The 71,927-nt window shown below is 45.2% G+C and overlaps 3 protein-coding genes and 1 long non-coding RNA gene across 5 annotated transcripts; 1 reads left to right on the top strand and 3 right to left on the bottom strand.

Annotated features, from left to right (window-relative positions):
- Positions 1-5,481: 5,481 nt before the first annotated feature.
- Positions 5,482-13,557, bottom strand: LOC306938590 (ras-related protein Rab-7L1-like). Of its 2 annotated transcripts, none has more exons than XM_079522839.1 (6): positions 13,270-13,557; positions 12,740-12,873; positions 11,455-11,545; positions 9,595-9,776; positions 7,098-7,219; positions 5,482-5,851 (listed from the first exon to the last, which is right to left on the bottom strand). In XM_079522839.1, exons 2-6 carry the CDS (start codon positions 12,782-12,784, stop codon positions 5,716-5,718), a joined length of 576 nt encoding a protein of 191 aa, XP_079378965.1. In that variant the 5' UTR covers positions 12,785-12,873; positions 13,270-13,557; the 3' UTR covers positions 5,482-5,715. The 2 variants fall into 2 exon arrangements, with proteins under 2 accessions (XP_079378965.1, XP_079378964.1); XM_079522838.1 differs by having other exon boundaries at positions 11,455-11,526.
- Positions 13,558-18,737: 5,180 nt separating this feature from the next.
- On the bottom strand, positions 18,738-53,899 carry LOC306943652 (NFX1-type zinc finger-containing protein 1-like). The gene is made up of 17 exons (XM_079530145.1): positions 53,530-53,899; positions 52,795-53,002; positions 51,850-52,196; positions 51,516-51,695; positions 51,031-51,134; positions 50,323-50,561; positions 40,701-40,823; positions 40,071-40,201; positions 38,543-38,698; positions 37,154-37,274; positions 35,510-35,730; positions 34,124-34,263; positions 30,437-30,569; positions 30,172-30,339; positions 28,953-29,063; positions 28,471-28,566; positions 18,738-21,573 (listed from the first exon to the last, which is right to left on the bottom strand). Exons 1-17 carry the CDS (start codon positions 53,746-53,748, stop codon positions 19,390-19,392), a joined length of 4,881 nt encoding a protein of 1,626 aa, XP_079386271.1. The 5' UTR covers positions 53,749-53,899; the 3' UTR covers positions 18,738-19,389.
- Positions 53,900-54,583: 684 nt separating this feature from the next.
- On the bottom strand, positions 54,584-58,577 carry LOC306943659. Its single transcript, XR_013792438.1, has 3 exons — positions 58,550-58,577; positions 56,085-56,180; positions 54,584-55,013 (listed from the first exon to the last, which is right to left on the bottom strand). It is a non-coding gene; the product is annotated as an uncharacterized lncRNA (long non-coding RNA).
- A 3,027-nt stretch (positions 58,578-61,604) lies between these two features.
- Positions 61,605-62,615, top strand: LOC306914757 (eukaryotic translation initiation factor 3 subunit I-like; the record flags this gene model as incomplete). Its single annotated transcript, XM_079491946.1, has 1 exon — positions 61,605-62,615. The coding sequence occupies one exon, from the start codon at positions 61,605-61,607 to the stop codon at positions 62,613-62,615; it is 1,011 nt and encodes a 336-aa protein (XP_079348072.1).
- Between the last annotated feature and the right edge of the window lie 9,312 nt (positions 62,616-71,927).

Raw genomic sequence — 71,927 nt, 5'->3', positions numbered from 1 at the left:
GGATAGGTCAGATTGATCATGACTGACCATGCTATTTATAGATGGCAAAATATCTACAGTGGTACATGTGAGAAACTTTTTATTTTATTTTAATTGAACTAGACAACTCACCCTTTAAAATGAGATATTGCATGGCTATGTACGCCCAGCAGAAAAAAAGTTATTTAGAAAATAAAACTTCAACCGGTCATAACTTTTTTTGTTGTCCTAGAAACACTACCCAGTGTAAATGCAGGCTCTTTTAAATGGCTTCCAACACCACAACTAAACATTTTATCAACTCAGTTCATTTTTTTCCTGGAAGCAGACAAGCCAAGCTTTCTCTGAAGGTCTTTCGTTGTCACACATTCACAACAGAGAATTTTCAATAAATCATTCAAAAACGCCATTCTGCCATAGAGAAGTCTAAAAACTATATAGAAATCCATGAAACTCTCAAAGAGTTAACAGTTTTTGTATTGAGTTGTACTTGAAATCTACTGTAATCAATCAATAAAAAAAATAGTTAAAAGTTCAGTTTTTTGGGTGCAATTGAGCACAGAAAACCTAATAAAATGTTAAATCACCGCCAGGTGATTCCCTGTGTGCGGTCGGTCATTCCATCTAAGGTGATTCCCTGTGTGCGGTCGGTCATTCCATCTAAGGTGATTCCCTGTGTGCGGTCGGTCATTCACAGCCAGGTGATTCCCTGTGTGCGGTCGGTCATTCCATCTAAGGTGATTCCCTGTGTGCGGTCGGTCATTCCATCTAAGGTGATTCCCTGTGTGCGGTCGGTCATTCCATCTAAGGTGATTCCCTGTGTGCGGTCGGTCATTCCATCTAAGGTGATTCCCTGTGTGCGGTCGGTCATTCCATCTAAGGTGATTCCCTGTGTGCGGTTGGTCATTCCCTGTGTGCGGTCGGTCATTCACAGCCAGGTGATTCCCTGTGTGCGGTCGGTCATTCACAGCCAGGTGATTCCCTGTGTGCGGTCGGTCATTCACAGCCAGGTGATTCCCTGTGTGCGGTCGGTCATTCACAGCCAGGTGATTCCCTGTGTGCGGTCGGTCATTCACAGCCAGGTGATTCCCTGTGTGCGGTCGGTCATTCCATCTAAGCATGACACACATGCCAGAAAATAAAAATAAAACCTGACATCAGTTATTGTGAATATGCAATGCGAGTTATGTGAGGTAGTTGAACTCCTCTTCAGTGGATGGAATTGTGCACAGCCATGAAGTGCATCTCTGCTGCCTGGAAGAGCCTAGCTTTCTGATATGGAACATAATCCATACATATTAATACGAGCCCGAGATGTGGTTACTGGTGGTTTGCACTGACTGTACTGCAGAGAGAGCTCCACAGCTTTCCTCCAAGCCTGCTCCTTCCAAACTCTGTGGTTACTGGTGGTTTGCACTGACTGTACTGCAGAGAGAGCTCCACAGCTTTCCTCCAAGCCTGCTCCTTCCAACCTCTGTGGTTACTGGTGGTTTGCACTGACTGTACTGCAGAGAGAGCTCCACAGCTTTCCTCCAAGCCTGCTCCTTCCAAACTCTGTGGTTACTGGTGGTTTGCACTGACTGTACTGCAGAGAGAGCTCCACAGCTTTCCTCCAAGCCTGCTCCTTCCAAACTCTGTGGTTACTGGTGGTTTGCACTGACTGTACTGCAGAGAGAGCTCCACAGCTTTCCTCCAAGCCTGTTCCTTCCAAACTCTGTGGTTACTGGTGGTTTGCACTGACTCACTACACTGCAGAGAGCTCCACAGCTTTCCTCCAAGCCTGCTCCTTCCAAACTCCGATGAGATCACGCAGCCTCAAGAAGCCTCAGGCCCATGCCAGAAGACAGAGGGCCCAAAAGCAGGGAATTGAGGCAGATCTGAGCTCAGCTGGTGCAGTCCAGTACATTTATTGTATTAATAAATCAAGGAACAATGGCTTACGGGACGGTGATGCTGATATACAAGCACAGACAGCCAGATAAACAGTCCAAAAGGAGCAAGCGATAATCCACCCAATGTTCAGGCAAAAAGGGTCAAACAGGCAGATCAGTGACAGTAAAAATAAAATAAAAAGTCTTCTTTCAGAAGACTTTTTATTTATTTCGACGTCGGGCCTAAATGGGTTAAAACTCTTATAGAGTATCTCTCTCATTCAGAGAGAGTACTACATATCCCATCATGCATAGCGGGGGTTGCATACTGTAGGTGTCTTTCACAGGGCTTAAAGTTCTCAGTCCTGGGGACGGATTTCAGTCGGCCATGGGGAGGAAACCGCTGTATTACCAGCTCAGTGGCCTTGTGGTTAGAGTGTCTGCCCTGAAACTGGGAGGTCGGGGTTCGATCCCCGGCCGGGTCATACCAAAGACTGTAAAAATGGGACCCAATGCCTCCCTGCTTGACAATCAGCATCAATGGGTTGGATTGGGGGGTCAAATCAACTAATCAAATGATTCCCGAGCGCGGCACGGCTGCGGCTCACCGCTCCAAGAGATGGGTCAAATGCGGAGAACAAATTTCACTGCGGTAACGTGTGTGACAAATCGTATGACTTTGACTTAAATCTAATCTATTGGTCAGTGGTGGAAGTGGTGGTACATTTTGATGCCAGTACCTTTGTACTTTTACCCGTGTAAATCTGTAATACCAAACGTGTACGGTACTTACAGTATAACCCATTCTGGGCGGGAACCCTTTTTGGTGTTAGCATTATGTTATGCTTTAGCTATTGAAAAATAGCAGATCTACAAGCTCATAGCGCGCCACCGAGTGGCGCGCTACGAGCTTGTAGGTCTGCTATTTTTGAAAAATCGAAGAACGACTGATGGGATAACAGATTATTTCTTCTTTTTTTTTTTGTGGCTTTCGCCTTTATTTTATATTTTGTTATAGAGGGACAGTCAGTAGGCTGACAGGAAATGGGGAGAGAGATGGGGGGGGGGGGGGGTGCCATGCAGTAAAGGCTGTCGGGATCGGGAGTCGAACCCGCGGCACACTGCCAGACTTGGACTACCGGCCAAGGTGCCTGGACCGCTGACTATTTCTACAATAGGGTATTGATTTTGGGCGGGAACCCCTTTTGGTGTTAGCATTATGTTATGCTTTAGCTATTGGAAAATAGCAGATCTACAAGCTCATAGCGCGCCACCGAGTGGCGCGCTACGAGCTTGTAGGTCTGCTATTTTTGAAAAATCGAAGAACGACTGACATAGAAACATAGCTTTTTCAGAAAACTGTCAGGATGTAGAAGACATTTTTAGAATCTGAGGTCAGGTCAAAATGGGTTAAGTAAAAAACTAAATATGAGTATTCTATCACTCATGAGCCTAGGATGAACCCTGAGTGCCATCAGGTTTACAACCAGCAGGTGGTGCTGAAAACACACCAGTTAAAACAGACAGAAAAGAGTGAACACAAAACATGACATCTCAACTTCCAGGTTATGGAAAAGGTATCTCTGCCAGTTAGTGAATTCTTAACAGAAGGTAAGTTTATTGTTGGATTTATATAAACTCTATTGCCCAAAGGATTGACTGAGGATATTCCATGGCACGTTTGTGTTAACCCATTTTGGGCGGGAACTCCTTTTGGTGTTTCAAGCATTCTGTTATACTTTAGCTATTGAAAAATAGCAGATCTACAAGCTCATAGCGTGCCACCAAGTGGCGCACTATGAACTTGTAGGTCTGCTATTTTTGAAAAATCGTAAAAATGCGGCACAAATCTTTGAATAGGTATATATATTCTTTCAGAGCGAACGTTTTTTTTATTTCGACGTCAGGCCTAAATGGGTTAAAGGGACATTTCACTGCTGGAAGAAACTGCAGTCACTCAATGTTAACAATATTTGTAGTAGCTAACAGTAGAGCACAATTTGAAATTTGCACCCAATGGCCAGAAAAATAATGAAGTCTATGGCCTCACTCACACCTTCGCAACAGACTGATGTATGCTTGTTGTATACAAAGGGTGTGATACATCTTGCCCCAATGCATTTCCAATGGGAGTCACATGGTTTGACACAACATTTGTGTTATATGAGGGGGAGGGGGGCAGTCGAAACACAGCCGAAAGCCGTACAACAGCTTGTAGTCCAAAATGTGGACTACAAACCATGTGACTTCCATTGGAAATGCATTGGGGCGGCCATGACACTCACAACATTCATACAACAAGCATGCATCAATGTTGTATGCTAGATCGAAACGTGTGAGTGAGGCCTATGTGTTTGACTAGACTAGAGGGTTTGACCATATTTTCATGACAGGTTTTTGGTCATGAACATGGTGTCATGACTAAAATATATATATTAAAAAAAAAAACATATTACACACATGAACACCCCAGGAATGTTGTGTGCTAAACATCATTAAAATAAGCTCTGGTTGCAAAGGGCTGAATTGGCCCTTTAAAGGGGAAAACCACATCATCAAGATGTGTTTCACCATGTTAATGATTTTTTTCAGACCTCTAGTTCTAGGAAACACAGAAAGGGGGGACTTTTTATTATTTCCACACAACAGCTCTAAGGTACATTAATGACATAGTAAAATGTTGAAAATGAGTGGAATGCCCCTTTAAGTATGTGTGGGCTTAAATTAAATTAAGTGTCTAGTCATCTTCTAAGACACACTTTGCAGCTTTCATAAATCATTCCAAAATGTGCATAATGTATGCCTGTATTTACATTTATTTGTTCATTGTTAATTGGTGATGATGTTACACACACACGACATGTTCATGTCTGGAATGTTCTGGTTAGGGTGGTTAGTGAGTCACACATGCACATGATGCAGGCCACAGCCAATCATTGAGAGGCACGCCCAGTGTGATTGGCTCACACCTGTGAACACAGAAGGCGGCTGTGGCTCAGGAGGTAGAGCAGGTCGTCCAATGATCCATGGGTCGGCGGTTCGAATCCCGGCTCCTCCTGTCTACATGTTAAAGTGTCCTTGGGCAAGACAAATTGCTCCCCATGTGCTGGTTGGTACCTTGCATGGTTTCTGCCACAATCGGTGTATGAATGTGTGTGTGAATGGGTGAATGTAATGCACAATCTATGTAAAGCGCCTTGGATAAAGGTGCTATATAAATGCACCATTTACCAGAAGGGGTGGAGTCTATACAACACTCTTTGGTGAAGATTAAATAAAAAGGGCAGTGTGCAGGCCTGGATTCATGAATATTTCACACACTAAAGTCAACAAACACAATCTCCACCACATTGTGAAGTTGTTCAGATTTTTTTAACGTAACCCATTTTGGCCGAGAACCCCTTTTGGTGTTAGCATTATGTTATACTTTAGCTATTGAAAAATAGCAGATCTACAAGCTCGTAGCGCGCCACCGAGTGGCGCGCTACGAGCTTGTCCTGTCAGGATTTAGAAGACATTTTTAGAATCTGATCTCAGGTCAAAATGGGTTAAGCTATATGAAATACTTGCCAATAATATAGTGGTTGCAACTGTATTAGAGTCCCGTGGTGGGAGTTCTGCTCTGGTTTTGGTGAAATATTATGTAGTTCCGCTCATTTTGTGGGGGGCACTGGGACCACGCATTAAAAGTAAATTAATCCACAAAACTAACGTCATTTGTATTGTTGACCAATTTCTAAAATATTAGTGCAACTTTCGTTAATTTTTTACCCCTCTATCACACGGAACTATGTTTTTTGTGTCAATCAATTAATACAGTTGCAACCACTATATTAATGGCAAGTATTTCATACAACTTAAGGTGCTAGCCTGAGCAGCAACGTGTGTCCAGCACTGGGCCAGCATCGAGCTCAACTGAGTCCAAGTGAAAACCTGTGTCTGTATCTGTATCTGATGGTGGCACCGGCGACTGAACAGACAGCATCTCCTCCACCAAGCGCCTGAAACAACAAGGTGGACAGGTTAGTGCAAGTATTATTAACCCATTTTGACCTGAGATCAGATTCTAAAAATGTCTTCTACATCCTGACAGTTTTCTGAAAAAGCTATGTTTCTATGTCAGTGGTTCTACGATTTTTCAAAAATAGCAGACCTACAAGCTCGTAGCGCGCCACTCGGTGGCGCGCTATGAGCTTGTAGATCTGCTATTTTTCAATAGCTAAAGCATAACATAATGCTAACACCAAAAGGGGTTCGATCCCGCCCAAAATGGGTTAAGCAATATTACACAAGAGTGTGCTAATGAACGGTAAAGCACACCCTTCGAATGTAATATTGCAATTATACAACAGTTACCCTTTACAAAAACACATTGACTCAATTTTAAAACTAAGATATTCACAAAAAAAACATAATTATCCTAGTCACCCAGTCGGCTGCACTCTGGGAGAACAGAGAAGCTGATTTTTATGTTTTGATTAGGTGTTCCATTATGCTAGTTTGAACTTTGAAGCACAGCTAGATGGCTGTTTAAACCAATCAGATTGCTTCCTACCTGTTGTATAAATTGTGTTAATATTCAGTTCTGAGTCCATGACTATAGGTTTTTGTCTTCATGGCTTTTTAACATTACAGATTGAAACTGGGGTCTTCTTTCTTTGGCTCCAAAACAATTACTTCAGTTTTGTCTTTAGACTGTAAATACTGAGTGAGTGAGTGAGTGAGTGAGTGAATGAATGCACTTCATCATCATCATGTGGGTAAACAAACCATCTTCTATTCTAGATTCTGTATATTCATGGTAAAAAAATCATCCATGAATTAATTTTGGAGGTGAAGTATTCCTTTTAGTATCAAGGTTTCAAGTTTCAAGGTTTCTTTATTTTGTCTCCCAAGGGAGAAATTTGTCTTGGACCCCAAGGACCCGCCCTGCAGCATACAGATACAATACAATACAATACAATACAGTACAATACAATACAAAACAATATACAATACAAGACAACAAAGGCACACAGTGACCCGTACAACATTAAAAAAACACACACCAACATACCTAGTGCAAAAGAGGAAGAACATCACCTCATAACCTTCGACCCCTACCCTGTCTGCCCTCTGCAAGGACTCTGTTAAGGAGTGTGATTGACAGAGGGACAAGGGAATGCTTGTACCTATTATATTTGCACGCATCACCCACTAAATTAATCAGGAAGTATGCTGCATTGTGGTTCCTCTACGTTACAGTACCTCATGGCCTCGTTGACGTTCCTGTTGTCTTTCACCGAGGTCTCCATCCAGCATGTGAAGCCACAGTCCTGACTGAACCTCCGTAGGCTCTCCACTGACACCACTCGCTCTGTCAGGTCACACTGGAGAGACAGAGAAACAGGAGGAGGGAATGAGAGACAGAGACACAGGAGGAGGGAATGAGAGACAGAGAAACAGGAGGATCGAGGGAATGAGAGACAGAGACACAGGAGGAGGGAATGAGAGACAGAGACACAGGAGGAGGGAATGAGAGACAGAGAAACAGGAGGAGGGAATGAGAGACAGAGACACAGGAGGAGGGAATGAGAGACAGAGACACAGGAGGAGGGAATGAGAGACAGAGACACAGGAGGAGGGAATGAGAGACAGAGACACAGGAGGAGGGAATGAGAGACAGAGAAACAGGAGGAGGGAATGAGAGACAGAGAAACAGGAGGATCGAGGGAATGAGAGACAGAGACACAGGAGGAGGGAATGAGAGACAGAGACACAGGAGGAGGGAATGAGAGACAGAGACACAGGAGGAGGGAATGAGAGACAGAGACACAGGAGGAGGGAATGAGAGACAGAGACACAGGAGGAGGGAATGAGAGACAGAGACACAGGAGGAGGGAATGAGAGACAGAGACACAGGAGGAGGGAATGAGAGACAGGGACACAGGAGGAGGGGATGAGAGACAGAGACACAGGAGGAGGGAATGAGAGACAGAGACACAGGAGGAGGGAATGAGAGACAGAGTGAGGGAGAAAGCGTAAGAGAAGCGCGGCGAGTGAAAGAGACAGAAGGAGAGAAAGATGGATGGTGGGTGGGAGAAAGTGAGAGATAGGGGCCGAGAGAAAATGGAGGAAGGAGAGTCAGGGAGAAAGAGAGGGAGAGGGGGAGGGAGAGAGGGAGAGCAAATTCATGTTTTTCTTTTGAGGGGCGCAGGATCCTATAGGATAGAACATTGTATATTGTTTCTATAGGATATAGCGTGTCTATATTTTGTTTAGGATAGGATGCAACATTGTATTTTGTTTCCAGAGGATACTTTGGACGTCACAGGAACGTTCACACTGCAGGTGAAAGTGAAGTGGATTTGACCCGGACCACATCGCCGATCCGCTCTACCTCCTGCCTGAGAGAGACAGAAGTGACATGCCGTTGATGACCCCTGACCCTGGCCTGTAGGACATATAGATGACCTCTGTAGGACATATTGATGACCCCTGACCCCTGTAGGACATATGGATGACCTCTGTAGGACATATTGATGACCCCTGACCCCTGCATGGCATGACCCCTGCTATCTCTGCACTCAAACTGCTGTCCTTTTTCACCCATTTTGGACGGGAACCCCTTTTGGTGTTAGAATTATGTTATGCTTTAGCTATTGAAAAATAGCAGATCTACAAGCTCATAGCGCGCCACAGGGTGGCGCGCTACGAGCTTGTAGGTCTGCTATTTTTGAAAAGTCGAAGAACCACTGACATAGAAACATAGCTTTATCAGAAAACTGTCAGGATGTAGAAGACATTTTTAGAATCTGATCTCAGGTCAAAATGGGTTAAGCCAGAGGTTCCCAACCACTGGTAAGTTTGTACCACTAGTGGTTTTGAGCCCCCTCTGGTGGTACACAGAGGAGTATCAGAACAGGTCAGCTCCATATATGGAGATCTAAGGGTGGCAGCGGGGGAAGTGTCTTGAGTGTACAGAACTAAGAACTAGAACTAAGATGAGAGAACATATTACTCCAGTCTTGGCTTCATTGCACTGGCTTCCGGTTGTTTTTAGGATTGATTTTAAAATTCTTATACTTGTTTATAAAGCTCTCAATGGTCTCGCACCTTCCTACCTACATGACTGCCTGCCTGAATATGTCCCAAACCGCCCCTAAGGTCTTCCACTGCTGGCCTGCTCGTTTAGCCTAAAAAAATGGCAACTAAAAAATACGGAGAAGCAGCTTTTTGCTTCTACAGGCCGACGGCGTGGAACAAACTCCCACTGTACCTTCGACAGGCAGCCTCTGTAGACATTTTTAAAGCACAGCTCAAGACCCACTTCTACACCCTTGCTTTTAATTGATTTGTTTTTTTTATTTTTTTTGTTATTCATGTCCTCACTGTATTGCATTACTGCTCTTGTTTTTTAATGTTTATGCCTTGCTTTTCTTTTCTTTTTTTTTCTCTCTTCATTGCTCTGTAAAGCACTTTGAGCTGCATTTCATGTCATGAAAGGTGCTATACAAATAAAGTTTTATTATTATTATTATTATTATTACAGAGTTTGATGAGGGCCCAGGTAGGGCCGGGCCTTCATTTTTGGGCGTGTTGATTGGACAGGTATCAAAAGGGAGACATCGAAGAGGAAGGACGGGTGGGGAAGGATCAACATATGGAATGTCAGAACAGATCCATATATGGAGATCTAAGGGTTTGAGGTTTGAGGTCAGAAGTAGAGTTGAATGTGCTGTTGTTCTAGTGCAGCTTTATTCACCTTATTGGCCAGCAGGATGCAGGGGAGGGGCTGTCCGTTGGGCAGCAGGCTCTTGTCGTCCAGGTCCTGTTTCCAGTGGCGACAGCTCTGGAAGCTGGCGGAGTTGCTGACGTCGAACATCACCACGCAACCCGAAGCGCCTTTATAATAGACCCGGTTCATAGAGACGAAACGCTCCTGACCTGAGGAGAGAAAACAGAGTCAATCCATTTTGGGCGGGAACCCTGTTATATGCTTGTATGTATGCACACCTCACTTTACAACATGCTGATCACTATGTGTTCACTAATAGCACTTTGTCCTCCCTGTAGTGCTGATCTATGCTGCTGGGATCTACGCTGCAGTGGACACTCTCCTCACCTGGCTGTCACTCAACTGAGGCTGCCGCCGCCCTGTCCCAGCTGTAGCTCATGCATGATTAGGGCCAGTGTATAAATGTGTTTGTCAGTTTCAGTAGATCCCGAGTGGAAAATTGGCAGAGAAGGTGGGACGAAGACCTGAAAGGACGAGGGTACTACAAGGTACAAAAAACAGTAGCCACTAAGGAGTAAGAAAGAGGAGTAAGAAAAATTCATTACAAGGCTAAGGGTGGGCCACACTGGGTTAAACAGCACCCTCTTTACTATGGGTAAGGCAGAGAGCAATAAATGTGGAAGTTGTGGGGAAATAGAAAATGTTGAGCACGTTTTACTGAACTGTGATAGGTACATAGAGGAAAGAGCACAACTGAAAGACAAAGTTAATAATGCAGGACGGGAATGGGATTTGTCAGGGATTCTTGGAGCAGAGGGAAAGGGTGTAGTTATGGTGAGGAAGGCACTGTTTACATTTTTATACACTACAAACCTGAGTAGTAGGATCTAAGTAGCACTAGAAAATTGACATGATGTTGCACACTCTTGTACAGTAGGTGGCGGTATGCACCTTTTATGTTGGTTGCGATCCGCCAAAAAACGCAGAGGAGAAGAAGAAGAAGAAGAAGAGATCCCCAGCACCCAATCAGAGAACACCATGCTGCCATTATGCCTTAGTTAAGTTTGTCTCTCTTTCTTCTTTTCAGTTAAGCTGGGCTGGTCGTAAGTATGATTTTGGGTATTTTTCTTTTCTGGTTAGTTTAGTTTCATATTAGGTTTTGGTAGTTTATGGGAGTCTGGTGACTCCGACATGCACATAGTGCGTAGCTCACCAGGCTCCCCTCTTTTGTTTGTTTGGCCAGTCCATCCTTTCTTTTGTTTTGTTAGGGCTTTAGTTAGGTCATGTTTTTGTTGATGGTACAGTTTGTTCACTCAGTTATTTATTGCCAAAAGACACTGATGTGCGATTATGATTTATGAATAAAATGTCATTGTACTTTTGACCTGACTTTTGTCCTGTTATCATGTTATGGTCCTTGGTGTTCGAGCCAATTTTAAAGGGCCGTAACAAACCCCTTTTGGTGTTTTAAGCATTAGGCCTATGTTATACTTTAGCTATTGAAAAATAGCAGATCTACAAGCTCTATGAACTTGTAGATCTGCTATTTTTTTTAAATCGTGAAAATGTGCCTCAAATCTTTGAATATTCTTTCAAGAGTTTCAGTTTTTAACTCAAATCTTTGCTCCTGGAGAGGTCCCCTGGAACAACATATTTTCAGATGGGGGTCGGCGGCATATTACATATAATTTTTGGGGTCCTTGACATGAAATATTGAGAACCACAGATATATAGAAACATGAGGTTTTTCAGGAAAAAAAAGACATTTTAAAAATTTCGACGTCAGGCCTAAATGGGTTAAACTGTAGACACACACACCACAGGCACACACAACCATGTAGAATCTAGTAATCAATGAATCAGTCTTATGTGTTGTTCTTAATGTACCTGCAATGTCCCAGAGCTGCAGTCTGACTCTCTCTGTGTCTGTCCAGAGCAGCAACTTCAAAGTAAACTCCGCTAGAGAGAGAGAGAGAGACTACTTCTATGAAACGTTGCATTTCCTGTCAATCCGTCAGTCAGTGAGTGCGTCACCTAGAGCATTAAGCAACTAGTCGACTAGTTTTATTTTTTTCCCGATTTTGTAGGCCTCAAGATCAGGTAGATTATAGTTATAGTCACCAATGTACACAGTTTTTAAATGTACAACTATTTATTTAAAAAAAATTACATTTTTTTTTAAACATACTAGGTGGTTAAACAACTAGTCGACTAGTAAACTAGGCAACTAGTAAAAATGACTAGAAGTGAATGCCCTAACGTCACCCCCACGCCTCCATATGGTCACGCTATAACCGATAACCAGTGTGGTTGCTGTGACGTGACGTGAGTAACACTTGCAAAAGAACCAAGGAGCTAACTATCATCACCTGGATATCATCATCTCCATATATGAAGATCACAACACTGACCTCATCAAACCCTGCATACTAACCATACATGGTTTGACATACTAGATCTGCATATATGCAGGGACGGATTAACCCCCATGAGGGCCCCTGGGCCGGTCATTTTTGCAGGGCCCCCATAGGGCGCGTGCGCGTGACATTTTTGTGTTTTTCCGTGTTTTTATCATCTTTTTGACCTAAATTTAACAATCAATGGCCAATGAAGGGCCCCAGGAGCCCTTTTCAGGGAGTCAAACCCAGTACCGCGCGGGTCCAATTTCCCTGAAGGGCCCCTGAGAGCCAAGGGCCCCTGGGCCACGGCCCCACTGGCCCAATGGCTAATTTGTCCCTGCATATATGTGACCGGGTCTGGCAAATAGGCCCTCATCTCGACCAGAGTAATTTTTCAGTTTTTTACAGATTATTAAAGTACAGAATGTACAGTTGCTATGGAGCCGGCCAGCAACTGTACATCTGACCTCACTGACACCAGATTAATAGTTTAACTCCTGCTTCTCAGCTGTGCCGTATTAAGAAGCTCTGTTGTTTCAGCGCGACCAGGTCGCTTCTCGCCCTTAAGGCGTCTTACTGGTAATAAAAAAGGTATACTCTGCACTGTTGAAAACAAATTGCAGCAGTATGAAGTATGTGTGTAAATAAACATTTACACACATACTTCCTAAACTAGCAGTGGCATCGGAAAACAGCCACGCTCACATCAGAGAAGCTTCATCATAGCAGATAAACTAAAGCCTCTCAAAACATGCAAAGGATTATTACATTACCTCCCATTGTCGTCTTGTAATTCTTGTTGAACTGTCCGTTGACATAGCGGTGCACAAAGGATGATTTCCCAACTTTTCCGTCTCCTACGATCAGTATTTTGAACTGGTGCTCCGTCATAACCTCTCCGCTCTCCTCTCCCACTCCGCTCTCCTCTCCCACTCAGCAACGCTCTCCTCTCCCACTCCGCTCTCCTCTCCCACTCCTCTCCTCTCCCACTCCGCTCTCCTCTCCCACTCCTCTCCTCTCCCACTCCGCTCTCCTCTCCCACTCCTCTCCTCTCCCACTCAGCTCTCCTCTCCCACTCAGCAACGCTCTCCTCTCCCACTCCTCTCCTCTCCCACTCAGCTCTCCTCTCCCACTCCGCTCTCCTCTCCCACTCCTCTCCTCTCCCACTCAGCTCTCCTCTCCCACTCAGCAACGCTCTCCTCTCCCACTCCTCTCCTCTCCCACTCAGCTCTCCTCTCCCACTCAGCTCTCCTCTCCCACTCAGCAACGCTCTCCTCTCCCACTCCTCTCCGCTCTTTTCTCCCACTCAGCAACGCGGTTGAACAGCACAGAGAAAAGGTTCCTCAAAGCAAGACGGCTGACATCAGTGACATTAATGCTCGCAAAGCCAAAGTACAACTCATTTCTTTTTCAGTTACCTTTTCCCTTTCTTTTAAACAAGGAAGCTATCACTGAAAACTCTGCCTGTATAGACCCAGCTTTTTCTGGTCTGACCCCCAGGTGTTGTTATACTACTACCCTGCCCTAGATCAAGCCCAATTGATCTCCGTCTCCATCCTACAAGTCTAAAATAAAGGCTTTACGTTGAGATAATCGCGGCTGCTCTGCTGCTGCTGCCGGTTTTGCTTCCAGAAACCAATGTGGACACATGACATGCCATGCATATCTCTCTCTCATGACATGCCATGCATATCTCTCTCTCATGAGCCACACCTTTGTGAAACACACAGAAGGTTGCATGTCGTAGACATAAATACGTAGAGACACCGCATCGCTCCAATGAACCAAAGCAGTTGCATAATAACCTGAAACTGAATCTGTGCAGGTCTGTGAGTTTTGTATAATGGGAAGCCGTTTAGGCCTTAAATGAATAGAGGGTATTGCGTGTGACATCATCATCATATCAGGAAGTTATGTGGAAATAATGCCTACTGATTGGCAAACTACTACTTTCTGGCCTTGACAGACCGTACAACCAAACAAAAGTCATATCTGATTGCATTAAATTACTTTATTCAACATTAAACTGACTTTGTCACTCACTTTGCCACTCGATCTGTAATTCACTTTATGCATGCGCATACCCTCTATAGTCAACTTGCACATTATATGCACTTCACTTGCACATACATACATACTTCACTTGCACATACATACATACTTCACTGGCACATACATACATACTTCACTTGCACATACATATTGGTACTTCACTTGCACATACATAAATACTTAATTTGCGCACATAAATAAAATAGTAGGGTTCCTTCCTCAGACTGTACAGGTAAGATATGTGTATGGTCCCAGGTTTGTGTGTGTGTGTGCTGCTATGTATTCCCATATCTCATGTTTCACCTATCTCACTACTTTTCAAAATAAATAAAAATCACACCTGTGTGAAGTGAGGGCCGCTCTTATCATCATACGTAAAATACACACTATGCCTATTTGCTCAGACACTATGTAAAATTCTCCATTCATTGTCAATGGGAATTTAATGTTTGTGTAAGACGAAATCTACAGTAGTAGCTGAATATAGGCGGGGGTAGCTCACCTCAAAAATTCAAAAAAAGATTGCGACATATTATATGATGCGAACATACGTAAACACAAACATTAAAGACAAAAGTGAAAACTGATGGGCCGGAATGAGATGATTTACGATGATGTATGATAAGAGCGCCCCTCACTTCACACAGGTGTGATTTCTTTGAAATTGTTGAACAGTGTGTAGGTCATTATCGTAACCTCTTGCTTCTGACTCTACTGTCCATTTCAACTGACCCTGACTTCCACATTTACAGTAATTCTTGCTCATTTAAAGCCCAATTATATTTTTTTCATTATCTTAAGCCACAACATTTCTCCCGCGGACATTTCAATTATGTGTATTTGTATTTATTTTTCCTTTTCACAGCTGGTCTATAACAAGGCTATAATTCTCATTACACCATAAGCCTGAAAATCAGCTATTTTATATCATCGACAATTCTTCTGACTATAGCTTTATTATTACTGCATATGAACAGTGTTTGTCGCTTAATCCAGACAGATTTCAATGACCATATTCCAGTGGTTTTCAACCAGTGTTTTGGGGACCACCAGTGGCCCTTGAGGTTCCAGGTGGTCCCCAGCTAAATGGAGAGATGGTAACCATTCTTAGTCTTAGTCTGAAAACCCACCTTTTCAGACTCCATCATGGCCAATAGCACTTATCCTACCCCCTTAGATAGCACTTTTGTAGACTTAGATAGCATTTGATACAGACTTATAGCATGTCATGTAGACAGCACTATAATTGCATTGTATGTAGTCATAGCACGTCATAGTACATATGTATAGCACAGTATAGTATATATGTATAGATTGTATAGTTTAACTAGAAACAAATTTCAAGAAATTTGACTGGGTGCCTGCAGCTCTCCAAGTCTGTGCAGCATTTGAGCCACGGACCACCATTTTATGACATTTAGCCTCTCAGACCCTGTAAGGGTCCATTTGGTTGACTTTCAATGGGGTATTTTGTCTAAGTTTATTGCACATTACGTTGCCACCAACATTCTAATGCTAACATGCTAACATGCTAATACTAACATGCTAATGCTAACATGCTAATGCTAACATGCTAAAATGCTAATGCTAACATGCTAATGCTAATATGCTAATATGCTAATGCTAACATGCTAATGCTAACATGCTAATGATAACATGCTAACATGCTAATGCTAACATGCTAATGCTAACATGCTAACATGCTAATATGCTAATGCTAACATGCTAATGCTAACATGCTAATATGCTAATGCTAACATGCTAATGCTAACATGCTAATGCTAACATGCTAATATGCTAATGCTAACATGCTAATGCTAACATGCTAGTGCTAACATGCTAATGCTAACATGCTAACATGCTAATGCTAACATGCTAATGCTAACATTCTAAGGGGTCCATTTGGTTTCGCTCAGGGGGGCGGCCCGGTTCTGGCGAGCCGCCCCGTGTCCGAAACGGTTGAGAAATGACAGAGTTACGTGTTTCCCCAAATTTCTCTATTGACTTTCAATGTGTGTGTGTGCGTGCACATGTGTGCATGTGCGTGTGTGCGCGCGTGTGTGAGAGTTGGTCAGGTGACCTTGAATCATTAACAAAGTATCATTTTCACCTGGGTTAGTCTATGCAAACGCAAACAGTATTGAAAGTTAAAAGCCCACTGACTGTCAATGACAAATTGCTCTATCGCAAAAAGTAAAAGTCGAATGCGATTTTTGTTTTCACGGTGAGTGACCCGAGGCATTGAGGTACGCCGTGTGCGATCGTGGTATTGGTACGATAAAAAACGTGGTTATAAGAGCGAGTTAAGAATTGTGCTTGTGATGAAAAAATTGCTGACTCATTCAGGTATTTAACATGGAGTTTATGACACATTATGATGGTACACCTGTCGCTTTCAGGGCTGTAGTTCACGTACTGTATGTATCTGGGCTAGGGATGTTGAAAAAAGTTGAAAATCGACTCGATTTTCGACTCATGCCTTCCGCGACTCAAAAACGTATGAGTCGAAAAATCGTTTTTATTTTATTTTTTATTTTTTTGTAATGCCCTGCATGCCCTGGCTGCAGTTAGAGCGCCATCGTCCAAGGGTGTGGGGTGAAGGGGAAGGGTATCTTAGCAACACTGAATGCTCTGTCCCATTGGTCGTGTGCTCGTATCATGAGCCAATGGCTGCAGCTCTGAGCCCCCAGACCCCAGGTTCGCATCTCATTCCTCACGCTCAAAGACAGGTCCGCTCTGTTCTGAGCTGTGAGCGCTCTTCTCTTCTCGTGAAGAAAGCAGGACAGCGTTGTCAAATAAATCCCGCCGTCATTCATACTGTATTTATTCCCCGACCCGACATTAAAATACGGAACAACGTGCGTCCCGTATCAGTTCATTACGGGACTTGTGACAGGCTGCTGCAGACACTTGAGAGTTGGGAACTTGGGACTAGCTGATAGCATAGCAGCCGATAGCGCCGCTGCTCCTTCAGTGTCGTTGTTTACAAAATAAAGTTTATTTTTTATTATTGGGCTTTAATCATTGATGCAAATTCTAAACATATGGATGCAGCTGCAGAAGTTGTGTTGCTTAAAGGAATGCATAGTTGCGTTCTCCTCAACTGCTGCGCAGCAACAACAAAAATAAAAAAATAAAAAATAATGGAAAATAAATAGGAAAAAAAGTCGATCGACTCGTCGATTTGCGGCCTCGATTTATCGATTGGCCAAATATGAGTCGTTTGGCATCCCTAATCTGGGCTATGGTTGTGACATTGAGTGAAAGAGGACGAGTGTGGCTACAAAATTACCGAAACCCATGCGTGTAAAGTGAATATTTTGGCCGTGAGGACGATTTGTTCGGAGAATTTCGGTATAGTCTTCACATTGGCTTCTCACTCTGATCCGCTCTCTCTCTGGGCGTGCGACACTCTGAGTCGAGAATATTGCTCAGACCACACACACTTTGAACTGCGATAGCGGGCAAACCGTGCAACGTATTCGAATTCCGTCTGAACCACCACAAAGTCGATGGCCTCCTGTGCTGTTTGACGTTTAAATCGTGTTTCTACGTAACAGTATGCCAGAGCAATGTGGCTCCAAAGTAACATGTCGTTTTCTGTTTTTCCGCACGTTTCTCCATCGACTTTGAATGGGGCATTTTTCGCGTCGTTTATTGCGAATTACGTCGGCACGGTAACGCGAATCGGAAAGAAAAGCACAAGCACACCATTCCCGGCCGAGCCGCACGTTTTGATGTATATATTGCGGGGCTTTGGTAAACCGTGCGGCCGGCCATAGACGTCAAAGTTTCGCGTATTGATAATTATTACGATTAAGTATGCGTTTTAGATTTCAACCTGTGTTTCTGCCATTGCATGGCAGGCACCCAGAATTATATAGATATTCCACTGTTATGTTCTTAGTTTACGCATGTTTCATGATGTGATGTATTCCCATGCTTTTTGTTCTTGCTTAATGTAAATCGCTCTGGATTAAGAGCGTCTGCTAAATGCCTAAATTGTAAATTGTAAAATTGTAATTATTAGATTATTAGACTTTAACTCTTGAGAGCGTATGAAACCAAATGGACCCTGATAGGTCCACTGGTCCATTTGATTTCATTTTACACTCGTTAAATGATTGAAGTCTACACAAAAACAACGTTTCTCTGTTATTTCTCCTATGGTACCACATCAATACAGCATGGAATTGTGGACAAAGTCTTATCCAACTACAACAAAATATTCTTTAGTTTTAGGTCTGCGAGTAAAGATCTCTTCAAATGGTGGTCTGTGGCTTAAAGGGGAATTAATCCGTAACTTTTTTTTTTTTTTTTTTTACAAAAGTAAGTTGATAATTATGTATATTGACCAAAAATAATATATATATAAAAAATAAAAGATATAGGGGAGCTGAAGCTGGAGCTGGTCCTTCAGCTGCTCCTGGAGGGGTCTAACGCTAGAACTCCTATTCAATCGCGCAATTGTTTTTTGTTTACATCTGTTCTAGATGATGTGACAGCAACATGCATTGTTGACACTGCACTCTTCCTGGTCTACGTGAGCTGACGTTAGACCCCTCCAGCAGCAGCTCCAGCCCTATATCTTTTTTTTTTTATATTATTTTTTGGTTAATATACATAATTATCAACTTACTTTTGTAAAAAAATGGTTGGGGAGAAATTCCCCTTTAAATGCTGAATAAATAATGGCGCCTTGACATGAAAAGGGTTGAAAACCAAAATAGATTTTTTTATTTCTGTGAACGTCACAGAATGCATATTAAAACAATTTCTCTCAGCATGCAATGACAGAACAGGATATTGATCAATACAAACAAGCCAAACAGCCAAACATATCTAGACAACAATATATTATATGCATACTACAATACTAACTGTATTAACCCATTCTGGGCGGGAACCCCTTTTGGTGTTAGCATTATGCTATGCTTTAGCTATTGAAAAATAGCAGATCTACATAGCTTGTAGGTCTGCTATTTTTGAAAAATCGAAGAACCACTGACATAGAAACATAGCTTTTTCAGAAAACTGTCAGGATGTAGAAGACATTTTTAGAATCTGATCTCAGGTCAAAATGGGTTAAGGCCAGATGGGCTATCGGGTGTCAGGGATCAAAGGTCAGGCATAAGGAATGAAAAAATAGTCCCCAAAAATATAAAACTTCAATGGTGGATTCGAAAGTCTTTGTTGGTTGGCTTCAGACCAAAGCAACATATTGTGGCCCATTCATCTGACATCTTTAGGTTTGCTCAGTGTCACAGTCAGGGCAGCGCTCACTCTCTGCTGCCCCCTGCTGCCCCTTCACAGTCAGGGCAGCGATCACTCTCTGCTGCCCCCTGCTGCCCTGTCACAGTCAGGGCAGCGCTCACTCTCTGCTGCCCCCTGCTGCCCCGTCACAGTCAGGGCAGCGCTTACTCTCTGCTGCCCCTTCACACTTGCTTATAGCATAGACATGGCCTTTATGGCATCTGTACCAATGGTCAGGTTTCATCTGTATGGCTGAGACAATCACCTTACTGTGTTGAAGCAGGTCATCCAGGCTCTTCAATGCCTGTTTTACTTCAGTGTGTTGAATCATGTCATCCTGACCCAATTGAGATGGTTTAATTAGGAGTAATGGACGAGGACTTGGAGCTAACAATTTGAAACGGATGTTGCGGTCAGCCAAGAGGATCAGCTCCTTCAGCTCACGCTGTAGATCCCAGACCTGCTGGTCAGTGAACTTCTGCCTCAGATCGAGTAGCCACATCACAAACTTCTTAAGTCTCCCCTCAAAACGGAGTGCTTGGTCACCAGACATGTGCTCCTTTTGGATCCTTTTGAGCGTTTCAACTTTCTCAAGGAAGGCTATCTTGTTTTCCAGGACAGACATGTCCTTCATCATGAGACGGGAAGCGCTCAGTTCCAATGTGATGTTCATGTAGTCACTGTTTTGACTACTCATCATCCATTGGTTCCTCAGGGTCTTCTTCTTCTCTGCAATCTCTGTTTGGCTGCACCCACTGCGCTTCGCCTTGACTTTCTCCATCTCAGTCAGAATGCTCTTGATTTGGGTTCCATAGCGGAGGTTATTTCGAATTGGAGTTTGACACTTAGGGTCAGGGCAGTCCTTCAGTCGTATGGCCACCTGCTTCCCTTCATCGTCACCCGTCCCCATGTGAGAGTCCATGGCTGTTGATTCAACGAGGTGTCCACAGTCTTCTAATTGAACGTACAGATTGGCCCTGGTGGTGTCCTCAGTGCCAATGATAGTTGCATCACAGATGCGACATCCGTTTGGACATTTCTCTCCACAGATGCCTATGCAGGCATGGCCACAGTCAAGGATCTTGTCACAGGGATGGACACATGGTGGGCGATCGCATGGCTCATGGCAACGCTTGCTGCACCTCTGGTGAGGGCACTGCCAGGCACAGGGCTTAGTGCAAGGTGTGCACGGATGTCCACATGGGTGCTTGCACTTACTGTGGACGCAGCGGTTCTCACAAGGCCTGCGACAGGCAGCGCAATCAGAATCGCATAGACCCTTGCACTTATGGGAGCAGATCAGAAGACGTTGGCACCGTTGGGCACAAGAGGAGTGGTAGCGTCCCTGGTGGCAACTGTGGCAACTACCAGTACAAGCATGCCCACATTTGAGCATCTCCTGGCATGGCTCCTGACATGCAAACGTCTCTGGGTCTTGGTGGCAAGGAACCAACTGATTATGCCCACATTGGAGCAGCTTCTGGCATGGCCCCTGACATGCAAACTTCTTTGGGTCCTGGTGGCAATGAAGCATCTGTTTGTGCTGACACTCTGGCATGGTCTTTTCAACCATTACTGTGCACTTCTTGGGGCATGGTAGGTGGCACATGAGTGGGCACTTGTGATTCAAATCACAGAGAAATCTTGCACATTTCTCAGGACACTGGTACTCCTTATGCTCAGGGTCACGAGGATGGCAGAGCAATGTGCAAGGGTGGCCACATTCCAAACTGAAATCACAGTCTAGTGTGCAGCCTCCCTCGGGAGCTTGTTCAAAATCTTCAGCACAGGAGGCCTCGACCTGACGGTCTGGATGGTTGTGACAGCGGAGGGTGAGGGCGGTCCCGATCTCGCCCTTCTCCCGCAAGGTACCGAAGATGTCTGCCCACAGCTTGACTCTGCCCAGCATGTCGCTGTTGCAGATGCAGTAGAGAGCTTTCTTGGCCCGCGACAAGGCCACACAGACGCGGTTGGGGATTTTCAAGAAGCCGACCTTACCCTCTGCATTGCTGCGGACCAGAGATAACAGGATGATATCGTTCTCTTCCCCTTGGTACTTGTCCACAGTCTTTACAGTAACCCCTTTGAAGGACGGGGGGGGCATGAGTTTTCCCAAACAGAGAAGCTGGGCTGTGTAGGTGGTGAGGATGGTGATCTGCTGCGGTTTGTAGTCCTGTAAGAGCAGGTAGCGGCACAGGGCAACTACAAACATGGCCTCATGCTGGTTCTGGTGACTCTTTCCATCTTTCATGTTTTCTTCTGGGTAGGTGTGCTCCAAAAAGAATAGATTGGTTTTAAGGCCCTGCAAAGCAATCAATTGTAAGATGTATTTGTCATATTCAGTGTATGGAATTATCTTATATTCAGAATATCTAAATGGGGGGACAGGTTAAATAATGCATTTTGAAAACAGTTTTCTAAAAAACCTAATATTTGTCATATATCGAACTGGAAAAACATGATTTTAAAAGGGTTCCTGGCTAATAAGCCTTATAGTGGAGCAGATAAGTGCACGTTATAGCGAGAATCGTTCAAATGGTGATACAAGCATGAAATTTGGTACATATACTCTTCAAATCCCACTCTTTTAAAAAATACCGCTGGCCACGCAAAATTCCAAGATGGCGGGCCCAAAAATCCAAGATGTCCGTCCAGAAATGAGGTTTTTGAGTGGTGTAAACCACTCCTACAACTGGCTTTTTTGTGCAGAAAAAATGAGCATGGTTGCTATGTTCAAAATAATTTCTGACGTAATTAAATCACACCCGGGTGAACTGGATGACCGTAGCAACCATGCTCATTTTTTCTGCACAAAAAAAGCCAGTTGTGAAATCACATCCGGGTGTGATTTCATTACGTCAGATCAGAGCTGATCAGGCTATATAATACCTTACCTTATATAATACCTCACATCGGACAAAAACTCCAGCTGAATCAACTTCATGGTCACAAATCATCACATCAGAAGACGACCCTACCTAGCCAAAGATCTTTAAAGACGGTGGGAAGCCCAATAGACGGTCTGACATTACGTCAGACCACAGCTGATCATGCTATATAAAACCTTACACCACTCAGTTCACACGGGTGTGATTTTTCCTTTATAACTTGAAATGCATTGATTTTAAGCCACATAAATGTATTGAAGGCGAATATAAAGTTGGGCATTGCGGATAGTTTGGTGCCAAGTACATGTCTGCATTACGGGTCTTGAGATACAGCATATAGGTACTTTTACAGACTCGGGAAAGCTAGAAATTTGTAACATTGATTGTTGTTGAATGAATGAAATTAAGTGAATATGGTAATACAAATGTTATTTTCATAACCCCATATTTTCAGTAAGGTTATAACATAACTAAATGCAAGATGGCGTCCAAGATGGCTGCCATTAACTTGACGTAATCATATTTTAGCAACTATGACACATTACTTTTTGGCGTGCACCTGTTTTTGGTCTATGAATCGAATTATAGGTACTTGGGAGAGCAAAAATATGAGTTTGAGACCCACACAAGTATAGTGTTACACCTCACAGAGCTGTACACACGAGACCCAGTTTATAGCACTTGTACCTGCCACGACAGCCAGATTTACTGCCACATTTGGTGAGCTGTTCGCAAGATTTGGCTATTGGAGAGTTGGCTGTCCAGAAGACCTGTCATTCCTCACCAACCTTCTGCCATTCCCAGTCTGCAGGGTCCTCTGCTTCTGGCTGACACTGGCAGCACTCTAGCACGACCATGGTGTGTTGGAGCAGAGCTGCTCTGGTTGGTGGGATTGACTCATAAGGCCTCTGCTTTCTGGTGAACATGTCAAGCCTGGCCTCATCCACAGTAACAGCTGTGCTGGATCTGTCATACATAGTATGACAAACTTCTCCAGAATCTCTAGGTCACTATACTCCACTGTGGGAGGGTAAATACCCAGTTTGGAGAATACAGGCGAGGCCTCTGGACATATGTCCCATGTCTGCCAAGCAGCCCCATATCCATTAGCTAGTAAACCATAGTTGTTAGTTAGTAGTGGTGTCAAAAAATATCGATATGAATCGATAATCGATTTTAACATCAACGATACGACTACATCGATGCACGTGTGTCTGGATTCTAAAGTTGTGAATCGATATAATTCAACTAACTGCGGGAAAAACACAGATGTACAAGCCCAAAGCGCTGTGCATTGCGACGGGTAGATAACTTGTAGATCTGCTACTTCCAGCGCAGGAAGGGCGCATGCTTATGACGCTCTTTAACTTTGCATCAGTAGCCAGCGACAGTCACAACACACGAGCAGCGGACGGGGTGCACAGGCAGATCCGGCACAACTTTATTGCACACATCTGTGCTTTCATCCACGCTTCCATAGCCTTTTAAATCTTATTTCCCATCCACGGGCACAAGCAGTGATATCAACAGCTTCCACCCGATCTGTGGTGGTGTTCTGTTGTCTGACGAGGGAAGCTACTAGCTAGTAGCTAGCATGGGAGCTAACGTTAGTTTAACGTCCATATAGTTAGGAGTCCTCCTTATACACTATGTACTTTCCATCCGTTCCCCAACCCCTCACACTCGCTGCTGCGTTTACACGGGCAGACACAAAGACGAATGGGAACATCGTTGCGTCTGCCCGTGTTTAATGGTCAGGGTTTCACTGTCCACAGCAGGCAGTCAGACCTGTCAAACTATGCACTTCCAAAACTCAGAGACATGCCACCAACTATAAATTCAAACCCACATCTGGAATATTGCTATAGCTTTCATTTATTTTATTCCATAGTCTTAGTTTTTCTCTAATAAAGTTGGTTTTATTTGTTTTCTCATGTTCTCCTTGAAAAGTGTCTAAGCATTATATAAATAATATTATTAATATCACTATTATTATTACTACTTGTAATTCATTGATTCACTCATATCCAAATCCATTTGAAAAAAAAGCTCACTGCTCAGGTCAAATAGGCCTATTGATATGCGATTAAAATGTGATTAATTGAGATTAATTAATCAATCACAAAGCCTCCAATTAATTAGATGTTTTTTAATGAAGACCCAACCCTATTCTTTATAGATCTAGCTTCAAATAAAAAATCTATAGAAGGTTAAATGTGTCAGATCGCAACGTATCGTATCGAATCGCATCAAATTCCATGAAGTTCCACAAAATCGAAATCGTATCGATTTGGACTGAATCGAATCGAATCGAATCGTTCTGTATATAAAATGTATCGTCCCCGAATCGCATCGTAGCCCATGCGTATCGATACGTATCGAATCGTCTTGTAAGGGAGAGATGCACACCCCTATTAGTTAGTGATATAGTTAGATAGCCCACCTGAATTGACAGGGTGTGCCACCGCGGGAGAGCCGAGCCAAGGGTAACGGGCCTTCAGTTACCCAGATGGTGTACAGATCACACGGGACTTACATGGCACTGGATGAATAATCGGGCTAGGTGTAGGTTAAACAATAACTGAACCTAGTTGTATCCCATACAGGAATGTGTGTTATTTGATTGAACCCAAAATGGCAGATTCAAACCCCATGTTTGTAAAAACACAAACTGACTGGTCTAAATGTTGTCTTTGTCAAAAAAGACAGCACAGACACAGACCTACAATTAATTTGTCTATATCTGGATATCTGGATTTCATAAACATACCGATGTTTCATAAAATCCAGCAAATGCCATTGATCCTGGATCCAGCAAGGCTGGATGAAGGTCCTTCCCTGTTGCATTGAGCAAGGGTGGAAGATTGTACTCTTGCCAGAAGTCTCAGCTGACCTCTATCCGTGAGACGTATGTCCCACCAGTTGACAAAGAACCTGAGGCAGACATTCTCATTGTAGATGGGTCAACTTTGGTCCATGCCCTGCCACCAAAAAGATCCAAGACATTTGAGGACTATGCAGCTCTCGACTTCCTACCAGTGATACACATGTACACCAGCAAGTATCTGGTCTTTGATGTGTACAGCCCATCAAGTCTTAAAGCTGAAACCAGGTCCAAACGTGGCCAGGGAGGAAGACGCAAGGTGACAAATAAGAACACCATGCCATCTAACTGGCATAACTTCCCGAGGCACAATGACAACAAGACAGAGTTGTACCACTTTCTTGGCGACAAGATTGCACAAATGTTTGCTCCAAATATTATGATTGTCACAAAGGGACCTGTCCTCAGCACTCATGAAACTAGTCTTGATGGACTGGATAAATGCTCTCACGAGGAAGCTGACAGCCAAACATGCTGCAGAACATGGTAGCCAATCCATCATAATCAAGGCAAATGACAGATGTTCTTGTCTTAGCACTAAGTGTTATTGCTGCTCTTCAAGAGGCTGGACTATAAAAGATGTGGGTTGCATTTGGGCAAGGTCAGACCCTGATCAATGTGCATGACCTAGTCCACAATGTTGGCCAGGAGAAGGTCAAAGGCATGCTATTCTTTCACGTGTTTACAGGATGTGTCACCGTGTCAGCCTTCCGTAACAAAGGCAAGAAAACTTCTTGGCAGACATGGGACATAATATGTCCCATTGTTCAGTTTGGCCCACCAGTTTTGGAGATATGGCTTATAGAGTAATGTCTTGGAGAAAACAGCGAGTTGAGAAAACAGGCTTGAAAGGTTCACTTCTGTGGTCTCTAACCTTACACCTAGCTACATGTTTAAGCATTTATTTCATATTTACATGTCGATTTCAGTTCTGATATTTATTTCAGACATGCTCTAGTATGTGAAGAGTCTGCCTGTGCTATAAACTCATTTTGGAGAAAAAAAGAAAAAAGTTTTTCTCCTCTGGTGAAAAGCTGGAATTTGCGCGATGGCAGGCTCTCAGTCAAATCTGGTCACATATGTCCAGAGGCCTGTATTCTCCAAACTGGGTATTTACCTGGAGTATAGTGACCTAGAGATTCTGGAGAAGTTTGTCATACTAATGTATGACAGATCCAGCACAGCTGTTACTGTGGATGAGGCCAGGCTTGACATGTTCACCAGAAAGCAGAGGCCTTACGAGTCAATCCCACCAACCAGAGCAGCTCTGCTCCAACACACCAGGCATGCTGCCTACCAGGCTGGTTGTGTGTGGGCCCAGGCAACCCAGTGTCAGCCAGAAGCAGAGGACCCTGCAGACGGGGGATGGCGGAAGGTTGGTGAGGAATGGCAGGTCTTCTGGACAGCCAACTCTCCAATAGCCAAATCTTGCGAACAGCTCACCAAATGTGGCAGTAAAGCTGGCTGTCGTGGCAGGTGCACTACACTTGTGTGGGTCTCAAACTCATATTTTTGCTCTCCCAATTCTGTAAAAGTACCTATAATTCGATTCATAGACGAAAAACAGGTGCACGCCAAAAAGTAATGTGTCATAGTTGCTAAAATATGATTACTTCAAGTTAATGGCAGCCATCTTGGATGCCATCTTGCATTTAGAATATTATGTTATAACCTTACTGAAAATATGGGGTTATGAAAATAACATTTGTATTACCATATTCACTTCATTTCACACAACAACAATCAATGTTACAAATTTCTAGCTCTCCCGAGTCTGTAAAAGTACCTATATGCTGTATCTCAGGAAACCGTAATAGATACAGACATGTACTTGGCACCAAAATATCCGCAATGCCCAACTTTATATTCGCCTTCAATACATTTATGGGGCTTAAAATCAATGCATTTCAAGTTATAAAGGAAAAACCCCATTTCTGGACGGACATCTTGGATTTTTGGGGCCGCCATCTTGGAATTTTGCGTGGCCAGCGGTATTTTTGAAAAGAGATTTGAAGAGTATATGTACCAAATGTCATGCTTGTATCACCATTTGAACGATCCTTACACTTATCTGCTCCACTATTACATGTATATGCCTTTATAATTGCCTTCTATAACTAAAAACACATTCAATATTTTATTTATTTCATAATATAAATAGTTTTCTATTTTTACTCAAGGGGCCCGTCGCAAGTTAATGATGTAATTCTTTGTCCATGTGTGGTGTTCTAACTAAAAAACAACTTAAAGGACCACTTCACCACTTTTCAACCTATCTTCATATAATAAAGGGTATGCGCATGCTTAAAGTGAATGGTACATCGAGTGGCAAAGCAACATGCAAAGTGAGTTTAACATTGTTTAATGCAATCAGACAGGACTTTCTGTGTGGATGTATGGGCTGTCAGGGCCAGAAAATAGTTTTTGCCACTCAGTAGGCGTCCCTGCATAACTTCCGGGTTTGGTGATGATGTCACGCGCATACCCTCTATAGGTCCTCACTAATAATGATGAAAAAATGGTGCAATTTGTTTCTACTCGGTCTGTGTCTCATAGGAGGGCTGTGGGCACTGGGCAGTTCAGAAACCGTCTTCCAGTGACATCATCGATGGGGAATCCAAGCTAATAGAAACTGCAGGCTTTCTAGTCCTGAAAAGTTGCAATGCGAAAATGGAAGCCATCGTTCTCACGATAATGAAAATCTAAATATTTTTGTAAAGAAATCTTGTTTAAAAAGAAATCTGCCTAATGATGATTTCACTGGAAGACGGTTTCTAAACTGCCCACAGCCCTCCTATGAGACACAGACTGGTTTCTAAACTGCCCACAGCCCTCCTATGAGACACAGACTGGTTTCTGAACTGCCCAAAGCCCTCCTATGAGACACAGACTGGTTTCTGAACTGCCCACAGCCCTCCTACACAGACTGGTTTCTAAACTGCCCAAAGCCCTCCTATGAGACACAGACTGGTTTCTAAACTGCCCACAGCCCTCCTATGAGACACAGACTGGTTTCTAAACTGCCCACAACCCTCCTATGAGACACAGACTGGTTTCTGAACTGCCCAAAGCCCTCCTATGAGACACAGACTGGTTTCTGAACTGCCCAAAGCCCTCCTATGAGACACAGACTGGTTTCTAAACTGCCCACAGCCCTCCTATGAGACACAGACTGGTTTCTAAACTGCCCACAGCCCTCCTATGAGACACAGACTGAGTAGAAAAAAATCGTGCCATTTTATCATGATTATTAGTGAGGACTTATTATATGAAGATAGGTTGAAAAGTGGTGAAGTGGTCCTTTAATACTTCTTAAAGTAGGCATCAAAATAATAGTAGTAGTACAAGTATGCAGTGCTAGGGAGCTGAAATGCTGGGGAGCTGAAATGCTGTGGGAGCGTATAGTGGAGATTTTAATGAAACGCACCGTGATGTCCTCGTGGTCCATGACAGAGGGGTGGTTCTTCAGGTCAGCGTAGATGTGTGGGGTCAGGAGACACGCGATGTTGGGCTTCATGCGATGCTGCAGGCATACAAAGACCAACATGAACGCAACGCAAACGCATACTGTCAGTGTTGAAAAAGTTACAAAAAAACAAAACGGTAATAAATTACCTATTACAGTTACTTAACCCATTTTGGGCGGGAACCCCTTTTGGTGTTCCCGCCCAAGCATTATGTTATGCTTTAGCTATTGAAAAATAGCAAACCTACAAGCTGCTATTTTTGAAAAATCGAAGAACGACTGACATAGAAACATAGCTTTTTCAGAAAACTGTCATTTTCAAACAGACAGTTTTAGAATCTGATCTCAGGTCAAAATGGGTTAAATTGATGGATTATTAAATGGTTCATGCATAAATGAACGTCAATGACAGTTTTGCTGATTTGTGAAACAAAGCAACAAACCTGGCTGTTGAGTCTAACGTAGGGCAGGTCCATTTTGATCAGCCTCTCAAACATGGACACCTCCAGGTCGTAGTTCCTTCCCAGATCATATACTGTAGCACTGGGCCGCAGCTGAGAAGATAGTTATAGGAGATCATATAGGTCTGAGATCACTGTAAAGTTGCATCATGCACACAGCAACCGCTGCCATTTCCATTATTAACCCATTTTGGTGTTAGCATTATGTTATGCTTTAGCTATTGAAAAATAGCAGATCTACAAACTCGGTGGCGCGCTATGAGCTTGTAGGTCTGCTATTTTTTTTAAATCGTAAAAATGCGGCACAATCGTTTTTTTTATTTTGACGTCAAGCCTAAATGGGTTAAAATAAAATAAAAAACAGCAGCTGCTGCCTCATGTGAGGACGTGAATTGTCATTTTTACTTAGGTAAATAAAACGATCTTACAAAAGTGTGTGTGTGTGTGTGTGTGTAGTGGCTAGAGCGACTCAATGCGTGATAGACCCTCAATGCAGCCACAGTCACCACACAACACTCATGTAGAGCAGCTTACAATGCAGTACTGGTGGGTGAGATTACAATTAAAAAAAAAAAAAAAAGTCTAAATGCCTTGTTTGTGCAGGCAGACAGCACGTAGACAGCACTAGAATTGCATTTTTATGTAGCCATAGCACTTTATAGTACACTTTATAGTTTATGTATAATATATAATATAGTATAGTATGTATACTTTACATAGATACTCCACTGTTACGTTCTTAGTTTACGCTTGAGTCATGATAAGTACTTTTTATATATGTGATGTATGCCATGCTTTTGTTATTTGTTTTTGTTATTGCTTAAAGGGGCATTCCACTCGTTTTCAACATTTTACTATGTCATTAATATACCTTAGAGCTGTTGTGTGGAAATAATAAAAAAGTCCCCCCATTCTGTGTTTCCTAGAACTAGAGGTCTGAAAAAAAATCATTAACATGGTGAAACACATCTTGATGATGTCATCAAGATGTGTTTCACCATGTTAATGATTTTTTTCATAATTACAGTTCTAGGAAATACAAAATGGGGGGACTTTTTTATTATGTCCACACAACAGCTCTAAGGTATATTAATGACATAGTAAAATGTTGAAAATGGGTGGTTTTCCCCTTTAATGTAAATCGCTCTGGATTAAGAGCGTCTGCTAAATGCCTAAATTGTAAATTGTGGTGCTTCCTGACCTGCTGGTGGTCTCCGATGAGGATGAGGTGCTCACAGGCTGCGCTCAGCGCAGTGATGGTGTGGGCCTCCAGCACCTGTGCAGCCTCTTCTACAATCACCAGCCGTGGCTGCACTTCCTGGAGCAGATTACGGAACTTGGCCGCTCCCGTTGTCGTCATGCCAACGACCTAATAATGGGCAGATAGATTTTTCCATTTTTAACTCTGTCTACTAATAGAACATAATGCTACTATTACATTACATAGATTTCAACTAGTAGTGTACCTTGGCCTTCGTCAGGACATAGATACGTTCATTGCGTTGTACGTCATCTAGTCGATCCACCACACGCTGATAGGCCTCTGTAGGACGCAAGGCTTTGCTACGCAGTTCCATCCTGTAGCGTGCAACCCACAACCTATAGACAATTTACAATTCAGGCATTTAGCGGACGCTCTCATCCAGAGCGGCTTACAATAATCACGATAGTCACATACAGTACATCAAATGCAGAGAGACAGGGTAGTGCCTCAGTGAACTAGGATCATAGGTACACCAAGAAACTAGCATCAGTCTAAAATACACTGATTGATGATTGATTGATTCTTTATTTAAGTGTCATGCTTCCGAAGAAGCCCCGCCCATATGGACTTACAGGACACTTTACACTTTACATAAACAATGGCAATAAACCGACATGACGGTTTGCAAACAATGATCAAGTGAATACCAAACTGACACTCCAGATCCTTACGAGGCAGATTACATAATATACAACATAAAATAAATACACTATAAAAACACTATTTTTAAAAACACAACGACACCTGTGCCCTTCTGGGCACAGGTCTCCACCAGGGCAGGTCAGGTTGTGGCCTCCTGGTGGCGCTATAATAGGCCAATGTGAAAAGGGTGCCATTTCTTCATACGCCTTTGATGGCAATTGGATGATTTGAGGCATTTTGTTCCAAAAATGCAATGTTTTGCAAAAATCAACCTGTTGGTGGCGCTATAACAGGCCAATGTGAAAAGGGTGGGATATATTCCTCAGCCTAGTAAGAAAATGTGTGAAAGATTTCACGTAAATTGCATGCTGCGTTCATGATTTGAGGCTTTTGTTCAAAACGGGGCAATCTTGCAAACTGTGAAAGCCAATTATAGCCAATTAGGATGGAATATGAAATATCGGACAGATCCGACTTGAGCACTTGACCATAGAGATACTGTGTAACGATTTGTGAGATTTTTGGACAGAATGTGGAGGAGTAATATCAAAAAATGTGTTTTACAAAAGTCGGCCTCCTGGTGGCGCTATAAAAGGCAGATGCGGAAAGTGCAGGTCAAAGGTTTGTCCTTAGCCTCTAGGGAGTGTGCATGCGTTTCACACAGATCGGTGCAGTTTTAGGTAAATAATGTGAAAAGCTGCCTCATGGTGGCGCTATAACAGGCCGTTCTGGAAAATGTGGGGCAGAGGTTCATCGTTGGCATCCAGGGAGTGTGTGTGCAAAGTTTGCCATCGACCGGGTTAACGGTGCCGGAGATTAGCTGGTAACAGACGGACGGAAGGAAGGAAGGACGGGCGGACACACACACGGACGGAGTGCAAAACATACTCTCTCCCCATGCCTTCGGCCTGGTGGAGACAATAATAATCTGTACATTGAAACAATAGCAGGAGACCAGGTAAACAATGGGCCTAGCATCTGTCTAATATGCTACAGCAGGGGTTCTCAACCCGTGGGTCGCGACCCCTCGGTGGGTCGCCAAATTATTTTGAGGGGTCCCCAAATTATATTTAAAAAAAAAAGAAAAATGTTAATGAATGGCTGGAAAATGGAAATGAAGAGTTTACATAGTACATGCATAAACTTTCCTTAATGATTATATCTGGTTTCAGTATTCATTTATGATTTGTATTGGGGGTGGGGAGGGGCTGGGGACCCCCGGAAATGCTTTGGCCATGTCTCGCGACCCCCGGGGGATCGCCAAAGCATTTCCGGGGGTCCCCAGCCAAAAATGTTGAGAATCCCTGTAATATGCTACAGTATCTAAATTCAACATTGTAGCCAAGAAGACAACAAAAACCTAAGTAACAAAAACATGATAACATCTAGACATTAGCATGAAACGAGCAGAGCGTGTCAGGAAGGGGGTGCTGGGAGAGTGAAGTGCTGAGGGGTGGAGGGTGAGGTGGAGTCTGAAGAGGTACACAGACAGTATGGATGTATAGTATGAAACAATAGGCCTATGACAGCACTAAGCCTCTCAAAGCTGGATAAATGGACTAAGACTAACAGGCTGGACAATGACAGTGTCATGGTTTTATTGTCTCCACCAGGCCGAAGGCATGGGGAGAGAGTATGTTTTGCACTCCGTCCGTCCGTCCGTGTGTCCGTCCGTGTGTCCGTCCGTGTGTCCGTCCGTCTGTGAACAGCTAATCTCTGGCACCGTTGGCTTGATCGCAGTCATACTCTGCACACACACTCCCTGGATGCCAGAGCTGAACCTCTGCTCCAAAGTTTTCACATTGGCCTGTTATAGCGCCACCAGGAGGTCGCTTTGTGCAAAACAAATGTTTTGACAGTACACCTACAGATTTTGTCTAAACATTACGCAAATTGGTACCCAGTCTCTCTACAGCCATTCAACGAAACGGGTCTTTCAGATTTTTCAGACTCCATCCTGATTGGCTACGATTGGCTTCCAAAGTTCGCAGGAGTGCTCCGTTTCAAACAAAATGCTGCAAATCATCAACACATCGTGTGATTTCCGTGAAATTTTGCACGCACATTCCCACTAGGCAGAGGAAGAAATGCCACTTGAATATTTTCAACTCAGCCTCATGGTGGCGCTATAACTGGCCGATTTGTGTTTTTAACTATAACTGCACCGATCTGTGTAAAACCATGTATGCACACTCCCTAGAGGTCAAGGAAAAACCTTTGCCTGGAATTTTTCACATCTGCTCTTTATAGCGCCACCAGGAGACCGACATATGTAAAACACATTTTCTAATATTACTCCTTCAGATTTTATCCAAATTTCACGCAAATCGGTACACATGCTCTCCATAGTCATGTGATCATGTGATTTGTAATTATCCATCCTGATTGGCTACGATTGGCTTCTAAAGTTTTCAGGAGTAGCCCGTTTTGTACAAATCGCCACAACTCCTCAACACAGCATCCGATTGCGGTGAAACTGTGCATGCCTATTCCCACTACTAGGCTGAGGAAGAAATGCCACTTGACAGTTTTCAATACACACACACACACACACACACACACACACACACACACACACACACACACACACACACACACACACACACACACACACACACACACACACACACACACACACACACACACACACACACACACACACACTCTCTCTCTCCTATCCTCCTGGTGGAGACCTGTGCCCAGAAGGGCACTTTTTCTAGTTGTTTACTGCTTATGTAGTCTTGCGTGGCCAGACTGTTGCCTCTGTAGTTCCAGACTCTATAGCATTCGGAGATTGTGGGATAGTTGTCTGGTTACACAAGACTACTGGTTATGCAATACCTGTTGTACCTGCTGCCAGGGTAGGCTGTACCCATTGTACCTGCTGCCAGGGTAGGCTGTACCTGTTGTACCTGCTGCCAGGGTAGGCTGTACCTGTTGTACCTGCTGCCAGGGTAGGCTGTACCCGCTGTACCTGCTGCCAGGGTAGGCTGTACCTGTTGTACCTGCTGCCAGGGTAGGCTGTACCCGCTGTACCTGCTGCCAGGGTAGGCTGTACCCGCTGTACCTGCTGCCAGGGTAGGCTGTACCTGTTGTACCTGCTGCCAGGGTAGGCTGTACCTGTTGTACCTGCTGCCAGGGTAGGCTGTACCCGTTGTTACCCAACGTACCCAGTGCAGTACCCGCAGGCATACTGTAGGCCTACTTGGGAACGATACAAGTTATAGGGTTAGAAAGGGAGCCGTACCGATAGAGTCTCCATCTGTCTGGCGGACTGAGGAGCCAAACATCCACAACGTCTTCCTCCTCTGCTTCGGTCATGTCCGAGCCCCGGTCCAGCTCTTTCCTGATACTGTCCCTCATGTGTCTCTTCTGCTGTCGTTGCATCTGCAGTATGGAAGCACACAGGTGCATGGCAAGGTTTGACTAGTTTGAACCCACATTAATGACATTGGGTTTTTTGTTGTTGCCTCAAACCTAGGAAAATGTTTTATCACTGTGTGATTAGCCTGGAACTCACCTATGCTTTTTATGGCATAGCTAGGCAGCTCCCGGCAGGATCCGCCGGGGGAAACTATGCGCAGCTGCTAGACATGAGACTAATTAATTAGAGCGACAGAGAGAGAGAGGAGTGTGTATGTGTGCGTCAATTTAAAGGAGCATTCAGTGATTTGAGTGATTTGGAAAACCACCCAGTCCGCCCCGGTAACAAAATGTGCACATGCACGCTCTACAGTGGGGGGAAGTGCAACAGGCCAACAGCATGTGCACCAAGGCCCGCCCCCACTCGATCATGATTGGAGGCATCCTGATTGGATGAAGGTTTTGCCACCCGCCACCAAAACTGAAACTAGGGTTTTTTGACCGCAGGGGCTCACTGGGGACAGGGAGGAACTCCTTATATGGTCAGCACACTCTATAGTAGGGAGGATTATCCAGAAAAAAAGAAAAAATAAGTGATATTTAGATTAAGTCAAATCACTGAATATACCTTTAACAAAGGTGCAGACGATCAGAAATCAGCAGAGAGTGAGTGATGTTTGCGCTAGGCCTACTCTATGTAGATGATCTAGTGATGTTTGCGCTAGGCCTACTCTATGTAGATGATCTAGTGATGTTTGCGCTAGGCCTACTCTATGCCGAATTGAAGTGGACTCGGACCCAGACTTTTCTTTTCTCCCTGCAGGAAATAAAAACGTCTGGGTTTCCGAGGCTACTTTGTGATGGACAATAACGTTTTCCATTTTAAATTTGGAATCTTTCTTCTGCACTGTAATTTAATTATCTTCCTATTTTACACTATGCTAATAGAGCCTTAATCCTACCTGATTCATTGTGTACTTTTGGGTAACATGTTTTTGGGAACCCCTTTTGGCGTTTTAAACATTATGTTATAATTTAGCTATTGAAAAATAGCAGATCTACAAGCTCATAGCGCGCCACCGAGTGGCGCGCTATGAGCTTGTAGATCTGCTATTTTTGAAAAATCGTGAAAATATTTATTTCAGAAAACTGGAGGATTTAGAAGAATTCTTTTTAATTTTGAGGTCAGGCCTAAATGGGTTAATATGCTATTATTATTGGTCAAATGTGCGATGTTTATGTAAGATATTGTTCGCTTGTTTTCTCTCACCTCCCAGCCCTGATCGCTTGGCTCTGCCTGTCGTTCAGTATGGTCAATTTTCAAAGCCAGCATTTGCACTTCAAGTGCTGCCATCATTCTTCTCTCCGTCGCCTCGTCCCGCTCGCTTCTGGTGGTGCGGACGTCTTCAAGGATTCGTTCAGACTGGATCCAACCGGCCTCCTCCATGATGTCAATCATCTCCTCATCCTCCACTGTAGCTCGCTCTGCAGCTTAAATGAATAATACAATACAATACAATACAACTATTAAGATTACTCTTCAAATTCATTCTTTACAATGTATTTCGAAGAAACACTTAGCTTAACCCATTCAAACCAGATGTGTGTCAATTTATACTTGGCTTTTAAAAAAATAGAACATATTCAAGCTCATAGCGCGCCACTTTGTGCCGTGCTTTGAGCTATTTTAGATTTTATTATTTTATTTTTGCAAATCTTTGAATATATGTCAAAGCAAACTCAAATCTTTGATTCTGGGGGCAGGGGGGGGGGGTCTGCGGCCAAATACATAAATTACAATTTTACGTGGTCCTTGACATGACAATGTTTGAGAACCACTGACAGAAAACTGTTAGGATTTAGAAAACATATTTGTAGAATCTGCCTCGTAATGGGTAAAAGCAGGGGTGCCCAAAAGGTAGATAGCGATCTACCAGTAGATCACAGGCTGTGCAAGTAGACCACATGACATGCTCCTAAAATATATAATATAATAAAAACTATTTTTGGCATCTGCCACTTGAATTAAGGTGACTTGATTGAGTGACATAAAACATAACATAAAAAGCAATACTTTGTTTTCAGAGCGTTGCAGACAAACATTACAAAGTTATAATATATATATATAAAAAAACCTACCACTTCCATTTTGCCCTTCTATTTCCCATTCTAAGTGTGTTTGTCTTATATCTAACGCCTCAGGTAACTATTTTCAGCAATGGGATAATATTCTTTGGGGTGGGTAGATCTTGTTGAGTTGCAGTTAAAAAGTAGTTCTCAAGTCAAAACAGTGTGGGCAGCCCTGTAAGACCCAACGATGCTTCTCGGTAACATTTTTATTTTAATTAATTACTTAATTATTATTATTTTTTTTTCTGTTCTTTTTTCACCAACATCATTTATGTTCATTGTTTAGTCTTGCAATGCCATTGGTCATGATATTTGCATATAAATACCCTCCACAGAGGCACAAATGTACACAACTTCAAAATCTCTGGACATTTTAATCAAAATTGACCTATGACCTTTAATCTTTAACCCTGATAAAAGTAACTAAAATGCATGTAATACATATATTTGTGTGATCATTAGAATGTCTAGAACATGTATTATGTATTATTGTGAAAGATATCCACCGAATGTAAATTATTAATTTATTATTATTATTTTAATAATTATTATAAATGTGCATAAGATTTTCATTAAACATTTCTTTTTTTTTTAAACATATTTTTTTAACATAAGTCCTAGTAGTACAAAGTAGTGGTAAGGTTGAAATCTCTTTTTTGCAAGTAGAAATATATCCGGGTCTTACTTAAAAGGGAAACTTTGACTGTTCTGATGCAAGGAGTTAACTTGTTGTAACATGCAACAGATTGTGGACTATATGGTAGGCTCCACTTTAAAACCTCACCTGCATTTACAATGGTCTCCTCTGTCGCCCTCTGCTGGAAAACAGTGGAATCAATGCCCAACCACTCCATTATGGCAGAGGGATTCATCTTCTTACCACCGCCCTCAAACCCATCCTGATTCTGAAGGAGGGACATTACACAAACAGTTAATGATTCTGAAGGAGGAGGGACATTACACAAACAGTTAATGATTCTGAAGGAGGGACATTACACAAACAGTTAATGATTCTGAAGGAGGAGGGACATTACACAAACAGTTAATGATTCTGAAGGAGGAGGGGCATTACACAAACAGTTAATGATTCTGAAGGAGGAGGGACATTACACAAACAGTTAATGATTCTGAAGGAGGAGGGACATTACACAAACAGTTAATGATTCTGAAGGAGGGACATTACACAAACAGTTAATGATTCTGAAGGAGGAGGGACATTACACAAACAGTTAATGATTCTGAAGGAGGAGGGACATTACACAAACAGTTAATGATTCTGAAGGAGGAGGGGCATTACACAAACAGTTAATGATTCTGAAGGAGGAGGGACATTACACAAACAGTTAATGATTCTGAAGGAGGGACATTACACAAACAGTTAATTATTCTGAAGGAGGAGGGACATTACACAAACAGTTAATGATTCTGAAGGAGGGACATTACACAAACAGTTAATGATTCTGAAGGAGGGACATTACACAAACAGTTAATGATTCTGAAGGAGGAGGGACATTACACAAACAGTTAATGATTCTGAAGGAGGAGGGGCATTACACAAACAGTTAATGATTCTGAAGGAGGAGGGACATTACACAAACAGTTAATGATTCTGAAGGAGGAGGGACATTACACAAACAGTTAATGATTCTGAAGGAGGAGGGACATTACACAAACAGTTAATGATTATGAAGGAGGAGGGACATTACACAAACAGTTCATGATTCTGAAGGAGGAGGGACATTGCACAAACAGTTCATGATTCTGAAGGAGGAGGGACATTACACAAACAGTTAATGATTCTGAAGGAGGAGGGACATTACACAAACAGTTCATGGCAAGCCATGTTATTTCCTGACAAGACTATTGATTTGGCCAAAGTAGATTTGGCCAGTTTAACCCATTCTGGGCAGGAACCTCTTTTGGTGTTAGCATTATGTTACGCTTTAGCTATTGAAAAAATAGCAGATCTACAAGCTCATAGCGCGCCACCGAGTGGCGCGCTACGAGCTTGTAGGTCTGCTATTTTTGAAAAATCGAAGAACGACTGACATAGAAACATAGCTTTTTCAGAAAACTGTCAGGATTTAGAAGACATTTATAGAATCGTTCCCAGGTCAAAATGGGTTAATATCCCAATACCCATTAGCCGTTATATTCTGCCCGCATGACTCACAGGTACAGTTGAGCGGTGCAGGCTGATCCAATGTCCCCTTGAAGTTGACATGAACGGCTGTAGGTAAGCCTCTTGGAGGATTCCTTTCAGACTGCAGCTCAGTCCCGCCATCAGAGGCCTTATCTCGTTCTTCACCTTATCCAGCTCCTCGAAGATCTGAAAGAATACAAAGACCCTCAGTGCACAGAAGCAGTGGTTCTCAAAGTGGCGTTCAAGGGGTCCTTGAGGGAGTTCCAGGGGGTCCCCAGAGAAATGAGTTGATACATCATCAAAATACAATTTAACTGTATTATAATGCTTCTGTTATTCAAAAATAGACGATCTACAAGCTCACGAGTCGCATCTTGGCACGTTGTGAGCTTGTAGATTGGATATTTGTTTTATTTGGAATAGGCTTAGGATATTGCGTTGGGTTGGATTAAGAGCGTCTGCTAAATGCCTAAATTGTAAATTGTAAATTGTATTGTAAATTGTAAATTGTTGTGTGTATGTGAAGAAGGAACCATTGCTTGCCTGTAGTTCATGGAGATTTTATGAGGGTTAAACTGGTATATTGTGTATTTGTCATATGTTCTTTCGATACCCTTTGACATGGTGAAGTCCAGAATAATTACCTCCAGCTGAGTATAAAAGGCTCGGCTACCAGGTGATAGGACATGGTGAGAGAGCTGGACACTACCATGTCACCTGCCTACCATGTCACCTGTCTACCATGTCACCTGCCTGTCTCTTTGTCCCTTTTGCCATCTTTTTTCATTTTTCTGTGGTGAATAAATACACCTTTCGGTTGCACCTTACCAGCAGCTCTGTACTAGTAGTAGTTCCAGCCGCTAATTGGGCCATTCGATCATGTTAGAATGGCCCAATTAATTGTTCTTTAAAATCTTTAAAAAATAGTTAAAGGTATATTCAGTGATTTCACTTAATTCAAATATCACTTCTTGTTTTTGTTTTGTTGTGATAATCCTCCCTACTATAGTGTGCTGACCATATAAGGAATTCCTCCCTGTCCCCAGTTAACCCCTGGGGTAAAAGAAAAAACACACCCGTGTGAACTGAGTGGTGCAAGGTCTTATATAGCCTGATCAGCTGTGGTCTGACGTAATGTCAGTGACCATAGTAACCATGCTCATTCTTTTGAGGGACAGGTACACAAACATACACACACGGGTACTAACAAAGCCAGTTGTTGGAGTGGTTTGCACCACTCAAAAAACGTAGGTTTCGTTTTTGGCTAGGTGGCCCAGCAGTCATCCAATCAGGATAGAGATGGGCCTTCCGCCAATCATGATCGAGCGGGGGCGGGCCTTGGCGTGCGTGCTGATGGCCTGTTGCGTGTCCCCCCACTGTAGTGAGTGCATGTGCACATCTTGTTACCAGGGCGGACCGGGTTCTTTTCCAAAACACCCAAAATACTGAATGCTCCTTTAATTGTGATACCAATAAATAGGAACTTAAAATATACTGCGTTAGTGCTATTGACTGGTCGGATGGGTGGGCCGTGAAAGCTGTCAAGATTCAAGCTCACCTCTTTCTTTGCAGAACGGAGGTAGCTCGGCACGTCTCGGGTCAGCTCCCGGAGGTTGAATTCCTTCAGTGCGTCACTGCTGCTCCGGCCTCCTACTCTTACAATGCCCTTTGGCAGAAACTTAAGGATACCTGTGGCACAGATAGAGGCGGTAAAGTCAATTATTTATATAGCGAGCGCCTTATCAAAACAAATATTAGAAGGTGCAAAAAATATCACATTAAAATTGAGTAACACAAGTTAAAGAGCTAGCGAAACATGTGTGATTTTAGCAGCTTTTTAAAGGCATCAGTTCTGACTCTGCATTTCGTAGACCTGATTTTGGCAACGTTTCTTTAACCAATTTTGGGCGGGAACCCCTTTTGGTGTTAGCATTATGTTATGCTTTAGCTATTGAAAAATAGCAGACCTACAAGCTCATAGCGCGCCACCGAGTGGCGCGCTACGAGCTTGTAGATCTGCTATTTTTGAAAAATCAAAGAACGACTGACATAGAAACATAGCTTTTTCAGAAAACTGTCAGGATGTAGAAGACATTTTTAGAATCTGATCTCAGGTCAGAATGGGTTAATGGGCAAGTACAATTTAATTTAGTTTTAATTCAGGACGTGGACATGTGAAAAAACGTACCCTCGAGGAACTGATCCAGGGCGTGGTTAGTGAAACACACCACCAGCAACGGGGCGCCGCTGCTCCAGAGAGTCCCATTGGTCAACAGAGCCCGAGCAATCTTCAGGGCCACAAAGGTCTTTCCTGGAGACACAAGATGTGTTAGGGGCGACTCACACCTTCGCATCTAGCATACAACATTGATGCATGCTAGATGTATGAAAGGGTTTGTTTACATCTTGCCCCAATGCATTTCCAATGGAAGTCACATGGTTTGACACAACATTTGTGTTGTACGGCTTTCGGCTGTGTTTCGACTGCCCCCCACCCCCTCATACAACACAAATGTTGTGTCAAACCATGTGACTCCCATTGGAAATGCATTGTGAGCTTGCATCAGTCAATAAGTCTCATGCATCAGCTATACATCAATCTGTTGTGAAGGTGTGAGTCAGGCCTTAGTGTCGTGATGACAAGACATGTAACAGCTACAGTGGCAGACACAGGAAGCACAAGAACACTACTACTACACATTTTAAATACAAGTTACACATTTGAAACATACTGTAGTGCAGGGGTTCTCAACCCGTGGGTCGCGACACCTCGGGGGGTCGCCAAATTTTTTTCTAAAATAGCAGACCTACAAGCTCGTAGCACGCCACTCGGTGGCGTGCTATGAGCTTGTAGATCTGCTATTTTTCAATAGCTAAATTATAACATAATGCTTAAAACACCAAAAGGGGTTCCCGCCCAAAATGGGTTAAGGTTATTGTAGCAGTCAATTTATATTGGGGGTCGGGAGGGGGCGGGGCGGGGGTCCCGAGACATTGCCAAAGCATTTCCGGGGGTCCCCGGCCAAAAACGTTGAGAACCCCTGCTGTAGTGTACAGTGCATCACATTGGGCTTCAGCATTCAATGACAGAGATACGTCGAAATAAATGGCTTTGTAAAGTGCTTAGATAGTATTTTAGTGAATGTCCATGAGAAGCAACCATTGTAATTGCACTGACAGCAGTACAAAATGTTTTATAGCATCCATCTGGATTTACATTATCGTTGGAGTTTCAATTTCAGTGGAGATAATGTAGCTATTAACCCATTTTGGGTGTTTTAAACATTGTTAGAATTTAGCCATTGAAAAATAGCAGATCTACAAGCTCATAGCGCGCCACCGAGTGGCGCGCTATGAGCTTGTAGGTCTGCTATTTTTTTTAAATCGTAAAAATGTGGCGCAAATCTTTGAATATATATTCTTTCAAAGTGAATGTTTTTTAACTCAGGTCTAAATGGGTTAAACAAAAGCTCTTGTTGATTCTTTTCATATGTTAAATACATTATTTATAAAAAACGAAATAGTAAAAAGCAATGTGGCAAGTTGCGACTTAAACCCTATATATACTTGGTCTCACAACAGCGAGAAAAACTAAAGGAAAAAAAAGAAAGAAAAAAACCTGTTTCATTTTCACCGATAATGAAGAAAGGCTAATTATTTGAACTCAGGCAGACCTTTGAGAACACCCTGCCCTACCAGTACCAGGAGGTCCCTGTATGATGGCCAGTTCCCTACCAGTACCAGGAGGTCCCTGTATGATGGCCAGTTCCCTACCAGTACCAGGAGGTCCCTGTATGATGGCCAGTTCCCTACCAGTACCAGGAGGTCCCTGTATGATGGCCAGTTCCCTACCAGTACCAGGAGGTCCCTGTATGAAGGCCAGTTCCCTACCAGTACCAGGAGGTCACTGTATGATGGCCAGTTCCCTACCAGTACCAGGAGGTCCCTGTATGATGGCCAGTTCCCTACCAGTACCAGGAGGTCCCTGTATGAAGGCCAGTTCCCTACCAGTACCAGGAGGCCCCTGTATGATGGCGAGTTCCCTACCAGTACCAGGAGGCCCCTGTATGATGGCCAGTTCCCTACCAGTACCAGGAGGTCCCTGTATGATGGCCAGTTCCCTACCAGTACCAGGAGGTCCCTGTATGATGGCCAGTTCCCTACCAGTACCAGGAGGCCCCTGTATGATGGCCAGTTCCCTACCAGTACCAGGAGGTCCCTGTATGATGGCCAGTTCCCTACCAGTACCAGGAGGTCCCTGTATGATGGCCAGTTCCCTACCAGTGCCAGGAGGTCCCTGTATGATGGCCAGTTCCCTACCAGTACCAGGAGGTCCCTGTATGATGGCCAGTTCCCTACCAGTACCAGGAGGTCCCTGTATGATGGCCAGTTCCCTACCAGTACCAGGAGGTCCCTGTATGATGGCCAGTTCCCTACCAGTACCAGGAGGTCCCTGTAGGTTCCCTACCAGTACCAGGAGGTTCCTGTATGATGGCCAGTTCCCTACCAGTACCAGGAGGCCCCTGTATGATGGCCAGTTCCCTACCAGTACCAGGAGGTCCCTGTATGATGGCCAGTTCCCTACCAGTACCAGGAGGTCCCTGTATGATGGCCAGTTCCCTACCAGTGCCAGGAGGTCCCTGTATGATGGCCAGTTCCCTACCAGTACCAGGAGGTCCCTGTATGATGGCCAGTTCCCTACCAGTACCAGGAGGTCCCTGTATGATGGCCAGTTCCCTACCAGTACCAGGAGGCCCCTGTATGATGGCCAGTTCCCTACCAGTACCAGGAGGTCCCTGTATGACGGCCAGTTCCCTACCAGTACCAGGAGGTTCCTGTATGATGGCCAGTTCCCTACCAGTACCAGGAGGTCCCTGTATGATGGCCAGTTCCCTACCAGTACCAGGAGGTCCCTGTATGATGGCCAGTTCCCTACCAGTACCAGGAGGTCCCTGTATGATGGCCAGTTCCCTACCAGTACCAGGAGGTCCCTGTATGATGGCCAGTTCCCTACCAGTACCAGGAGGTCCCTGTATGACGGCCAGTTCCCTACCAGTACCAGGAGGTTCCTGTATGATGGCCAGTTCCCTACCAGTACCAGGAGGTCCCTGTATGATGGCCAGTTCCCTACCAGTACCAGGAGGTCCCTGTATGATGGCCAGTTCCCTACCAGTACCAGGAGGTCCCTGTATGATGGCCAGTTCCCTACCAGTACCAGGAGGTCCCTGTATGATGGCCAGTTCCCTACCAGTACCAGGAGGTCCCTGTATGATGGCCAGTTCCCTACCAGTATCAGGAGGTCCCTGTATGAAGGCCAGTTCCCTACCAGTACCAGGAGGTCCCTGTATGAAGGCCAGTTCCCTACCAGTACCAGGAGGCCCCTGTATGAAGGCCAGTTCCCTACCAGTACCAGGAGGTCCCTGTATGATGGCCAGTTCCCTACCAGTACCAGGAGGCCCCTGTATGATGGCCAGTTCCCTACCAGTACCAGGAGGTTCCTGTATGATGGCCAGTTCCCTACCAGTGCCAGGAGGTCCCTGTATGAAGGCCAGTTCCCTACCAGTACCAGGAGGTCCCTGTATGATGGCCAGTTCCCTACCAGTACCAGGAGGTCCCTGTATGAAGGCCAGTTCCCTACCAGTGCCAGGAGGTCCCTGTATGAAGGCCAGTTCCCTACCAGTACCAGGAGGTTCCTGTATGATGGCCAGTTCCCTGCCAGGAGGTCCCTGTATGATGGCCAGTTCCCTACCAGTACCAGGAGGTCCCTGTATGATGGCCAGTTCCCTACCAGTACCAGGAGGCCCCTGTATGATGGCCAGTTCCCTACCAGTACCAGGAGGTCCCTGTATGAAGGCCAGTTCCCTACCAGTGCCAGGAGGTCCCTGTATGATGGCCAGTTCCCTACCAGTACCAGGAGGTCCCTGTATGAAGGCCAGTTCCCTACCAGTGCCAGGAGGTCCCTGTATGAGGGCCAGTTCCCTACCAGTACCAGGAGGTCCCTGTATGATGGCCAGTGCCCTACCAGTACCAGGAGGTCCCTGTATGATGGCCAGTTCCCTACCAGTACCAGGAGGTCCCTGTATGATGGCCAGTTCCCTACCAGTACCAGGAGGCCCCTGTATGATGGCCAGTTCCCTACCAGTACCAGGAGGCCCCTGTATGATGGCCAGTTCCCTACCAGTACCAGGAGGTCCCTGTATGAAGGCCAGTTCCCTACCAGTGCCAGGAGGTCCCTGTATGAAGGCCAGTTCCCTACCAGTACCAGGAGGTTCCTGTATGATGGCCAGTTCCCTGCCAGGAGGTCCCTGTATGAAGGCCAGTTCCCTACCAGTACCAGGAGGCCCCTGTATGATGGCCAGTTCCCTACCAGTACCAGGAGGTCCCTGTATGATGGCCAGTTCCCTACCAGTACCAGGAGGTTCCTGTATGATGGCCAGTTCCCTACCAGTACCAGGAGGTTCCTGTATGATGGTCAGTTCCCTACCAGTACCAGGAGGTCCCTGTATGATGGCCAGTTCCCTACCAGTACCAGGAGGTCCCTGTATGATGGCCAGTTCCCTACCAGTACCAGGAGGTCCCTGTATGATGGCCAGTTCCCTACCAGTACCAGGAGGTCCCTGTATGAGGGCCAGTTCCCTACCAGTACCAGGAGGCCCCTGTATGATGGCCAGTTCCCTACCAGTACCAGGAGGCCCCTGTATGATGGCCAGTTCCCTACCAGTACCAGGAGGTCCCTGTATGATGGCCAGTTCCCTGCCAGGAGGTTCCTGTATGATGGCCAGTTCCCTACCAGTACCAGGAGGCCCCTGTATGATGGCCAGTTCCCTACCAGTACCAGGAGGTCCCTGTATGAAGGCCAGTTCCCTACCAGTACCAGGAGGTCCCTGTAGGTTCCCTACCAGTACCAGGAGGTTCCTGTATGATGGCCAGTTCCCTACCAGTACCAGGAGGTCCCTGTATGATGGCCAGTTCCCTACCAGTACCAGGAGGTCCCTGTATGATGGCCAGTTCCCTACCAGTACCAGGAGGTCCCTGTATGATGGCCAGTTCCCTACCAGTACCAGGAGGTCCCTGTATGATGGCCAGTTCCCTACCAGTACCAGGAGGTCCCTGTATGAAGGCCAGTTCCCTACCAGTACCAGGAGGTCCCTGTAGGTTCCCTACCAGTACCAGGAGGTTCCTGTATGATGGCCAGTTCCCTACCAGTACCAGGAGGTCCCTGTATGATGGCCAGTTCCCTACCAGTACCAGGAGGTCCCTGTATGACGGCCAGTTCCCTACCAGTACCAGGAGGTCCCTGTATGATGGCCAGTTCCCTACCAGTGCCAGGAGGTCCCTGTATGATGGCCAGTTCCCTACCAGTGCCAGGAGGTCCCTGTATGATGGCCAGTTCCCTACCAGTACCAGGAGGTCCCTGTATGATGGCCAGTTCCCTACCAGTACCAGGAGGTTCCTGTATGATGGCCAGTTCCCTACCAGTGCCAGGAGGTCCCTGTATGATGGCGAGTTCCCTACCAGTACCAGGAGGTTCCTGTATGATGGCCAGTTCCCTACCAGTACCAGGAGGCCCCTGTATGATGGCCAGTTCCCTACCAGTACCAGGAGGTTCCTGTATGATGGCCAGTTCCCTACCAGTACCAGGAGGCCCCTGTATGATGGCCAGTTCCCTACCAGTACCAGGAGGCCCCTGTATGATGGCCAGTTCCCTACCAGTACCAGGAGGCCCCTGTATGATGGCCAGTTCCCTACCAGTACCAGGAGGCCCCTGTATGATGGCCAGTTCCCTACCAGTACCAGGAGGTCCCTGTATGATGGCCAGTTCCCTACCAGTACCAGGAGGCCCCTGTATGATGGCCAGTTCCCTACCAGTACCAGGAGGTCCCTGTATGATGGCCAGTTCCCTACCAGTACCAGGAGGTCCCTGTATGAAGGCCAGTTCCCTACCAGTGCCAGGAGGTTCCTGTATGATGGCCAGTTCCCTACCAGTACCAGGAGGTCCCTGTATGATGGCCAGTTCCCTACCAGTGCCAGGAGGTCCCTGTATGATGGCCAGTTCCCTACCAGTACCAGGAGGTCCCTGTATGGTGGCCAGTTCCCTACCAGTACCAGGAGGTCCCTGTATGATGGCCAGTTCCCTACCAGTACCAGGAGGTCCCTGTATGATGGCGAGTTCCCTACCAGTACCAGGAGGTTCCTGTATGATGGCCAGTTCCCTACCAGTACCAGGAGGCCCCTGTATGATGGCCAGTTCCCTACCAGTACCAGGAGGTTCCTGTATGATGGCCAGTTCCCTACCAGTACCAGGAGGCCCCTGTATGATGGCCAGTTCCCTACCAGTACCAGGAGGCCCCTGTATGATGGCCAGTTCCCTACCAGTACCAGGAGGCCCCTGTATGATGGCCAGTTCCCTACCAGTACCAGGAGGCCCCTGTATGATGGCCAGTTCCCTACCAGTACCAGGAGGTCCCTGTATGATGGCCAGTTCCCTGCCAGGAGGTTCCTGTATGATGGCCAGTTCCCTACCAGTACCAGGAGGCCCCTGTATGATGGCCAGTTCCCTACCAGTACCAGGAGGTCCCTGTATGATGGCCAGTTCCCTACCAGTGCCAGGAGGTCCCTGTATGATGGCCAGTTCCCTACCAGTACCAGGAGGTCCCTGTATGGTGGCCAGTTCCCTACCAGTACCAGGAGGTCCCTGTATGATGGCCAGTTCCCTACCAGTACCAGGAGGTCCCTGTATGGTGGCCAGTTCCCTACCAGTACCAGGAGGTCCCTGTATGATGGCCAGTTCCCTACCAGTACCAGGAGGTCCCTGTATGATGGCCAGTTCCCTACCAGTACCAGGAGGTCCCTGTATGATGGCCAGTTCCCTACCAGTACCAGGAGGTCCCTGTATGATGGCCAGTTCCCTACCAGTACCAGGAGGCCCCTGTATGATGGCCAGTTCCCTACCAGTACCAGGAGGTCCCTGTATGATGGCCAGTTCCCTACCAGTACCAGGAGGCCCCTGTATGATGGCCAGTTCCCTACCAGTACCAGGAGGCCCCTGTATGATGGCCAGTTCCCTACCAGTACCAGGAGGTCCCTGTATGAAGGCCAGTTCCCTACCAGTGCCAGGAGGTCCCTGTATGAAGGCCAGTTCCCTACCAGTACCAGGAGGTTCCTGTATGATGGCCAGTTCCCTGCCAGGAGGTCCCTGTATGAAGGCCAGTTCCCTACCAGTACCAGGAGGCCCCTGTATGATGGCCAGTTCCCTACCAGTACCAGGAGGTCCCTGTATGATGGCCAGTTCCCTACCAGTACCAGGAGGTTCCTGTATGATGGCCAGTTCCCTACCAGTACCAGGAGGTCCCTGTATGAAGGCCAGTTCCCTACCAGTACCAGGAGGTCCCTGTATGATGGCCAGTTCCCTACCAGTACCAGGAGGTCCCTGTATGATGGCCAGTTCCCTACCAGTACCAGGAGGTTCCTGTATGATGGCCAGTTCCCTACCAGTACCAGGAGGTCCCTGTATGATGGCCAGTTCCCTACCAGTACCAGGAGGTCCCTGTATGATGGCCAGTTCCCTACCAGTACCAGGAGGTCCCTGTATGATGGCCAGTTCCCTACCAGTACCAGGAGGTTCCTGTATGATGGCCAGTTCCCTACCAGTACCAGGAGGTCCCTGTATGATGGCCAGTTCCCTACCAGTACCAGGAGGTTCCTGTATGATGGCCAGTTCCCTACCAGTACCAGGAGGTCCCTGTATGATGGCCAGTTCCCTACCAGTACCAGGAGGTCCCTGTATGATGGCCAGTTCCCTACCAGTACCAGGAGGTTCCTGTATGATGGTCAGTTCCCTACCAGTACCAGGAGGTCCCTGTATGATGGCCAGTTCCCTACCAGTACCAGGAGGTCCCTGTATGATGGCCAGTTCCCTACCAGTACCAGGAGGTCCCTGTATGATGGCCAGTTCCCTACCAGTACCAGGAGGTCCCTGTATGAGGGCCAGTTCCCTACCAGTACCAGGAGGCCCCTGTATGATGGCCAGTTCCCTACCAGTACCAGGAGGCCCCTGTATGATGGCCAGTTCCCTACCAGTACCAGGAGGTCCCTGTATGATGGCCAGTTCCCTGCCAGGAGGTTCCTGTATGATGGCCAGTTCCCTACCAGTACCAGGAGGCCCCTGTATGATGGCCAGTTCCCTACCAGTACCAGGAGGTCCCTGTATGAAGGCCAGTTCCCTACCAGTACCAGGAGGTCCCTGTAGGTTCCCTACCAGTACCAGGAGGTTCCTGTATGATGGCCAGTTCCCTACCAGTACCAGGAGGTCCCTGTATGATGGCCAGTTCCCTACCAGTACCAGGAGGTCCCTGTATGATGGCCAGTTCCCTACCAGTACCAGGAGGTCCCTGTATGATGGCCAGTTCCCTACCAGTACCAGGAGGTCCCTGTATGAAGGCCAGTTCCCTACCAGTACCAGGAGGTCCCTGTAGGTTCCCTACCAGTACCAGGAGGTTCCTGTATGATGGCCAGTTCCCTACCAGTACCAGGAGGTCCCTGTATGATGGCCAGTTCCCTACCAGTGCCAGGAGGTCCCTGTATGATGGCCAGTTCCCTACCAGTACCAGGAGGTCCCTGTATGACGGGCAGTTCCCTACCAGTACCAGGAGGTCCCTGTATGACGGCCAGTTCCCTACCAGTACCAGGAGGTCCCTGTATGATGGCCAGTTCCCTACCAGTGCCAGGAGGTCCCTGTATGATGGCCAGTTCCCTACCAGTGCCAGGAGGTCCCTGTATGATGGCCAGTTCCCTACCAGTACCAGGAGGTCCCTGTATGATGGCCAGTTCCCTACCAGTACCAGGAGGTTCCTGTATGATGGCCAGTTCCCTACCAGTGCCAGGAGGTCCCTGTATGATGGCGAGTTCCCTACCAGTACCAGGAGGTTCCTGTATGATGGCCAGTTCCCTACCAGTACCAGGAGGCCCCTGTATGATGGCCAGTTCCCTACCAGTACCAGGAGGTCCCTGTATGATGGCCAGTTCCCTACCAGTACCAGGAGGCCCCTGTATGATGGCCAGTTCCCTACCAGTACCAGGAGGCCCCTGTATGATGGCCAGTTCCCTACCAGTACCAGGAGGCCCCTGTATGATGGCCAGTTCCCTACCAGTACCAGGAGGCCCCTGTATGATGGCCAGTTCCCTACCAGTACCAGGAGGCCCCTGTATGATGGCCAGTTCCCTACCAGTACCAGGAGGTCCCTGTATGATGGCCAGTTCCCTACCAGTACCAGGAGGTCCCTGTATGAGGGCCAGTTCCCTACCAGTGCCAGGAGGTTCCTGTATGATGGCCAGTTCCCTACCAGTACCAGGAGGTCCCTGTATGATGGCCAGTTCCCTACCAGTACCAGGAGGTCCCTGTATGATGGCCAGTTCCCTACCAGTGCCAGGAGGTTCCTGTATGATGGCCAGTTCCCTACCAGTACCAGGAGGTCCCTGTATGAGGGCCAGTTCCCTACCAGTGCCAGGAGGTTCCTGTATGATGGCCAGTTCCCTACCAGTACCAGGAGGTCCCTGTATGATGGCCAGTTCCCTACCAGTACCAGGAGGTCCCTGTATGATGGCCAGTTCCCTACCAGTACCAGGAGGTCCCTGTATGATGGTCAGTTCCCTACCAGTGCCAGGAGGTCCCTGTATGATGGCCAGTTCCCTACCAGTGCCAGGAGGTCCCTGTATGAAGGCCAGTTCCCTACCAGTACCAGGAGGTCCCTGTATGATGGCCAGTTCCCTACCAGTACCAGGAGGTCCCTGTATGATGGTCAGTTCCCTACCAGTGCCAGGAGGTCCCTGTATGATGGTCAGTTCCTTGGTGAGGGCCATCTTGAGGGCGTTCATCTGAGACTCATCCAGTCCAAGCACCTCCATGGTGGGCCAGGCCTCTGGCTGCAGCAAGCTGACCCGCCGAACGCTGCCGCGGTGCTCAGGGAGAACGATGGGTGACAGGTTGTATGTGTCACTCATCTTCAGATAGGCTGGGGGGAGCACATCAGTCTTGCAGTCCACGATGTTCCTATAAAAGGTGTTGTTTATAGATTGTTTATAGGGTTTATAGGGTGACGAGCCAACAATATGCAAGTTTGATTACGAATGACAGCGATACACTGGCAAATGATACCTCTCACACATGTGTGTCACAGTGCCCGAGTTATATATAATGGAGAATCAACTTTTATTTAGGGATGCTAATTTAGTACTTTGTTTCCTTCTCTGACCGATATCTGACTCTCATTAACTCATCATTAAACATTGATAGTCTGAATAAAAATATTTTGTTTTTAATAGGAAAGGGTTTATTATTCAATAACAGCAAATAGTGATGGACGATACAATCGGGATTCGGTAGCATATCGAAATCGGCCATTATTGGCCATAACGGTATCGGATCGGTCTCAAAATAATCCATATTATTTTAACAGCCCTGTCCATAAATAAATTGCCCAGTACGCCTTACAGTATGACAGGAACACATGCTCACATACCTCTGGAAGGGCAGGTGGGCCTCATCTTGCTCCTTCAAGCCTTCTAGCACATAACGGTAAGCCTCGAAGAAGGCGGTCGTCTCCACCATCACGAAGCGGTCTGTCTGTAGGATCATCAGGAATTTTTTTGTTAGCATCTCGGTGAGTACAGACAGTTTTGGACCAGGGGCGAAACATTGGCTTGCGCCGGTCCTGCATGCTATTAGTGGCCATTAACCCATTTTGACATGAGATCAGATTCTAAAAAATGTCTTCTACATCCTGACAGTTTTCTGAAAAAGCTATGTTTCTATGTCAGTCGTTCTTCGATTTTTCAAAAATAGCAGGCCTACAAGCTCGTAGCGCGCCACTCGGTGGCGCGCTATGAGCTTGTAGATCTGCTATTTTTCAATAGCTAAAGCATAACATAATGCTAACACCGAAAGGGGTTCCCGCCCAAAATGGGTTAAACACACTTTACAGTTCCAGACCATCATCTGTATCACCTGTGTCGTCCCCAACTTGTCTCTGCTCTCCTCAGTGAAGATAAGCTGGACCCTGCCTTTCCGCAGGTCTTTGGGCTCACTATCTGACACCGTCGCGTACAGGAGGGTCTCAAAGTTATCACACGACAGACAGACCAGGGAACCATAGATTAGTTTCTTTGAGTTCTCCCATCGCACACCCTGTTGGGAGTGTTACATAGTTATTTGGTTTATTACGAATGGAAAATATACATTTGCCGAAACAAAATGGAGGATTTACTGCAGACCAGAATGACACAGACAGTATTATTGCTGTTATCTATCCAATAACACAGAAATCAACACAGATACTGACCTTAAAAGGCTGAGGGTCAAATTGAACAACGTAGGCCACGCCCCCTCGCGTACACTTTGGCTCCACCAGACTGGTGTCACGATACACCGTGATGTCATCAGAGCTCATCCTCCTCGACGGGCCGTCATTGGCTGTCATTTGTCTCTGGAGTAGTTCCTGGATCCCCTCGCGAAGTGGTCGCACAAAGTCCTCTCTCAGCAGCCGGAAGTGAGTGTCGAGGTACAGGTGGCTGCTGGCGTAGGGCTGAGACGTGAGATTGGGTCTAAGGAATGGCGTCTGTTCCCCGTGTATCTCCTCGGGTGTGGGGTAGATGGGCACGTCCCTGAAGTTCCCCTGCTCTTCTCCGCCTTGGATAGGAGGCATGGCAAAAGTGGCCGTAGTTTTAAATTATGATCATATAACAACACCTAACTACTGAAATGTTACCCACCGTGAAGGAGTAAGTAGCCTTGCCGAGCCATGAGGCCCATAGGGCAGGAGCCTATCTCCTGTTTCTGTAGCATGAGGCAGCTTGATGTACAAGTACACCCCCTGGACATGACGCTAGTATGTCGCAGGGACTTACCCCCAATCCAACCCTTGATGCTGAGTGTCAAGCAGGGAGGCACTGGCCCTTTTTTAAACTAGCTCCTCGCCACTCGCCCTACACACTTCCACTCGGTTTGAGCATAGATATATAAATAACCGAGACACAATGCAATGCAAGTGGATGGGAGGGGGATTCCGGTGCCGTCTCTATTATTTATATATCTATGCTCAAACCGAGTGGAAGTGTGTAGGGCGAGTGGCGAGGAGCTAGTTTCAAAAAGGGTACCGGTGTGACCCGGCCGGTGATCGAACCCCGACCTCCCAGTCTCAGGGCAGACACTCTAACCACAAGGCCACTGAGCTGGCGTGAAGGACTATAGCCATATAAATATAAATAATGTCCTTCACCATACATACCATGGTTCTCTCCACTGGTGTTTATAGGTCTCCATGGGTGTTTAGAGGCGCTCTCCCCTGGTCTCTTAAGGCGGCTGACCAGGTCCTGGATCTCCACTAACTTCTCATCCGTCTGCAGGAGGACATCCATTCCAGATACCTTGAGGTCCCTGATGGAGTTTCGCAGCACCATGACCAGCATGGAACTGTCAGGGAACGTTTTGAGCACCTGGAAATGAGTGAATGGGAATAAATCATCAATAAAGCATGCATTTTATTCTGTAGTTTCCCAACATTAGCACAGAGTAGATTCAGGATTGGCATTTCGTCAAAGCAAACTTTCCTTGATGGTTTTTGAATGGAGGTGAGTCATGACGCTATCTTAGTTTTAGAAAATGGCTTCTCTGCTGTTGGTAAAAAAAGTTAATTTACCTACAATTTAGGCATTTAGCAGACGCTCTTAATCCAGAGCGATTTACATTTAGGCAAGAACAAAAAAGCATTGGAATACATCACATATATAAAATGCATTTATCATGAAACATGCGTAAGCTAAGAACATAACTAGAACATATCTAATGACACTATACATATAAACTATACATATATACTATACTATGCTATACATATGTACTATGAAGTGCTATGACTACATACAATGCAATTATTGTGCTGTCTACATGACATGCTATAAGTCTGTTTCAAATGCTATCTAAGTCTAAAAAGTGCTATCTAAGGGGGTAGGGTAAGTGCTACCTCAAGGACAACAGCCAGGATGTTGTCCAGATGGTGTGTGTACTGTGTCCTGCGGCCAGACTCTGAAGCCATTCGCGCCACGTGATGTGGCAGCGTGAACCGGAGGAACTCTGAGTCCTTCACCATGCCGACCAGGTGTTGCAGGGTGCCGCTCACTCTCCGTGCCTGGAAGGCCTTGCATAGGACCGAGCAGAGGAGCTGGACAAAGTCCTGACTCATGTCTTTCTCGTTCAGCAGGGCTTGCAGAGTGGCGATAGAGGACAGGGTGATGGCCACCTCGGATGGATTCTTTTCCGATAGCTTCTGGAATATTTGGAAGGCATTTCGAAGACTACCGTCCCTCCTCCTAGCAGAACTTGAACCCCCCTCATTCCTGTTGTGTCTTCCAGATGCACCACTGCCTCCTCTTCCCCCAGACCACCCCGCTGCATCCCTACCTCCAGATGCACCACTGCCTCCTCTTCCCCCAGACCACCCCGCTGCATCCCTACCTCCAGATGCACCACTGCCTCCTCTTCCCCCAGACCACCCTGCTGCATCCCTACCTCCAGATGCACCACTGCCTCCTCTTCCCCCAGACCACCCTGCATCCCTACCTCCAGATGCACCACTGCCTCCTCTTCCCCCAGACCCCGCTGCATCCCTACCTCCAGATGCACCACTGCCTCCTCTTCCCCCCGACCCCGCTGCATCCCTACCTCCAGATGCACCACTGCCTCCTCTTCCCCCAGACCCCGCTGCATCCATACCTCCAACTGAACCTCTTCCTACAAATGCACACCTAACTCCAACTGAATCTCTCTCTACAGCTGCACACCTAACTCTGACTGAATCTCTCTCTACAGCTGCACGTCTAACTCCAACTGAATCTCTCTCTACAGCTGCACGCCTAACTCCAACTGAACCTCTCTCTACAGCTGCACGTCTAACTCCAACTGAATCTCTCTCTACAGCTGCACGCCTAACTCCAACTGAATCTCTCTCTACAGCTGCACGTCTAACTCCAACTGAATCTCTCTCTACAGCTGCACGCCTAACTCCAACTGAACCTCTCTCTACAGCTGCACGTCTAACTCCAACTGAATCTCTCTCTACAGCTGCACGCCTAACTCCAACTGAATCTCTCTCTACAGCTGCACGTCTAACTCCAACTGAATCTCTCTCTACAGCTGCACGCCTAACTCCAACTGAATCTCTCTCTACAGCTGCACGCCTAACTCCAACTGAATCTCTCTCTACAGCTGCACGTCTAACTCCAACTGAATCTCTCTCTACAGCTGCACGTCTAACTCCAACTGAATCTCTCTCTACAGCTGCACGTCTAACTCCAACTGAATCTCTCTCTACAGCTGTACGTCTAACTCCAACTGAATCTCTCTCTACAGCTGCACGTCTAACTCCAACTGAATCTCTCTCTACAGCTGCACGCCTAACTCTGACTGAATCTCTACCTCCAACTACAGCTCTTCCACCGAAGCCATTACCTGAAAAAAGAAAAATAATAAATAAATAAATAAATAAATAAATAAATAAATAAATAAATAAATAAATAAATAAATAAATAAATAAATAAATAAATAAATAAATAAATAAATAAATAAATAAATAAATAAATTAATTAATTAATTAATTAATTAATTAATTAATAAATAATAATAATACGCTGGTGAGACAATAGCTATATTGGGCACCCGCTTCGAATGCTATCAACTGACGTGGCTAATTTGTACACTATAACGGTTGAGGAATAATACGTATTGCAAAAGCTGTCTCAAGTGATTCAAAGTGACATTTATTACACGTATACGCGGATGTTAATTGACAGATGTGCTCATGGCAGGATCTTCAAGGAACATAACATGAGGAAGCAGGACACAAGTATTATATTGTCCCAGTTCAACCCACCCAGAGAGAGAGAGAGATAGTAGAGAGAGTGAGAGAGAGAGAGAGAGAGAGAGAGAGAGGAGAGAGGAGAGAGAGAGAGAGTAGAGAGAGTGAGAGTTGAGAGAGTGAGAAAGGCAAAGAGGTGAGGGGGAGAATGAGAAGAGAGGAAGAAGAATGCAGGGAGGACCCAACGCTATCTGTGCGTGAAGACCTTGACAAGTTTCCCAGAGTCCGAGAGAACACATTAATACATATAATTGCACAGAATAATGATCAACCTTTATGTGAAAGAAATGCTAAATCTTAGTGATTATAATTGGTTGAAGACATGCACAGAACCAACACAAAGTAGACAGGCCCTCGAATCAGTGTTGTTTTCGTCGACTAAAACTAAGACGAAAAATGTTCGTCGACTACCTTTTTCAACTGACGAAAACTAAATGGAAACTAAATAGAAACTAAGCTATGATGACTAAAACTAAGACTAAAGTATTATAGTACACAGTGTGTGTTATAGTGTGTTATAGTACACATTGTAAGCTTGTAGATAAGCTTTTTTAAAGTGTTTAACACTCAGACACAAATAATCAAATCGTCATATTGGGCTGAATTAGATTTGACTTGGACAATTCTAACTGAGGTTCAGCCCTGATTTTGCCCTTTGCTCTTACATCTTGTATGGCTGCCATGGTGAGGTCTCTCCTCTTCCATATGCCTCTCGGTGTGGATGGATGTCTTTGAAATGTAGGATGGTCACCTGGCATTTGCTGTGTGGGAAAGAGAGGACAATGAAACTCAAACATTTAAACATGAAAACCAAAATCAACAAAACCTAAATGACACTGAAAAAAGTCTCAGAGGCACTTGTCCGTCGTCGGGCAAGTACAGGTCATGCCCACACAAAAGTAAATTGTCCATTATAAACTTTGCGCTTAGAGAAAATATTAATGTTACATCCAAACGATAACTGCAGAGTGGTGCTGCTGGCGACAGTTACTGTGAAAACCAGAATGAGTGCAACTGCTAATTGTAAAAAGGTTGCATTGTTCTTCATGGATAGAATGAAGCTTGTAGAAAATGACTGGATGTGCAGATTTTATTCATTTTCTATAGATAGATAGATTCCATTTATTGTCACTGTACAGAGTATAATACTTAGACAAAAATATGTTCATTTTGAATCTGCACCCAGCACACGCCTGGAACTATATGAAACTGTCTGAGTAGAGCGGGCCTTTTCCCTTGAAGTAGAATGAAGCTTGCTCTAGAATGAAGCTTGCTCTAGAATGAAGCTTGCTCTAGAATGAAGCTTGCTCTTGGGTTAGGGTTAGGTGAAGTAGAATGAAGCTTGCTCTAGAATGAAGCTTGCTCTTGGGTTAGGGTTAGGTGAAGTAGAATGAAGCTCCTCTTACCCGTCGAGCAACCATGTAAATACCGGTAGATGAATGATTGGTTTCATTAAGCGATACATGGACCGTGATTAATTTGATTAACGATGAGGATATCCAATCAGCACACAGCCCCTTCATTATCTGTGTAATATATGCTGTAATATGAACAGGTTATGGTGTTATTAATAACATATGTATGTATTAATAACAATTGTATGGCGACGAACTTATTAAGCCACCGAGAGGCTAAAAGCGGGGAAATGTACTGCCAGACGTGCTGCATGCCAAGGACTCACTTCTCCAGTGTACTGCGTTTATTCATTTATTAAAGGTATATTAAACAATTGATTTGGCATCATAACAAAGTGCGTTGTGCAAAATAGTATACAGATAGCAGCATGGTGTTGTCTTAGCGTTTGTGTTTGTAAAGCGGTCAGCAAAGTTGGACTTCCCCGTCGTTCACCCCCTCTCCTTCCATTCATGAAATGCCACCTGTCTAACCTGTCACCAACAACAATGAACACCTCGCTGTCCGAAGGTCAAGGGTTGTCAAAGCGATACACCAATAGAAACACACAAACTGCGTGATAATATTAAAGCTGAAATGTGATAAATGTGAATATGAACTGCAATGAAATGAAGCATAAGAACCAATTAAATCGATCAATTCAACAGATTCAACAATCACTGACAAAATTGACAAATGCCTCTGGCCCCATTTAGACTGCAGTCACATCCAGTCAATGTTCTTTTTTGGCCCGGACTGCAGATCCGATCTGTAGTCTGAAAACCCACCTTTTCAGACTCCATCATGGCCCATAGCACTTATCCTACCCCCTTAGATAGCACTTTTTAGACTTAGATAGCATTTGATACAGACTTATAGCATGTCATGTAGACAGCACAATACTTGCATTGTAATTGTATGTAGTCATAGCACTTCATAGTACATATGTATAGCATAGTATAGTATGTATAGTTTATATGTATAGTGTCATTATATAGATATGTTCTAGTTACGTTCTTAGTTTACGCATGTTTCATGATAAATGCATTTTATATATGTATTATGTAAATCTCTCTGGATGAAGAGCGTCTGCTAAATGCCTAAATTGTAAATTGTGTTCAGACTGGCAGCCAAATCTAGCCTGAATCAGATCTGTGCCACATCCAGGATGGAATCTGATTTGTTTACAATAAGTCTAAACGCAAACAAGTCACATACAAGTCACAGGGCCTGGCTGGAAACAAGTTCTTGAGCTTAGCCCAGATACCCTGGGTAAATATAGTAATCATTTCATTGCATTAGTTTTTAGCCATGCTGAGTCAGTGTGAATGACAGGCACAGACGACCATAACACCAGGCATGATCAGGGTGCACTGTGGCACCTGAAATCAATCAGGTTAATGTGGACAGAAACTAAGATACAGTGAATTAGACTTTTCATTGATGAAACTGGCCGAGTAGGATTTGCATAGTTCATATTTTCATTCTTAATCTTAATGTCAATGCCCCATGATCTGATCTGTCAGTGTCAACTTTCCTCGTAGACTTTTAGGATGAAAATATTTGTCATGTTTAAAACACCGCTGAGTTTCCTTTGCATTAAACACTGCCTTGTTTCTCAACTTTCTCTCCATATATTAGCCATGATGGCTTAACCTCCACCTGTTTTACGCGATCGCTACATTTACATTGTAAAACGTGTACATAAACATTCAGATTTCAAAGATAAAGTACTCACCACTTGGGCCATGGTTTTAGAAATTTGCTGGAACAGCGATTAGCACTGCTGCATTCCGCGTTGTTTAATAAAAAGGCATTTTTATCCGAGCTGTTGTTTTTTTGCCATTGGCTTTCAACTACGCGCCCCTATCGGTCGGGAGGAGTAGTGTGGCACTCTGAAACACCGGGTGTGCTCGATATATAGGCACGCTGACCGCACTGCCAATACAGACCAATAGGCGAGTGCGCTCCCGGTGTGCAACTGTGAATTTTCCCGAACGCACCCCGCTTGAGGAAAGTATTCGGGGCGCTCGGATAAAAATGCCTTATATTAAACAACGTGGAATGCAGCGATGCTGATCGCTGTACCAGCACACTTCTAACACCCGTGGCACACGTGATGAGTACTTTATATTTTAAATCTGAATGTTTATGTACACGTTTTCAGTGTGAATGTAGCGATCGCGTAAAACTGGCTTCAGCTGCGTCATGTCATAAAAAATAAAAAAATAAAAAATAAAATGTTTCAGGTCTATCTCCATATAAGAGACATTGAACAAGCAATGACCATGGAAGAGCACTTGTTCTTATCTATATTAAAAAAGGAGTAGGCTATGTCTCTAATGTCTGTGTTGTGCAGATGTTCTTTTTTAACTTTTAATTAATGTCATCGTGTGAGATCCAAGTATTCAAAAAATGATTAGATATTATATAGATAGATTAACGTTTTTCATTGCTCTCTTCACTTCTTATTAACTGATGCTGCAGGCGAATGCCTATAGCTCTATATTGCCTACAAATAAAAACAAAGCCACTCACCTTAATAACCAGTAGGCAGTAGGCTATGTTAATATCTTGTCAGTCAGTAAGATACGTGACAAGAAAAACGAACCGTTAGCTCCTCATGTGTTCATTAAGATCATCATAATATAGCCCGTGTCCCCTCAGCAACTGCCAGACCACGCCCCCTTGGTTTAGTTTCGTTTCTCAGCCTACGAGGTAAAATACAGTATGAAACTTAACTCTGAACTGAAGAGTGGCTTGTCACATCTTGTTAATGTAGATGAGTCACTCGTATCTGGCTTGCTTAGTTGAGACATCTTGTGGCTTGCTTGAGACATCTTGTTAATGTACAGATGAGTCACTCATGCTTGCTTGAGACATCGTGGCTTGCTTGAGACATCTTGTTGTGATTTGGCACTATATGAAATCAAAGTCAAAGTCATACGATTTGTCACACACGTTACCGCAGTGAAATTTGTTCTCTGCATTTGACCCATCTCTTGGAGCTGTGAGCCGCAGCGTGCGCCACGATCAGGAATCATTTGATTAGTACATTTGACCCCCAATCCATTCCCTTTGATGCTGAGTGTCAAGCAGGGAGGCATTGGGTCCCATTTTTTACAGTCTTTGGTATGACCTGGTCGGGGATCGAACCCCGACCTCCCAGTTTCAGGGCTGACACTCTAACCACAAGGCCACTGAGCTGGTGATGGCCAGGATGTTGCCCTGGCCGGCCATTTGTTGGTTGTTTGATGATTTATGAATTGACCTGTAGCCTATAGTGTTTAACACATTTTTATTTTAGTCATATTCTTTTGAATAAAATTCCATTTAGTTTTAGTCACATTTTAGTCACCTGAAATGTTTTAGTGTTAGTCTAGTTTTAGTCGACTAAATCTTGTTGGATGAATGAAAGGTTCAGTTATCAAATCATGTGCTATATTGAAATTGGCTTAACCCATTTTGGGCGGGAACCCCTTTTGGTGTTTTAAACATTATGTTGTAATTTTGCTATTGAAAAATAGCAGATCTACAAGCTCATAGCGCACCAGCTTGTAGGTCTGCTATTTTTGAAACATCGTGAAAATATTTATTTCAGAAAACTGGAGGATTTAGAAGATTTTTTTAAATGTTGAGGTCAGGCCTTAATATAGACGGGCGGGCGGATGGACCACGTTGTCACGCTCATGCAGCTGAAGGTCTATAATCTATATGGTCTGGTACATGTGTTTGGAAATGGGCTGTGAATTTCAATAATGATAGACACCTCCCTCTCATTGTTCTGCCTATACTGGGACCTTGCCAGATGCACCTGACTCACTGTCCTGTGTGGTTGACTACTAACATGAAGATACATACCTACGGACACCAGGGAGAGACCACAGACGTCACGTAAGGACAAAGGCTGGTTGAGCTATTGTACAACATCACAGTGACAAATAAAAGACCATGAGCTCCATTAGTTGCCAATGAGATGCAGGACGAGTAGAACGCATCACTGGACTCCATGGATCAGCACCATAGAGTATATATATAATAGAGACTGAACTGGCGCGAAGCTCCGCCCCCCCAGCTATGTCAGTGGAAGTTGCTCAGTGGCGTTTTGAAGCACCCGGAAGACTGCCGGAAGTCCCTCCCCGGACCTCAACTTTGAGGTCCTGAGTGACGTAGGGCAACCGAGCGCTCAACGTTAAAGCCCAGCTGCACGGGGTTTCCCGGTCATGAATCCACGGGTCCGCCTGTAGTCCCTCCTCCTACCACTAGGACCCAGAGCTTCAACGTTGAATAGCCTCGCTGGCCCCTTGATCAGCACACGCGATGGGAACATTGGCAACCAATCACAATGTGAGGTCGGAATTGTCACAGACGACATAGGAGGCTTTTCCCCCACAGCTGTGGCGCTTGGTGATCAGAGCTTATACTATCCCCATTCCCTATTGATGCGCATGTCAGTTGAATCAGACTTTCTTGACAGCCACCTATCTGACCGCCAAATACCATACATGATAAAGGACCCACAGAGATATGTAGTACAATCAATCCAGGAATATCTTCATGGCGTGTGATTGGTGCATGTCTTTGTCCCTTTATGCCCATATACGGATATCCCCAGACTCTCTGAAGTTGATTGGTTGATGTCACTATGACATCATAACATCATACTGATGTCTTTGGCCATAATATATGGAGCTTGCGCGACGTCCAAGCAAGCTTTAAATCAGACCGCAAGCTTCTCGTCTTTAACACAGGATAAAGTAAGTGTTCAGTTGTAGCCCACGCAGGTCACAACGATGAAACCTATTGCGCTAAAGGGCCATGAGAGGGCCATCACTCAAATCAAATACAACAGAGAAGGAGATCTGCTCTTCTCTGTTGCAAAGGATTCAGTAGTCAACGTGTGGTACTCTGCCAACGGAGAGCGACTCGGCTCATACGACGGGCACAACGGTGCCGTGTGGTGCGTCGACTGTAACTGGGACACTACGAACGTGATGACGGGGTCGGCCGACAACAGCTGTCGACTGTGGGACTGCGAGACCAGCAAACAGCTGGCCCTGCTCGAAACCAGCACGGTGGTCAGGACGTGCGGTTTCGATTTCAGCGGAAACGTCATCATGTTCTCCACGGACAGACAGATGGGCTACGAGTCTTACCTCAACTTCTTCGACCTCAGAGACCCGCAGCAGGTCAAGGACAACAAACCCTACCTGTCGATACCTTGCACCGGCGATCTTGGACTCTCCAAGTCCAAGGTCACCAGCGCCGTGTGGGGACCACCTCTGTCCAGTGATGAGTTTGTCATCACTGGACACGAGAACGGAGAGATCAACCAGTTCAGTGCCAAGTCTGGACAGCTCCTGAAATCAGCAAAGGAAACGGAACACACCAAACAGATCAACGACCTGCAGTCATCTGTGGACCTCACCATGGTCATCAGTGCGTCCAAGGACAACACCGCCAAGCTGTTTGACTCCACAACTCTCGAGCGCATCAGGACCTTCAAGACAGATAGGCCCGTCAACTCTGCAGCAATCTCCCCCACGATGGATCATGTGGTGATGGGTGGTGGACAAGACGCCAGCGAGGTGACCACAACCTCCACGAGAATTGGCAAGTTTGAGGCTAGGTTCTTCCATGCGGCAAGTGAGGAGGAATTCGGTAGGGTCAAAGGTCATTTTGGTCCAATCAACTGTGTAGCATTCCACCCTGAAGGCAAGAGTTACAGCAGTGGAGGAGAGGACGGTTATATAAGGAGTCACTACTTTGACCCACAGTACTTTGCCTTGCAGCTGGACGCTTAACATAGAAATCTCTCCATAGCATAATCTGCCATCAGTCTAGTTCAGTGATTCTCAAACTATGGGTCGCGATCCAAAGTGGGTCCGAAATGGTCGAGAAATGACAGTTACCGTGTGGGGGTCCCCGGGGGGGTCCCTGCGAGGTCCCCGCAACATCCAGATCCCCGGCGAGCTCTGCTCTGCTTGCGCAAGTAATAAAGGTGAAAGCCACAAAAAAACATTAAAAAATATATCATAATACTGGCCTCCCAGTACTCTGATAATCGGTACTGCACTAAAGTACTCTGTACAGGTACAGTACTGCACGGCTTTGCTGATTGGCGTGTCTCCTTTTGGCCATATATGGTTGGTGCTGATGTCCAACTGCTGACAACACATGATGCGTAAAAGAAAGCTCAGCTTAAAACCGGATTTCATACAGAGCAACAGCAGAATCCAGCTCTGACTGCATCTGAGGAATCAAGAATAAACACACAGCTCCTAAACAATACTGAAACTGAAATCACTAGAGGACGGAGGACAGACAACTTTTAGACAACCAATATTTTACTGGTAGTCTTAAGTCATTCCTGGATCATAAGGGTGGACATTTTTGGCTATTTGACTATACCTACTCACTACAACATGGTAATATTAAAGGAATATGTCAACCAGCAATGGTTCAACTTTGAGAGCAACCCTGGACCCATGGCGAAGAAATACAACGTGGCAAAGCAGATAGCTCTAGGTGGAAGCAGTGGATGGTGTGCAGGATTTCTTTTTCGGAAGGTTGGCAAAGTTGTGGTTTCAGCTGCGGGAGGAGGCATTCTGCTGTTACAGATAGCCAACCATAGCGGTTATGTCCAAATAAACTGGAAGAAAATGGAGAAGGATGTCAATAAAGCATGCCCTGAGCTAGACTCCTTTGCTGACCAGTCCATTGCGCTTGTGAAGGAAAATGTAACAGTCACCAGTGCGTTCATAGGAGGCTTCCTGCTTGGCCTGGCATCATAGCAGATCTGAAATAATGTCTTTATGTTCTAAATGGTAAATGGTGCATTTATATAGCGTCTTTATCCAAGGCGCTTTACATAGATTGTGCATTACATTCACCCATACATTCATACACCGATTGCAGCAGAAGTCATGCAAGGTACCAACCAGCACATCGGGAGCAATTTGGGGTTCAGTGACAGGAGGAGCCGGGATTCGAACCGCCGACCCATGGATCACATTGGACGACCTGCTCTACCTCTTGAGCCACAGTCGCCTAAAGTCGTTCTAAAATCGATGCATTATGGCTGTTGGTTGCAAGAACATCATAGACTATTGACATCATAGCTTTGACCATACAATTAGAACCCATGCAGTAAGTCATGTGACGTCCATAGACTTGGCTGCCACATGATGTCATTTCTGAAAGTCAGACGATGTTGGAGAGGCTACTGCTGCCACTCAAAAGAATTCACCCACCCTTGGCGGAGATGTGTGTTTCAGAACTACACAGACTCAGTCGCCTTTTTACAATACCTTCCAGAATGAGATTTTATTGCCAAACGAGCAAGACATGAATCTTTGACTGGTCTAAGAATACATTTAAAAAACACCAACTTTCAAAAAGGCATAGGCCTACAGACTAGTAACTGTACTCATGCATGGCTTTACCTACAGCCAAGACTCTCTTTTAGAGCAGTGGTTCTCGAACGTGTGGTTCGGGACCCCCAGGAAGAGGTCCCTGTATGATTTTGGAGGGGTCCCGAGATGAGAGTGAAGTGACAATTTAAGTAACCTTTTTAATATCTAAGAAAAGAGAAACAAAAGGACCATTACTACATAAAAAGTAATCAACAAACTGGCCTGGGCCATGGCTCAGCGGTCCAGGCACCTTGGCTGGTAATCCAGTCTGGCAGTGTGCCGCGGGTTCGACTCCCGATCCCGACAGCCTTCACTGCATGTCTTCCCTCCATCTCTCTCCCCATTTCCTGTCTGTCCCTCCATAAAATATATAAAATAAAGGCGAAAGCCACAACAAAACATTTTTAAAAAAAGTAATCAACAAACTATACAAAAACAATGGCCAAAGTGTCAAATAGAAGGTATGCGAAGCGGGAACGCCTACTGAGTGGCAAAAAACAACTTTCTGGCCTTGACAGCCCATACATCCAAACAGAAAAGTCCAATCTCATTGCATTAAACAACTTTATACAACGTTAAACTCACACTTCCACTCGATATGCCAATCACTTTATGCATGCGCATACCCTCTCTATAAGAGGTGAACATTTTGAAAGTAGCCGATTTACAGGCGAGCCGTTGTGAGCTGGTACTGCTGCTATTTTCACTATATAAATTTCAATATATCTGTGGATTCGAGTCAAACTAAATTGAATGCCCCGTCTCCTACATTCCAAATGCTTCAGGGTGGGGGGTCTCCAGTTCTAATGATTCATTTGATACCTTTTTTGAGGGGCGCTAGACCCTCCAATGTCTGGCTTTTGGGATTACGTCATGTGGCATATGGCTTTTTTGAGTGGTGTAAACCACTCCTACAACTGGCTTTGTTAGTCTGTCTGTCTGTCTGTCTGTCTGTCTGTCTGTGCAAAAAAAATGAGCATGGTTGATGCTGATTGGTTGATGCTGATTTCATTACGTCAGACATTACAACAGAACACAGCTGATCAGGCTATATAATACCTTACACCACTCAGTTCACACGGGTGTGATTTTTTAGTACACACCAAGTCTATGTACTTTTAATGTTTAGAGCACTTTAAACAAACATAGAGTGGCAGCCAAGTCTATGGACTTTAATGTTTGTTTAGAGCAAACCTTTTTTTCTTTGGGACCCTTGTGAAACACTGGTGTTAATATAACTCAGAGTGTACAAATTAAATCAAATGAAAACGTATAAGGGTTCATTTGGTTCCATTTGTACACGCTCAGACTTAGGCAACAGATCCATAAGGGTCCGGTGGTATCCGAACCCGACGTTAAGAACCGCCACAAAAGGCCTCTGCCCGGGCTCAGGACACGGCCCCATGCCCATGCTCCATATATGGAGCTGGCCTGTTCTGACATCACAATGTTGTTCTGACATCTGCATAGACTCCATATTTGGGCATGCCTGACATATATGGGCATAAAAGGGACACAGAATAATAGACATATAACGCACATCCTCCGGTCTTGTTGCTGAGCCAAACTGTTAAACTAACAGATAACAAACAAAAGTAGGGGCTGGCAACTCACTGTGCACTGTCCTGCCTGCTGTGTTCGTGAATACAAGTTATCTGGAGCATTACAATGAGAATTGCGAGCCCCTGCTTTTGTCCATAAAAGGGACACAGACATGATAACTGGGTGGGACATCCATTTCCAACTTGCATCGTTACAAATAGGCCAATGCCCAACGGGCACCGCTCTAGTTTTATATAAAACTAGAACTGCACTCTGTCGAGTGCCTACTTGCTTGTTGCACACAAGTACTAGTGCGCAAGCAGAGCGTGCAAGTGCTGTAGACCGCTATAAACTTAGTCTCACATATTGAGTTATTAGATTTACCTATTTGCTACATACCTTGCTTCTGAAGGAAAAAAAGTAGTATTTTTAAGTATGGTAAAATAATCGTTATGTCACCGTCAACTATACCCTGGCATTGGTACATATATTCATCACGTCATATGCTCATATGTCCATATATGTGTACATGTCTATGTATATGTAGTTTTCTGAGTGGTTGGTGGTATAATGTGATCGGCTGGGTGGTTTGATGCGTATGTACTTGACACTGAAACGTATCATCATTACGTCACCATCGTCAACCAATTATACCCTGGCATTGGTACATAATCTTCATCACGATTCACGGAAAACATACCTGCACGGTCAGCTTCCGTATGTCCGTATGACATCATATCACGTGCATTCTAAGGGACATTGGTACATATCTTCATCACGTCATGGAACATATGCTTCGTAGCATGACAAAAACACACCTGCACGGTCAGCTTGGGGCCAGCATATGACGTCATAACATGTGCTGGCCCCAAACACGCGCATCGTAGCACCTGACTGAAAACATGACTTGCACGCTCTGCTTGCGCAAGTAATAATGACCTGCCTAACTGTGATGACTCAGATATCATAATAAAATAACTATGGTAGCCATAGGGCGTTTGCAGTCAGATTGCTTGCTCTCTCTGTCAAGGGCAAAGCTCAAAAGCTCCCATATACGTAATCTGTATCTTTCTTTTTTTTTTATGGGCACCCGCACCCTCAATGCCATCTCAGTATCGTTTCATTGTCATCAGTGCAAGAAATGAAACGTATCTGGTCTGCTGATCATTCATATCCTCTGCAGCCCCGAGCCTTTAACCTACCCTCCCACATCAAAGAGAGGAAGTGCATATCATCACTGTCAGGCAGACACCTGTGTCTCTCCATTATGTCATCTATTAAGTAAATGAATGTCCTAATTTTGTAGCATAGCAAATATAAGCGCATCATGGCATGTTGTGCCACAATGTTGGGGTGGCAGCGGTGGCCGAACGGATTGCGGAGCGGTCTTGATACCGGAAGGTCGCCAGTTCGAATCAGCGGTCCGACACGTTAAAATTACCACCGCTGAAGTGCCCTTGAACAAGGCATTGAACCACTACGATGAAATGTTCTATGAGCAGGGCCTGGCTGGAAACAAGTTCTTGAGCTTAGCCCAGATACCCTGGGTAAATATAGTAATCATTTCATTTCATTTCTGTTATTCTCACTATGTTTGAGAATAGTTTTGCCTACAATGACGTGCCCAAAATTGAATAAATAGATACAAATAAATCATGAATCATAGTCACTTTGGTAGTTTCTCTTTACTGTAAATCATGTCAAAACAGCTCATGAGGACTAGTGAATGAGGTCAATGAGGGGTTTTCAACTGGTGGTCCGTGGACCACTGGTGGTCCGTGAAGGTATAGAGGGTATGCGTGTGACATCATCATCAAACCAGGAAGTTATGCAGGAACGCCTACTGAGTGGCAAAAAACTACTTTCTGGCCTTGACAGCCCAGACATCCACACAGAAAAGTCTTATCTGATTGCATTAAACAACATTAAACAATGTTAAACTCACTTTTCCTGTTGCTTTGCCACTCGATTTGCCACTCGATGTGCCATTCACTTTAAGCATGTGCATACTCTCTATTGCATGTGGTCCCTGGCCATGCATTTAGTATGTTTTTTATCGACCACTATAGTTGGGAAACGAACTAGTTCATTAAATGACCTGGTGATGTATGCATGATGACATCAATGTTGTCAGTTACTGGGAAGTCGGATGTGAAGAACTTCCACAGAAAGGGAGTTTGAACTTCATGGAGTTTGAACTTCATGGGAAACCGTAGGCGGAAGACACATGATGCAATCGCACGTGTCTGCTATCTATGAGTTTAAGGAAGGTTAACCAATTTTGGACTGAGGTCGATTAAAAAAAAGGTTTCTAAATCCTAATTATTTTCTGAAAGACCTATGTTTCTATGTCAGTGGTGCTCAACCTTTTTCATGTCAAGGACCCCCAGAATTATCTCTATTGGGCCACGGAACCCCCATCTCAAAATATGTAGTTCCAGGGACCCCCCAGAAGCAAATATTTTAGTTCAAAATGTTCGCTCTGAAATATATTCAATGATTTGCACCACATTTTAATGATTTTTCAAAAATAGCAGATCTACAAGCTCGTAGCGCGCCACCGAGTGGCGCGCTACGAGCTTGTAGATCTGCTATTTTTCAATAGCTAAATAGCCATTCAGAATGGGTTAAGAGAACAGAATAAGGGCAACCATGGGAAAGGTATAGCCCCGGACGACGAGCAAATGCCAGTTTGACTGACTGTTAAGGGCTTGATTTAATTCACCTCAAATTAACAAATTAAACGAAGCCCTTAACTGTCAATATTTAATTATTTCAGAAATGTTCCTCAACACCACACCCATATCCCCCCACCCAACACAACAGTGGTCCCCAAGTTGATTTTGAGTCAGGGTGGTGGTCCCCAAGTTGATTCTTAGTCAGGGTGGTGGTCCCCAGGTTGATTCTTAGTCAGGGTGGTGGTCCCCAGGTTGATTCTTAGTCAGGGTGGTGGTCCCCAGGTTGATTCTTAGTCAGGGTGGTGGTCCCCAGGTTGATTCTTAGTCAGGGTGGTGGTCCCCAGGTTGATTCTTAGTCAGGGTGGTGGTCCCCAGGTTGATTCTTAGTCAGGGCGGTGGTCCCCAAGTTGATTCTTAGTCAGGGTGGTGGTCCCCAGGTTGATTCTTAGTCAGGGTGGTGGTCCCCTGGTTGATTCTTAGTCAGGGTGGTGGTCCCCAGGTTGATTCTATAGTCAGGGTGGTGGTCCCCAGGTTGATTCTTAGTCAGGGTGGTGGTCCCCAGGTTGATTCTTAGTCAGGGTGGTGGTCCCCTGGTTGATTCTTAGTCAGGGTGGTGGTCCCCAGGTTGATTCTATAGTCAGGGTGGTGGTCCCCTGGTTGATTCTTAGTCAGGGCGGTGGTCCCCAGGTTGATTCTTAGTCAGGGTGGTGGTCCCCTGGTTGATTCTTAGTCAGGGTGGTGGTCCCCAGGTTGATTCTATAGTCAGGGTGGTGGTCCCCAGGTTGATTCTTAGTCAGGGTGGTGGTCCCCAGGTTGATTCTTAGTCAGGGTGGTGGTCCCCTGGTTGATTCTTAGTCAGGGTGGTGGTCCCCAGGTTGATTCTTAGTCAGGGTGGTGGTCCCCAGGTTGATTCTTAGTCAGGGTGGTGGTCCCCAGGTTGATTCTTAGTCAGGGTGGTGGTCCCCTGGTTGATTCTTAGTCAGGGTGGTGGTCCCCAGGTTGATTCTTAGTCAGGGTGGTGGTCCCCAGGTTGATTCTTAGTCAGGGTGGTGGTCCCCAGGTTGATTCTTAGTCAGGGTGGTGGTCCCCAGGTTGATTCTTAGTCAGGGTGGTGGTCCCCAGGTTGATTCTTAGTCAGGGTGGTGGTCCCCTGGTTGATTCTTAGTCAGGGTGGTGGTCCCCTGGTTGATTCTTAGTCAGGGTGGTGGTCCCCAGGTTGATTCTTAGTCAGGGTGGTGGTCCCCAGGTTGATTCTTAGTCAGGGTGGTGGTCCCCTGGTTGATTCTTAGTCAGGGTGGTGGTCCCCTGGTTGATTCTTAGTCAGGGTGGTGGTCCCCTGGTTGATTCTTAGTCAGGGTGGTGGTCCCCAGGTTGATTCTTAGTCAGGGTGGTGGTCCCCTGGTTGATTCTTAGTCAGGGTGGTGGTCCCCAGGTTGATTCTTAGTCAGGGTGGTGGTCCCCTGGTTGATTCTTAGTCAGGGTGGTGGTCCCCAGGTTGATTCTTAGTCAGGGTGGTGGTCCCCTGGTTGATTCTTAGTCAGGGTGGTGGTCCCCAGGTTGATTCTTAGTCAGGGTGGTGGTCCCCTGGTTGATTCTTAGTCAGGGTGGTGGTCCCCAGGTTGATTCTTAGTCAGGGTGGTGGTCCCCAGGTTGATTCTTAGTCAGGGTGGTGGTCCCCTGGTTGATTCTTAGTCAGGGTGGTGGTCCCCAGGTTGATTCTTAGTCAGGGTGGTGGTCCCCTGGTTGATTCTTAGTCAGGGTGGTGGTCCCCTGGTTGATTCTTAGTCAGGGTGGTGGTCCCCTGGTTGATTCTTAGTCAGGGTGGTGGTCCCCTGGTTGATTCTTAGTCAGGGCGGTGGTCCCCAGGTTGATTCTTAGTCAGGGTGGTGGTCCCCAGGTTGATTCTTAGTCAGGGTGGTGGTCCCCTGGTTGATTCTTAGTCAGGGTGGTGGTCCCCTGGTTGATTCTTAGTCAGGGTGGTGGTCCCCAGGTTGATTCTTAGTCAGGGTGGTGGTGCCTGCATGGTTCATAATCAGTTGAAAAGCCTGAGATAATTTAGAAACCTAGCAGTGCTATGTGTCTCCTCTCCTCTCCTCTCCTCTCCTCTCCTCGCCTCCCTGTGACTCCTGTTGTGATAAGAGATAAGACTGCCCCAGGCAGGTAGTTCTTCTGAAATAAATATGGCTGACTGATAACACACAAAAAAAAGAAAAAAAAGAAAGACAACATTGTACTGATTGATGCGAGTGTTGTTATGAGTGCTTGTTCAAGTTGTTCTCTGTGACACAGGTTAAAGGTTATCTCAGATTATTTTGTTTTGCATAAGCCTACAATTTCTACTACAGTATTTGAGTGATCTCAAGGTGTGCCCACTGTTAGACTTTTTCTCCCAAAGTTGATGACTTTGTTGTTACACTTGAGTTTTTTTGTTTTTTTTGAGAGGGGAGATGTTGTGATAAGAGATAAGAAAGACTGCCCCCTGCGGGGAGGCAGGTGGTTCTTCTGAAATAAAGATGGCTGACTGACACCAGAACCGGCGTCTCTCTGAATATTATCATAATATTGCAACTCCCTGTGATTTAGCCCGGCTAATAAGCCAGACTAATATCACACAACACTGTCGCGGGATATTAAGGCATTTGTTTTGCCAACGGCTGATTCGATCTGGCTTATTAGCCAGGCTACCTGTGACTCCCCTCCCACTATAAATTAAGTTATTTCAGAAGTTTGATGTCCAGGTTCATCACAAAGAATCATGATGATCAAGGAACAGTGCAGCTCTGTGACTTATTTTTAACAGCTTATTGAACAACAATGGAGCTCCATGACTTCTGAGCCACATTCTGGTGTTGGAGACCGTGTAAGTAGGACGTAGGAGAAATGCAATTTCACACACACACACACACACACACACACACACACACACACACACACACACACACACACACACACACACACACACACACACACACACACACACACACACAATAACGTTACATCACAGTAGTCTACTAAAGAGATAACAACTTAAAGGAGCATAACAAAGCCTTCTGTTGAAACGGGAGGAAATATGTATCATCATAAACAGACTTACATTTGTTTGATACCGATTTGTTTACAACTCAGTACAAATGTACCATTATTTTCACCTACAATAGTATATATCCGGCAGTTACTGCAGAATGCTTTCCGGCTTTTAAAACAGCAGGCCAAGCCTGACGGGACATTAGATTGTAGTCTCTCTGCTCTCCCTTAGCTTTCATGAATATTCATCTCATGGTCACTGGCAGCAACTTCGCATTCAGCATTTTGCTGCAGGCCTGGCTGGCTGTACGGCAGCACCTTGTGACCAAACCAGTTCAATAGACATTACATCACCTGAACAGCAGTCAATAAAACCAGGGAACCACAAAGTAAAGCCTTCAGTATAAATGTAGTCATAACTCTCAAAATTACAGGTCATATTAGCCAACAGTATGCT

The sequence above is a fragment of the Electrona antarctica genome (genome assembly GCF_951216825.1).
Source record: "Electrona antarctica genome assembly, chromosome: 2".
Classification (NCBI taxonomy): domain Eukaryota; kingdom Metazoa; phylum Chordata; class Actinopteri; order Myctophiformes; family Myctophidae; genus Electrona; species Electrona antarctica.
Note: the sequence above shows the minus strand (reverse complement) of the source record. Positions and strands in the feature narration are given on the sequence as shown.

Excerpts from the sequence above, each read along its gene's own strand:
- LOC306938590 (XM_079522838.1), bottom strand. The coding sequence starts at position 12,857 with ATGACGGAGCACCAGTTCAAAATACTGATCGTAGGAGACGGAAAAGTT. Across the intron at positions 9,777-11,454 it reads GCAGCTCTGGGACATTGCAG|GTCAGGAGCGTTTCGTCTCT; the intron begins GTACATTAAGAA and ends TTCTCTCCTCAG. Across the intron at positions 7,220-9,594 it reads GCATCCTGCTGGCCAATAAG|TGTGACCTGACAGAGCGAGT; the intron begins GTGAATAAAGCT and ends CTGTCTCTCCAG.
- LOC306943652 (XM_079530145.1), bottom strand. The coding sequence starts at position 53,748 with ATGAGTCAGGACTTTGTCCAGCTCCTCTGCTCGGTCCTATGCAAGGCC. Across the intron at positions 40,202-40,700 it reads CCTGGATCAGTTCCTCGAGG|GTATCCTTAAGTTTCTGCCA; the intron begins GTACGTTTTTTC and ends TCTGTGCCACAG. Across the intron at positions 28,567-28,952 it reads ACGTTAGACTCAACAGCCAG|CATCGCATGAAGCCCAACAT; the intron begins GTTTGTTGCTTT and ends GTATGCCTGCAG.